Below are 71852 nucleotides of genomic sequence, written 5' to 3' on the forward strand. Positions count from 1 at the left end.
AGGCTAGGCTATTCTATATATTATATGAAACAGAGAGACAACCCAGTCTAGTTCAGACATTGTTCTGTCGGGCTCTCTGGTAGAATCCTCCCAAAAATTCACAGGTACAAAGTTCAGACACACACACGTTTGAAAATTCAAAACAATGTTCTTTATAATGAAAATTCCCTTAACCTAAGCTCTCTTTTGGTATAGCAAAGAGCACTGGTCTCCAAACAAACTGGTAATTTGTACACGTCCCTTATCAGTTCTGTGATACTTATCTTGCAGCTGTGAGGCAATTCACAGTCCTTCTTTCACAAAGTGAAACACACTTTGCTCTGGTTTAGTTTCAAAGCAGGGAAAAATCAGCACACAAAAGGTCAAAGTCAGTAAAGCAGTCACCAAACACAACGATCAGATAATCCTCCACAATGGCCAAACCCACAGGTGGCCTCATTTTCTTTGATAATAATCTCTCAGTTGTTGTTGCCTATGCATCGCTCTCCGCATGCGTGGCTGTATCATTAACTCTTGTTCTGAATCCATGGAGGAGAGAGATAATTGATCTCCTTCTGAGCTGTCTGCCACACTCTCCTCCTCCCTGTCACTCATGTCTTCCTGATCAGAGGAGCCTTCATCAGCAGATTCCACCGGGGGCAAAACAGGCCTGCAGCATGTGGATGTCTCCCCCACATCCACAGTCCTTGAGGCAGGAGCTGGGCCAGAGCTAACCACAACAGACGTATCCATGTACGTGGCAAGAAAAATGAATCTTGCGAGTTTACCTGATGGATGGCATAGAGAACAAAGCTGTTGAAGAATTTGGAAGTCCTCCTAGAAATACTTAGAAACTCCCTCTCAGAGGGAAGCAACACAAAGAGACCTTGAAGTAGGCGGGTGGATGTCTAACCAGAGTCCCATCTCTAAGCACAGAGGATACTACAAAAGGCTTAGAGAGCCCTCTACTGCTTGGGAAAAAAAATCCTGATTTTTAAAAAAATTATAGGCAGAAGAAGGCAGCCGCTGCCGTTTTGAGACACAAAATGTGTTTCAAGTTCCTTTCTTCATGTTTGTTTGTTTGTTTATGTCAAGTACGTATTGGTAGTACACAAAGATATAACAATGTTTATATACGTGATACTAGTGAGAGAGAAACATTAGGACAGGGGATGGAAGACACTCTGGTGCACTTATACATGCCCCTTACTGACCTCTTAGGAATCGGGAGAGGTCAACAGTGGATAATCTAAGGGTAAAGGTTTGGGGGTCAGGTGATGATACTACAGAGTCTGTTAGTGAGTTCCATGCATCAATTACTCTGTTACTAAAGTCATATTTCCTGCAGTCAGGTTTAGAGCAATTTACTTTAAGTTTGTTTCTGTTGTGTGCTCGTGTGTTGTTGTGGTTGAAGCTGAAGTAGTCGTTGACAGAAAGGACATTGTAGCAGATGATTTTATGTAGCAGATGTGTTTAATGCGACGTAGTTCTAAGCTCTCTAAACCAAGGATTGTTTTTGTTTATTTTTATTTATTCATTTGTCCAATACACAAATACATAGGAAGAAAAATAGATATGTGGTAATATATATGAGGGTAAAAGTGAACTTAGAGGAGAGGATATATGAAAGGAAGAGAATATATATGATAGGTGAGAGAAAGGAAAGACAATTGGACAGGGGACGAAAGGCACACCAGTGCACTTATATACGCCCCTTACTGGCCTCTTAGGAACCTGGAGAGGTCAATCGTGGAGAGTCTAAGGGAGAAATGTTGGGGATTAGGGGTTGACACAATTGAGTCCGGCAATGAGTTCCATGCTTCGATAAGCCTTTTGATTTGGAGTAAGAACATATTGTAGAGATCATCAGTGATGCAGTTAGAGAACAAGGATTGCCAGTTAAGGATTGAGAGATTGGCATCTATGAGATCATAGTTGGCTTTCCTAAAATTGTACTCAGGAGCCACGTTATTGTGGTGAGTGTTTAGATGATGTAGGTTGAGGTTGAAGTTGATCGTACTGTGGTTGCTGTTGGAGAAGGGTTCTTATGTGTGCAGTCCATAGATAGCACTTTTGCTGTTGCAGAATATGAGGTCGAGACAGTTGTTGAGTCTGGTGTTGTTTGATACTAATTGTAAGTCTAGTTGCGTAGGGTATTGTGTTGCAAGTGGAGGAGCGGAGGGCTCTTCTTGTAAAATATCTCTGGACATTTTCTAGAGTGTTTATATCCAAAATGCAGTGTGGATTCCAGACAGATGAGCTGTATTCAAGGATTGGTCTGGCAAGTTTTGTATGCTCTGGATAGTAGTGTGATATTATTGGAGCAGAAGCTATGTAGAATTAGGTTAACAACTCTTGAAGCCTTTTTGGCAATGTTGTTGCAGTGAGCATTGGATATGAGTATTCCAAGGTCTTTTATGGAGTGAGGGTTGTCTGTAAAGTCTTGTTTGTTCAGCTTGTATCTGGTGTTCTGATTCTTTCTTTCAATGTGTAGGACAGAGTATTTTTTGGTTGAGATTTTATTATTTATTTATTTATTAATCAGATTTGTATGCCGCCCCTCTCCGTAGACTCAGGGCGGTTAACAACAACAATAATACAATGTAAACAAATCTAATATTAAGTTAATTTTAAAAAACCAATTTAAGAAACCAATCATACATACTGACATACCATGCATAAATTTTATAAGCCTAGTGGGAAAAGGAAAGTCTCAATTCCCCCATGCCTGAAGACAGAGGTGGGTTTTTAGGAGCTTACGAAAGACAAGGAGGGTGGGGGCAACTCTGATATCTGGGGGGAGTTTGTTCAAGAGGGTCGGGGCCACCACAGAGAAGGCTCTTCCCCTGGGTCCCGCCAAATGACATTGTTTAGTTGATGGGACCCGGAGAAGGCCAACTCTGTGATACAAGGAAATGAACTCGAACCCGAGTGGAGAGACCCTCGTGAATCACTTACGACCAGGAGTGGATTGCTGTTACCGGCCACTACTGGTGCGCTGTGCATGCAGCTTGGGTTGTCTCATGTTCGTGCGCGTCCCCGGTGTGATTTTGCTTCTGCTCATGCGCATGAAACAAAAACACATCGGAATTTGGTGAGGGGACACATGTGTGATTTTGGTGAATTTTTTATTCTGCGCATGCGCAGGAGCAAAAAGCCCCACCAAAATCGCATGCGAGCAAACGTCCCCTCACAAGATTTGCTTCTGCGCAGGCGCACGAAGCATATAAAAATACAAAAGATGGAGCAAAACTTACGTCACAAATTTCTTCCTTAGTGACAGACATTTTGGGCTCAGTTGTGGTTGTATGTTGAGGACTACCTATACTTATAACTGCTGAGAAGAATATTTATTTATTTATTTATTATTAATTTAATTGATAGGCCGCTCAACTCCTTTGGGACTCAGCTGTTTTTTTCTTTTTTCATTTTTTTTCAATGTTATATATATATATATATATATATATATATATATATATATATATATATATGTGTGTGTGTGTGTGTGCGTGTGTGTGTGTGTGTGTGTGTGTTTTCGTAGATTTTCACGGGTACAGGTATGACGGTCTTGGTATATTCGGGTTTCTTCCCGTGTAGGATTTGGAAATTTCTGGCGACGTTTCGACGAGGTCCCACTCGTCATCTTCAGGCTGGTGCTTCTGTCCTTGTTCTAGGGCGAACACAGCGAGACAGAAAAACATCCCGAAAATATGAACAAGCGGGATGATACCTCCCGCTTACCAGACATCTGGAAACCAGCCCTCAAACGTATCCCAGCCATAGAAACTGAAACCAGACTCAGAACACACATTGGAAAACAATCAAGTAGCCTGCCAGCTCCAACTACTCAGGATATCATGCCTAATCCACAACCATTAACTAATCATCATACTTCAGTTACATCAACGACCCCAGGTGTTACCCCACTGACTCACCAGGAAGTTTCTACACAGCAGGCAATTGCTGAGCCATCAAACCACACCCAGCCACCAGTATTTATAGAAGGAAGGCAGCTCAGGTCTCGCTGTGTTCGCCCTAGAACAAGGACAGCAGCACTAGCCTGAGGATGGCAAATGGGACCTCGTCGAAATGTCACCATAAATTTTTAAATCCTACACGGGAAGAAACCCAAATATACCAAGACCGTCATATATATCTCTGCGTTACAAGGCAGAGGCCCCAGGATCAAATCCCAGTAAGGGTATGGCTAGCTGATGAGGCCAGAATAAGTCCAAAATAGCGCTATCCTAGCCTCCCTTAATTTTAAAAATTCAGCAAAAATATGTGATACATACAGAAAATAGTTTGTTGGCTATGAACAAATTAACTGCCTTGAAATGGCCCTGGGTTGGGCCTATAGGCAAAAAGGAGCTGTGACGTTCCTTCAATATACCAGGGTGATCCAACAGAAAAAACATATAGCCCCTCTCTGGTACAAAACTGAAGGGATCAGATCTGGTGGCCTAGAGGTTAATTCTCTGCCTTATAAGGCAGAGGCCTCAGGATCAAATCCCAATAAGGGTAGGGCTAGCTGATGAGGCCAGAATAAGGGTGAATATTCCTTAATTTTAAAAATTCAGCAAAAACATGTGAGATATATATATAAATTTGTTTTCGTAGATTTTCACGGGTACAGGTAAGGCAGAGAATTAGCAGTTGAGCTATCAGATCAGATCCCTTCCAGCTCTGTACCAGGGAGGGGCTATATGTTTTTTTTATGTCGGATCATATTCAATATATACCAGGGTGATCCGACATAAAGAAACATATAGCCCCTCCCTGGTACAGAGCTGGAAGGAATCTGATCTGATAGCTCAACTGCTAATTCTCTGCCTTACAAGGCAGAGTTCACCAGATCAAATCCCAGTAAAGAAGGGTGTGGCTAGCTGATGAGGCCAGAACAAGGCCGAAATGGGACCATCCTAGTCTCCCTTAATTTTTAAAAATTCCAGCTAAAAAAACATTTGACACATACAGAATATAGTTGTCGGCTATAAATATATTAACTGCCTTGAAATGGTCCTGGGTTGGGCCTAGAGGCAAAAAGGAGCGTTGACGTTCCTTCAATATATACCAGGGTGATCCGACATTAAAACACACACACACACACACACACACACACACACACACACACACACACACATATATATATATATAAAATCATTCCAAAGCGGACTCAGAGCAGCTAACAAATGTGATAAATACAATAATATTAATAAAATAAAATCACAACTACACAATAAAACCAATAATAATGATATATAATAAACTTTAAAAGAACCATACACACAAAGCACTCAGTCTAATTCCAGGCTTGCTGGAAAAGCCGGGTCGTAACGGCTTTCTGGAAGATCGGTAGGAAGAAATCTCTGGGGGCAGTTGATTCCAAAGCGTCGGAGCCGCCACAAGAAGGCTCTTTCCTGAGGTCCCACCAACCGACATTGTTTGGCAGACGGGACCTGGAGAAGGCCGACTCTGTGGGCCTTTGCTGGCTGCGTTTTTTCTTTCTTTCTTTTTTCGTCTTTTCCCCCCATTCCTTATTTTACCCATAGAGGGAACCAGTTCACTGGTTAAAGCACCAGGCTGCAATTCCGTTCCGGTCCTGCCTTAGACGGTGTTGTGGTTCAGCCTGAGCCAGATCAAAGACCAGCTGCGTCTCTGCTGGCTCCATGCCCGGGGGAGGCTGAGAGCGGAGAGGAGAGTTCTTGGCAGTCAGACAGTGCAGATAGCAGTCACAAAAGTGCAGGTGATGCAAGGCCTGGGAACCCTGTGGAAGAGCTCTCTCAAGCAAGTAGCTGTGAGTCTCTGGAGTCCCTGGATGATGACGCACAAGCTATCATTAGTATGCGGCAGAGATGCATAGCTCAAAGGAGAGATCAACTGCGTAGATATTATCAGCGGTGAATGAGGAACACCAGGGGGTTGGGTGTGGTCCTCATTAGCAGGGAAGGGTTTATAAGGCATGAGAACCATTCCGGCAGCGTGGAGTGTTATCAAAGGGGAGTTGGTGTTATCTGCATTTTCTCTCAGCATTTTTGTTCCTGGCTCGTGGCCCAGCAGCCTTGAAGACTGGTGGGAGGTGTGTGTCTGTTAGCACAACAGCCTCGTCTGGCATCAAGGATCCTGTGTTTCTGTATGAACAATTGCCTTCGTGTATCTATTTGGAGTTCCAGTGTTTTCCTGATCTGTAAGGACATTTTCTGTTGCCTTCTTTTCTCTTTACCATTATAAAACTGTGTTTGGATTCAACCGGTGTGTCTGGCTTATCTTTCTGGGTTGGTCATAGCGGCCGGAGTGACCCAGACAGAACAGACGGGTTTGCTCTTAGCACAATATCTTGCAAGGCAGCCTCTGTGTTGCTTCATTTGGAAAAGGCCGAAGAGCAAAAGAGCCATTGCTACTTTGTTCAGGAAAAGCCCCAAGTAGAGACTATAGATGGACCATCCCTGTGAACCTATGGAGAAAAAAATTGGATATTGCTTTTGATTTATCTGTAATAAGCCAGAGAAGAATGGAATGGAATGGAACGGAATGGAACAGAACACAATAGAATAAAAAATATGGAATGGAATAGAATGGAATGGAATACAATACAATAGAGTACAATACAATAGAGATAATAATTGGCACATATTAAAATGAAAAAAATAAGATAAGATAAAAATAATAACATAAAGGATGAAGGATAACAGATAACAGATAAAAAATAAAAGATAACACACAACACAGAACACACAAAACATAATAAAGTAAAACATAATAAAATAAAATAAATAAAACTATTCTCCAAAACATCTGTAGGCAATACAAAGAGCAGTGGGTGAAACTATTCACGGAGAGAAGCAACTTAGAATAAAGGAGAAAATTCCTGACAGAACATAATAATAATTTATTAGTTTTCTATGCCACCCCTCTCTGCAGATTCGGGGCGGCACACAACAACAACTGATCGGTGGAACAGAAGTTGCCTCCAGAAGTTATAAATATTCCAACACTGGAAGTTTTTAAGAAGATGTTGGAGAACCTTCTGTCTGAAGTGATGTACAGTATCCTGTCTAAGCAGGGTGTTGGACTAGAAGACCTCCAAGGTCCCTTCCAATTCTTTTATTCTACTATTCTCTTTCTGGAGGGCTCCAGGGAGTATATCACGTCCAAATCTGGAAACAGACACAGCTGTAGCTCTAACACACAGGTCCCCAGACCCAGAAGGCAAGTAAACAGACTTCACTCCTAGCTTGTTCACACTCACCTGTTACAACTACCCGAGTCCCAGGTCCTTTAAGCCAATCCATAGATCTCCCCAACTCTTTCTTCTCCTTCACACAGTAATAAATCCCCATGTCTTCCAGAGTAACATTGTGGATGGAGATGGAGAAATCCGTGTTGCAACCTCGAGAATTCCTTGTTATCCTTTCATTTATTTCATCAATCTTGGTATCTGCATAGATGAGCTTCCGCTGAGGTCCTTCTCCCAAGAACCATTTCACAGCACCAGGGTGGAGGGTGCTATGCACTTCACACTCCAGGTGGAGAACGTCCCCTATTCCGACCGAAACAGACGTCTGGGGTTGTGAGAGCCGTGGATCCTTGTCCTCAATACCTGGGAAAGAGGAACCCAGATTGTAGTTAAGCCACAGAATCCTAGGGCTGAAAGGGACCCTTGAGATCGTCTAGTCCAACCCCCTGCTGTAGCAGGAGACCCCATACCATTCCTGACAAGTGACTTTTCAGTCTCTTTTTAACATTTAAATTTAAAATTACAGAAAGACCTAGACAGACTAACACAGTGGGTCCACACCAACAAAATGATGTTCAACATCGACAAGAGCAAAGTCCTAGGCAGAAAAAAACCTGGACACACATACAACCTGGGAGAAACCCCTCTTAGCAGTAGCGACGGCGAAAGAGACCTTGGAGTCTTGGTGGATAATCAACTAAACATGAGCCAACAATGTGCAGCAGCAGCTAAAAAAGCCAACACAATCCTAAGCTGCATCAACAGGGGAATACACTCCAAGACCAGGGAAGTCTTAATACCACTCTACTACGCCCTGGTCCGACCACACCTGGAGTACTGTATTCCGTTCTGGTCACCACACTTCAAAAGAGACATTGAAACTCTGTAGAAGGTGCAAAAAAGAGCAACCAAGATGATTAAGGGACTGGAAACCAAGACTTACGAAGAGAGACTGAGGGAACTGGGCATGGACAGCCTAGAGAAAAGGAGGGCCAGAGCGGACATGATAGCAGTCTCCAGTGATGGAGCGACAACAACCTCTGGTGGCAAGCTGTTCCAATATTTAATTGTCCCTATTATTATCAATAGGAAGTAGGAAGGGAAGAAGGTAAGAAGGACAGGAAAGGAGGAAGGGAGGAAGAGAAGGAGTAAGAAAGTAGGTAGGGGAGAAGGGGAAAGAGAGGGGGAGTGTGAAGAAAAAGAAAAACAGACTGATTTGTAACAGCAAGACCAGGTGTAAAAATAGGTTATTGAATTCTGATTGCTTTGAAAATGTATATATCATTGATATATTCTTAAGTTATATGTGTTGATGTATATATGGAGATTGTGGAGAAAAATAAACATAGAAACATTGAAGTCTGACGGCAGAAAAAGACCTCATGGTCCATCTAGTCTGCCCTTATACTTTTTTCGGTATTTTATCTTAGGATGGATATATGTTTATCCCAGGCATGTTTAAATTCAGTTACTGTGGATTGACCAACCACGTCTGCTGGAAGTTTGTTCCAAGGATCTACTACTCTTTCAGTAGAATAATATTTTCTCATGTTGCTTTTGATCTTTCCCCCAACTAACTTCAGATTGTGTCTCCTTGTTCTTGTGTTCACTTTCCTATTAAAAACACTTCCCTCCTGGACCTTATTTAACCCTTTAACATATTTAAATGTTTCGATCATGTCCCCCCTTTCCCTTCTGTCCTCCAGACTATACAGATGGAGTTCATGAAGTCTTTCCTGATACGTTTTATGCTTAAGACCTTCCACCATTCTTGTAGCCCGTCTTTGGACCCGTTCAATTATGTCAATATCTTTTTGTAGGTGAGGTCTCCATAACTGAACACAGTATTCAAAATGTGCTCTCAACAGCACTCATTTTTAGTGGGATCACAATCTCCCTCTTCCTGCTTGTTATACCTCTAGCTATGCAGCCAAGCATCCTACTTGCTTTCCCTACCGCCTGACTGCACTGTTCACCCATTTTGAGACTGTCAGAAATCACTACCCCTAAATCCTTTTCTTCTGAAGTTTTTGCTAACTTTTAAATACTTTTAAAAAAGAAATATAGAAGTAATGGCTGTGATTTGATTTAAATTCCTGCCATCTAGCGGCTTAATTTGAGGGGGATAAAGTTGGTGTGAAGCAGCGTTGCTTCCTGGAGCCATCTGGATTTGGACCGGTAGAGCGATCTCCTTCACAGAGGGGCCACAACTTGAGACCACACGGGCTCCATCTCCAGCCTGGGAAGAGAGGTGAGGCAGCCTCCTCTACTTCTCCATTGTCCAGAGAAGATGGACAGGGCCATAATGGACTTCCTCATCCAAGCATTTTCACAGGAAGCTACTACTAACACAAAGAAAAAAAATCTACCACTGGTTTGGTTGACTTGCAGCCAGGCTCTTTGGCCAATTGGAAAATCGATGGTGAGACCACACTTGGAGTCCTGTGTACAGTTCTGGTCACCGCACCTCAAGAAGGACAGAATGGAACTCGAAAAGGTGCAAAAAAGGGCAACAAGTATGATCAAGGAAATGGAGCCCCTCCCTTATGAAACCAGGTTGCAACGCCTTGGTCTCTTCAGCCTTGAAATATGGTGTTTAAGGGGTGACTTGATCAAAGTGTATAAAATCAGGCATGGGATAGAAAAGGTGGATGGAGAAAAATTCTTTTCTCTTCCACACAATACTAGGACAAGGGGCCCCTCCCTAAAGCCCATAGGTAAGAAAGCGAGGACCAATAAAGGGAAATATTTCTTCCCCCAGAGGGTCCTTGGTTGATGGAGTTCCCTTCCAGAAGAGGTTGTGACAGCTGTCAGCCTGGAGAGCTTCAAGGCAGGATTAGACAGATTCATGGATGCCAAGTGTATCTTGGGTGGTGATTGAAAGGGATGTCCAAGTGCCGCCTCTATGTTGGTTGAGGCAGGCAGGATTCCCTTAGGTCCCATTTGTTGGGGGTCAAGGGAAAGGGAGGGTTTTGCCTTCTTCTGCTCAAGATCCCCATGGACAATTGGTGGGCCACTGTGGGACACAGAATGCTGGACTCGATGGGCTTTGGCCCGATTCAGCAGGGCTATTCTTAGGTTCTTATGTTCTTAGGAGTCCGAAAGAGAGCCAGAGGAAGAGGGAGAATCTGGGGGTGAGGAACCTACACAGGCTATAGATAAAGTGACCAGATTTTTACATTAGTAAAGAGGAACACCACTGATGGAGGGGGGGGGGAGAAGGTTTTTGATTAAAAAATTGGTCTATAAGGAGCAAAAAAAAAAATTCTTTTTCTCTCTATCTCTCTTTCTCCCTCCCTTTCTATTTCTCTCTCTCTCTCTCTCTCTTTCTTTCTCTCTCTTCCTTCCATCCACTTCTCTCTCTCTCTCTCCATCCTTCTTCCTCTCTTTCTCTTCCTTCCTCTCTTTTTTTTCTCTTTATTCCTCCATCTCTCTTTCTCTCTCTCTCTTCCTCCCCTCTTTCTATTTCTCTATCTCCCTTTCTTTCTTTCTCTTCCTATCTTTCTCTACTCCTCCCTCACTTTCTCTCTATTTCTCTCTCTTTCACTCCCTCCCTCCCTTCCTCTTTCCTTCCTTCCTTCTTTTTTCTTTCTTTCTCTTTCTCTGTTTCCCTCTCTCTTTCCCCTCTCTCTCTTTCTCCATTCCCTCTTTCTTTCTTTCTTTCTTTCTTTCTCTTTCTTTCTCTCTCCCTCCTTCCCTCCCTCTCACTTTTGAAAGTCGTGCTGTGTCATGGCCGAGTCGGGGGTAGGGCGGAGGAAGAAGAGGAGGAGGAGGGGGGGAAGTAGAAGGGGCTCAGCACCTGAGCATCTCTCAACAAAGGAGCTGGACAGAAGGACTGACAGAAGGACTGGGAAGAAGAGGAAAACTTACCCTGGGAAACTTTGAGCGAGCGCAGGTTCTGGTGCTGAGAAACAGGAGGGAACCAAATGCACCGAACTGCCTTACTTTTCCTTTTTTAAAAGTTGCCTGGCTGAATCCATGCACGCACACATGCGTGCACACACACACACACACCCTCAAACTGAAAGTAGAGGAATAAACAGAGTGAAGTATAAACAAACCTCTCTCCTCCCTTATATTTGCCTCCCATCCACCGGTCTGTTGGAACACACAAAAGTTTTGGAAAGTTTCTGGCCATGGCATGGCTGAAGTGGGAAGGAAGGGGCAGAACACACAGGAGCCATTGGGGGTTTGGGGAAGGAGGAAGGGGGAAAGAAGGGAGGGGAATTCCTTGTTATTCTTCCATCTTTTTCATCAGTCTCATCCAATGCGTTGAGGTGTCTTGGCAGACGTCCTAGGGCTGTAAGTGATCCTGGAGATCTTCTAGTCCAACCCCCTTCTGGAGCAGGAGACGCCATACCATTGCTGACAAGTGACCATCCAGTCTCTTTTTAAAAACCTCCAGGGATGGAGCTGTTCCACTGCTTAATTGTCCCCACTATTATGAAGTGTCTCCTGAATTCCAAAGTGGCTTTTCTCCTAGAAACTCAATGAAACTTCAAAGCTCTGTAAACCCCAAAACAGTAGGGTATTTCTTTGAAAAGGTAATGGCTTTGAAACAAGGCTGGTGGGGCACCAGTTGATTGGTTCACACAGTGCCACATCCTTATCTCCTCCTTCAAATTACCCTCTAATTGGAGGTTGCTTAGTGCCTACATGGACAACCACAAATAAAGGCAACTCTGAAGCGGAGGGCTGATTCCAGAGTCACCCACAAGAAATGCAGAACTAGTCTAAAGAGGCAGCATTAGATTAACAATATATAACAAAAGTAAAGATTGAACAGTATAGATGTAATGTTCAATAACAAAGAATTTAAGAAGAAATGTTGACAGCTTAAAGATGGGGAAATGTTATCAGCCTGTTAAATGTGATATGTATTAGAATCAAAATCACTCAGGGAAGGGTTTAGAAAGGAAAGGGGGAGGAGGAAGGAAAGAAGGGAAGGAGGAAGGGAGAGAGGAGGAGTAATGTTAGTACTAGGAACATGGTTGTTAGGGTTTGCCATTGTAAACTACCTATTGTAGTCTCTTGTACTATCACTTTAAATATTTTGGGCTAGTTCGCCATAAGAGGGCGCCAGTACTCCTTCCCTCAATGATGCTTTAACGCTCATTCTTTTTTGCTTTGCCTTGAAGGGGGAGTGTGTTTGCTTAGTGCTTATTATATTGTATGGCTTAGTGCTTGTTATTTATTTATTTATTGGATTTGTATGCTGCCCCTCTCCGTAGACTCAGGGCGACTAACAACAGTAACAAAAAAACAGCATGTAAATCCAATACTAAAACAACTATAAAACCCTTATTGTAAAACCAAACATACATACATACAAACATACCATGCATGAATTGTAAAGGCCTAGGTGGAAAGAATATCTCAGTTCCCCCATTCCTGACAGCAGAGGTGGGTTTTAAGGAGCTTACGAAAGGCAAGGAGGGTGGGGGCAATTCTAATCTCCGGGGGGAATTGGTTCCAGAGGGCCGGGGCCGCCACAGAGAAGGCTTTTCCCCTGGGCCCCACCAAACAACATTGTTTTGTTGACGGGACCCAGAGGAGGCCCACTCTGTGGGACCTAACCGGTCGCTGGGATTCGTGCGGCAGAAGGTGGTCCCGTAGATACCCTGGATTGTTTCTGTTTTGTATATATGTAAATAGTACTTATTAAGCATAACTAGGTCTTTCTTTGGCTTTACCACACATCCACACTCTGTTAAAATTCTCTGCTCAGTGTATGTCAAAGGTCTCATAGCCTAGCTAAGGTAGGTAGCTGAGAAAGAGACAGAGAATGTGAAGAAAAAGACAAACAGACTGATTAGTAACAGCAAGAGTAGGTGAAAAATAGGTTATTGAATTCTGATTGCTTATTTTATTTATTTGTCAAGCAAGTATAGAATTATAGTTTGTATTAACATAACACGAGTAGAAAGTAGTGAAAGAAAGGATAATAAGACAATAGGACAAGGATGGTAGGCACAGTGGTGCGCTTATGCACACCCCTTACAGACCTTTTAGAGAAGATCAACTGTAGACAATCTAAGGTTGAAGATTTTGGGGTTGGGGGAAGAAACCACAGGGTCAGGTAGTGAATTCCAGATGTTGACCACTCTATTGGTGAAGTCGTATTTTCTGCAGTCTTGTTTGGAGCGATTTATATTTAGTTTGTATCTATTACGTGCTCCTGTGTTCTTGTTGTTGAAGGCGAAGTAGTCACTAACAGGAAGGACATTACGGTGTATGACTTTATGAACAACAGTTAAATCACTTTGGAGGTGGCGTAGTTGTAAATTGTCTAATTGTAATATTTGAAGTCTGGAGGAGTAAGGTAATTTGTTTCAAGAGGAGGAGTGAAGGACTCTTCTTATGGAGTATTTCTGGACTCTCTCAATTGTATTAATGTCTGTTATGCAATGTGGGTTCCATATAGGTGAGCTGTGTTCAAAAATTGGTCTGACAAATGTTTTGTATGCACTGGTTAGCAGCTCAATAATTCTGGAGAAGAAGCTATGTAAGATTAGATTTACAACTCTTAGTGCTTTTTTGGCAATGTTGTTACAGTGGCCTCTAGCACTTAAGTCATTGGATATGAGTACTCCAAGGTCTTTGACTGAGTGAGAGTCATCTACAAGTACATTTCTTCCAAGTATGTATTTAGTATTCTGATTGATTTGAAAATGTACATATAGACTATATGTATATAGTCTTAAGGTATTTGATGTATATATGGAAATTGTGGAGAGAAAAAAAAAACCTTAGAAAAAGAAATGCAGAATGGGAGTGGCTTGAACGATCATCATTGTTCAAGTGAACTGTTAAGTCCTCAACTTACAACGGCACCAGTGTCGCTCTTTCCTCCTTCTTGGCTTCAGGAGGTTGCCATGTGAGGCTGGAGGGGAGCTGGGCAGGAGAGAGGGAAGCTCGTCCGAGGCCAGGAAGGAGGAAAGAGGAAAAAAGCGAGGCGCGCGCAGCAGCAGCAGGAGGGGAAAAAATAAAGAGCTGAGCTGAGCGTGGTAAACCAGGAAGTGACTGCCGCCGATCAGCTGGAGCTGCGCACACATCTTCATTTGCACCGGAGGAATTGTGTTGCACCCCATCCTGCCTGCTGCCCACCCTTGGGTTGCCCCAAAGAAGAGGGGGTCAACCTCTTCTCCAAAGCACCTGAGAGTTGTTGTGGTTCGCTCTGGCCCAGCTCCTGCCTCAGGGACTGTGGATGTGGGGGAGACATCCACATGCTGCAGGCCTGTTTTGCTTCCGGTGGAATATGCTGATGAAGGCTCATCTGACCCAGAAGACATGAGTGAGAGGGAGGAGAAGAGTGGGGCAGACAGCTCAGAAGGAGATCAATTATCTCTCTCCTCCTTGAATTCAGAACAAGAGTTAATGATACAGCCACGCATGCGGAGAACGATGCATAGGCAACAACAACTATCAAAGAAAGTGAGACCACCTGTGGTTGGGTGGGGCTGTGGTCATTAGTGAGGCTGCTATAAATAGCAGCCTGTGGGTTTGGCCATTGGCTGCATAGCTAGAGGTATAACAAGCAGGAAGAGGGAGATTATGATCCCGCTATATAGAATGCTGGTGAGACCACATTTGGAATACTGTGTTCAGTTCTGGAGACCTCACCTACAAAAAGATATTGACAAAATTGAACGGGTCCAAAGACGGGCTACAAGAATGGTGGAAGGTCTTAAGTATAAAACGTATCAGGAAAGACTTAATGAACTCAATCTGTATAGTCTGGAGGACAGGAGGAAAAGGGGGGACATGATTGAAACATTTAAATATATTAAAGGGTTAAATAAGGTCCAGGAGGGAAGTGTTTTTAATAGGAAAGTGAACACAAGAACAAGGGGACACAATCTGAAGTTAGTTGGGGGAAAGATCAAAAGCAACATGAGAAAATATTATTTTACTGAAAGAGTAGTAGATCCTTGGAACAAACTTCCAGCAGACGTGGTAGATAAATCCACAGTAACTGAATTTAAACATGCCATGGATAAACATATATCCATCCTAAGATAAAATACAGAAAATAGTATAAGGGCAGACTAGATGGACCATGGGGTCTTTTTCTGCCGTCAGACTTCTATGTTTCTATGTTTCTATTGTGGAGGATTATCTGATCGTTGTGTTTCATGACTGCTTTACTGACTTTGACCTTTTGTGTGCTGATTTTCCCCCGCTTTGAAACTAAACCAGGGCAAAGTGTGTTTCACTTTGTGAAAGAAGAAGGACTGTGAATTGCCTCACACTGCAAGCTAAGTATCTCAGAACTGATAAGGGACTTGTACAAATTACCAGTTTGTTTGGAGACGAGGGCTCTTTGCTATACCAAAAGAGGGCTTAGTTTAAGTGAATTTTCATTATAAAAACATTGTTTTGAATTTTCAAACGTGTGTGTGTCTGAAATTTGTACTTGTGAATTTTTGGGAGGATTCTACTAGAGAGCCCGACAGAACAAGAGTAGAACAAGAAGTAATGGGTAAAAACTAAAAAAGGAGAGAAGCAACTTAGAACTAAGGAGACATTTCCTAACAGTTAGAACAATTAACCCATGGAACAGCTTGCCTCCAGAAGTTGTGAATGCTCCAACACTATACGTTTTAAGCAGATGCTGGATAACCATCTGTCTGAAGTAGTGTAGGGTTTCCTGCCTAAGCAGGGGGTTGGACTAGAAGGCCTCCAAGGTCCGTTTCAACTCTGTTGTTGTTGTTGTTATTGCTGTTGCTGTTTTTGTTAGGATATTGAGGGATTCCTATGAATTATTCCTATGAATTATGAGGGATTTCTATGAATTTCCCACCCCACGCTAAAAAGGAAACGAAAAAGAGAAGCAACAAGAAAAATGAGCCTGGAGAACCAAATTTTTTGGAGGAGCTTTAGCCCCAACTTCCCTCCCGTCAGCTTCAGCAGTAGCTCTCCATGTGATTGTTATCTACGAATTGGAAACCCAATGAATAGCAAGGAGCACCCTAGGAGAGGCCACATTTAATTACCAGAAACATTGAGTCCCACATCTTACAGTTACTGAGACTAGAAAAAGAGCTGGGGGAAAAATCAAGAAGGGTGATTAAGGGGCTGGAGGCTAAAACATACGAAGAATGGTTGCTGGAATTGGGTATGTCTGGTCTAGTGAAAAGAAGGACCAGGGGTGACAGGATAGCAGTGCTCCAATATCTGAAGGGCTCCCGCAAAGAAGAGGGAGGTCGACCTATTTTCCAAAGCACCAGAAAGCAAGACAAGAAGCAATGGGTGGAAACTAATCAAAGAGAGAATCAGCCTGGAACTAAGGAGAAATTTCGTGAGATTGAGAACAATTAACCAGCTGAAAAACTTTCCTTCAGAAGCTGTGAATTCTCTGGAGGTTTTTAAGAAGAGGCTGAACACTACTTGTCTGGAATGTTATAATTCTCCTGCTCAAGCAGGGGGTTGGACTAGAAGACCTCCAAGGTCCCTTCCAACGCTGATATTCTATTATTCTTTCATTCTATCTCAGTTACTTCTGTCTAAAGCCTTTTGGCCTGATCACTCACCTCCATTAGTTGCTGAAAACAGGCTGGAAAGCAGAATGAAAAACAGACTGGCAAGGTAGATACCAGAAGCCATTGGAGGAGCCGGGTTTATTTCAAGGGGCGACAAATCTCGGGTCTCCTTAATTGTGGCATGAACCACGGTGGATTGTCATACACACAATCAGCTGCTTCTGCATAATGTCTGGTGGCAGATCTGCCAACTCCTCAAAAGGGAAGTCACAACAGGACACTGAGTCCACATGAAGTCTGATGCGCTTTGGGTTGTGTTACATTTTGGGGAAGAGTATTGTGCTAAATAAAGATCCACCGTAAATGGCTGATTAACCCCGAGTAGGGTTTTTCAAAGACTTTCCAAAAGGAAGGAAGGAAGGAAGGATGGAAGGATGGATGGAAGGCAGGAAGGAAAGAAAAAAGGAGGGAGTGAGAAGCAGGGGGAAAGAGAAAGTGAGAGTGAGAGAGAAAAGAATGAAAGGAAGTGGGAGAGTGGAAGGAAGGAAGGAAACAGGAGGGAGGGAAAGAAAGAAAGAAAGAGGGAGAGGGAGAGGGAGAGAGAGAGAGAGAGAAAGAGAAAGGAAGGGAGAAAGAACAAAAGAAAGAAAGAAAGAAGAAAGAGGGAGGGAGAGAGCGAGAGAGAGAGAGAGAAAGAGAAAGGGAGAAAGAAAGAAAGAAAGAAAGAAAGAAGAAAGAGGGAGGGAGGGAGAGAGCAAGAGAGAGAGAGAAAGAGAAAGGAAGGGAGAAAGAAAGAAAGAAGAAAGAGGGAGGTGGAGAAGGAGGGAGGGTGGGAGGGAGAGAAAGAAAGAGGAGGAATATTCTTGCAGTGAGAATAATCAATCAGGCAAACTCAACTAGAAATTGTGGGTGCTCCATCATTGGAGGGCCTCCTGCTCAGACAGAGGGTTGGACTAGAAGACCTCTAAGGTCCCTTCCAACTCTGTTATTCTACTGTTCTCTTTCTGGAGGCCTGAAGGGACTTGGGGTATATCAGGTCCAAATCTGGAACCAGGCTTGGCTATAGCACTAACACACAGGTCCCTAGACCCAGAAGGCGAGTAAACAAACTTCACCCCTAGCTAGTTCACACTCACCTTTTACACATACCTGAGTCCTGAATCCTTCAAGCCGAACTGTGGATTCTAACGAACTTTTCTCCTCCTTCGCACAGTAATAAGTCCCCGTGTCTTCTGGAGTAACATTGCGGATGGAGATGGAGAAATCCGTGTCGGAACCTGGAGATTTCCTTGTTATTCTTCCATCTTGTTCAACAGTCTCATCAGTTGTGTAGATGAGCTTCCGGTGTGGTCCTTTTCCCAAGAACCATTTCCCAGAACCAGTTTGGTAGATGTCATACACTTTACACACCAGGTGGAGAACGTCCCCTATTAAGACCGAAACAGACGCCTGGGTTTGCGAGAGCCATGGATCCTCCTCGTTAATACCTGAGAAAGAGGAAAACAGGTTGTAGTTAAACCATAGAATCGTAGGGCTGGGAGGAACAATAACAATAGCACTTAAACTTAAATACTATTTCACAGTGCTTTAGAGCCCTCTCTAAGTAGAATTTGTTTGTTTGTTTGTTTGTTTGTTTGTTTATTTGCTTATTTGTTTATTGTTAGAGTTGGAAGTGACCATGCAGGTCATCAAGGCCAATCCCCTGTCTAAGCAGGAACCCTATAGCATCCCAGCCAAGTGACAGTCCAATTTCCTCTTTAAAATGTCCAGAGTATTGGAGTTCACAACGTCCGCTGGGAGGTTGTTCCACTGGTTGATCGTTCTGACCGTCAGGAAGTTCTTCCTTATTTCCAGGTTGAATCTCTTCTTGGTCAGCTTCCAGCTGTTGTTCTTCATCTAGCCCTCCGGTGCCCTAGAGAATAAAGTGATCCCCTCCTCTCTGTGGCAACCCCTCATGTACCTGTAGACTGCTATCATGTCCACTCTGGCCCTCCTTTTCTCTAGGCTATCCATGTCCAGTTCCCACAGTCTCTCTTCGTAAGTCTTGGTTTCTAGACCCCTGATCATCTTGGTTGCTCTTTTCTGCACCTTCTCCAGAGTTTCAATGTCTTTTTTGAAGTGTGGTGACCAGAACTGAACACAGTACTCCAGGTGTGGTCTGACCAGGGCGTAGTAGAGTGGTATTAAGACTTCCCTGATCTTGGAGTGTATTCCCCTGTTGATGCAGCTTAGGATTGTATTGGCTTTTTTAGCTGCTGCTGCACATTGTTGGCTCATGTTTAGTTGATTATCCACCAAGACTCCGAGGTCTCTTTCGCCATCGCTACTGCTGAGAGGGGTTTCTCCCAGGCTGTATGTGAATCAACCTCTTGCCCACAATACTCTGGGTCCTCATTTGACCCATGAAGGAAGGATGGAAGGCTCAGTCCACCTTGAGCCTGGTGAGATTTTATCTACTGAACTTACATCTAGCAGTTAGCTGAAGTAGCTTGGAGTACTGCCCTCTAACCACTGCACCATGGGGTCTTGGGGATCTTCCAATCCAACCCCCTGCTCAAGCAGGAGACCCTATAACCATGATGATGAACCTATGGCACGCGGAGCCATATCTGCTGGCATGTGAGCGATTGACCTAGTTCAGCTCCAGCTGTTTTTGGCTTGCACCAATGCTCTGGGAGGGTGTTTTTGGCCTGTGGAGGACCTTCAAAAAGGTGGGGGAAGCAGAGGGTCAAGGGGCATCATGGATGGGGGCTGGGGGCAGTGTGAGGGTTTACATACACATGCGTGGGGGGTGGGGAGCAGGAGCATTGAATCAAGCTGTCAAAATTGGAAGCGCCATTTCCACCCCCGTCCCTGGAGGAGGCTAAAAGTGTTGGGTTCCCCCACTCTAATACATGTCTTGTGGGCACATCTCTATGGTCAGGTCACAAATTAACTGAGTAGAGTGTCACCTTTTGATGACAAAAAGGGGGATGTACTCTACCGACTATATAAACATAGCAGAGTAGATGACTCCTCCCTTTCCCCCCTTTTTGGCCTTGTTGAGTCTTCTTCCACCTCCTTCTATCTCCCTGTGTGCTCCATGGCTGATGACACATGTGTGAGATCAATCCGAAGACATCCCCACACATGGAAGCATGCAGAAATAATTATGTACAGGAATATAAGCATTTATGCCTGCATTATGTAAATGCATGAATCAACAAAATTGTAAGTAAAGATTGCAGTTTATTTCATCTTTATGAAGGAGTGGTCATTCATTACTTACAAATGGGATTCTAAGCCATACAATTGTTATCTTGCCATGCTGAATCCGCTGCAACTTAAGCCAGCTGAACTCTGCTAATACTAGTAATATTAATATTAACCGAAATACCCAACAAAGCCCAACAAAAGGACCCATTCTGGCTTCTGCAGTAGCTGTCCATGGGGTTCTTATCTTTAAACGGATTGGAAACCCAATGAGTAGCACATCCAAGGAGCACCCTAGGAGAGGCCACGTTTAATTAGCAGAGACTTTGATTCCAACATCTTACAGCTACTGTTATTGAGGCTGGAAAAGAGCAGGGAAAAAAGCAAGAAGGATGATTAAGGGGATGGAGGTTAAAATGGGTATGTCTGGTCTAGTGGAAAGAAGGACGAGGGGTGACAGGATAGAAGTGCCGCAATATGTTCTATTACTTTATCTTCTTTTCTATTATTTGTTAGATATATTTTACTATGAGTATCTCCTCTATAACCTTCATCATGTATTTTACTATGTGTATATAGATATATACCCACTAAAACCCTCATTGTGTATTGGACAAAATAAATAAATAAATAAAATAAATAAGATCGACCTTTTTAACAAAGTAGCAGAAAGCAGGACAAGCCTGTTCGCACTCACCTTTTACACGTACCTGAGTCCCAAATCCTTCAAGCCAAACTGCAGATCCCCACAAACTTTTCTTCTGCGCTACACAGACATAAGTCCCCTTGTCTTCCTGAGTAACATTGTGGATGGAGATGGAGAAATCCGTGTCGGAACCTGGAGAACTCCTTGTTATTCTTTCATCTCGTTCATCAGTCTCATCAGTTGTGTAGATGAGCTTCAACTGACGTATTTTTGACAAGAGCCATTTCACAGCACCAGGTTGGAGGGTGTTATGCACCTCACACTCCAGGTGGAGAACGTCCCCTATTGTGACCGAAACAGACGCCTGCGGTTGCGAGAGCAATGGATCCTTGTTCTCAATACCTGAGAAAGAGGAACCCAGATTGTAGTTAAACCATAGAATCCTAGGGCTGGAGGGGACCTTGAAGGTCTTCTAGTCCAACCCCCTGCTGTAGCAGGAGACCCCGTACCATTCCAGACAAGTGATTGTCCAGTCTCTTGTTAACATTCTCCAGTGATGGAGCGCCCACAACCTCTGGTGGCAAGCTGTTCCTCTGCTTAATTGTCCTCATTATTAGGAAGTGCCACCTTGTGTTCTGTCGGGTTCTCTGGTAGAATCCTCCCAAAAATTCACAGGTACAAATTTCAGACACACACACGTTTGAAAATTCAAAACAATGTTCTTTATAATGAAAATTCACTTAAACCTAAGCCCTCTTTTGGTATAGCAAAGAGCACTGGTCTCCAAACAAACTGGTAATTTGTACAAGTCCCTTATAAGTTCTGTGATACTTAGCTTGCAGTTGTGAGGCAATTCACAGTCCTTCTTCTTTCACAAAGTGAAACACACTTTGCTCTGGTTTAGTTTCAAAGCAGGGAAAAATCAGCACACAAAAGGTCAAAGTCAGTAAAGCAGTCATGAAACACAACAAACGATCAGATAATCCTCCACAATGGCCAAACCCACAGGCTGCTCTTTATAGCAGCCTCACTAATGACCACAGCCCCACCCAACCACAGGTGGCCTCATTTTCTTTGATAATAATCTCTCAGTTGTTGCTGCCTATGCATCGCTCTCCGCATGCGTGGCTGTATCATTAACTCTTGTTCTGAATCCAAGGAGGAGCTAGATAATTGATCTCCTTCTGAGCTGTCTGCCACACTCTCCTCCTCCCTGTCACTCATGTCTTCTTGGTCAGAGGAGCCTTCATCATCAGATTCCACCGGGGGCAAAACAGGCCTGCAGCATGTGGATGTCTCCCCCACATCCACAGTCCTTGGGGCAGGAGCTGGGCCAGAGTGAACCACAACAGTAAGTCAGACTGTTTTCTAAGGCACTCAAAGGCCAGACAAGGAATAAATGGATGGAAGCTGACCAAGGAAAGATTCAACCTGGAAATAAGGAGGAAATTTTTGATGGTGAGAATGATCAATCTTCCTTCCTTCCTTCCTTCTTTCCTTCTTCCTCCCCCTGTCAGAAGGCCATCTCAGTGACCTTATGCCAATCACTCTTTTTCAGCCCTAGGAAGGAGGCAGTGCCAATCCACTTCTCAAGAAGGTCTCCAAGAAAAAGGACCGCTCTTGTTCAGAAAGTTTCCCAGACTCCCAACGGACAGGAAGAGAACAGCTTGTCAGCAGAGGTCGTGGGAGTTCCAACACTTGAAACCCATGAATATTAAAGGATGCTGGCTGTGGAATCCTGGGAATTGAAATCCACCCATCTTAAAATGGCCATGGTTGAAGATACCCTTGTTTATCTCAACCAATAAATGCTCAGTCCTACTCACTGGCAAAAAGAACCAGAACACCAAATACAAGCTAAATAAACAAGCTATTGCAAACAACCCTCACTCCGTTAAAGACCTTGGAATATTCATATCAAACGACCTAAGTGCCAAAGCCCACTGCAACAACATCGCCAAAAAGGCTTCCAGAGTTGTTCACTTAATCCTACGTAGCTTCTGCTCCAGCAATCTCACACTACTAACCAGAGCATACAAAACGTTCGCCAGACCAATCCTCGAATACAGCTCATCTGTCTGGAACCCACATCACATGTCAGACATAACACTCTAGAAAAAGTCCAGAGATACTTTACTAGAAGAGCCCTCCACTCCTCCACTAGCAACCGAATACCCTATGAAACTAGGCTAACAATCCTTGGATGAGAAAGCTTAGAACTACGTCGCCTTAAACATGATCTAAACATAGCCCATAAAATAATCCTCTTCAACATTCTCCCCGCCAATGACTACTTCAGCCTCAATTGCAACAACACACGAGCACACAACAGATACAAACTCAATGTAAACCGCTCCCAACTCGTCAGCAGGAAATACGACTTCAGCAACCGAGTAGTTGATGCATGTGATTCATTACCAGACTCTGTAGTACCATCTCCTAGCCCCCAAAAGTTTACCCTTAGACTTTCCACTATTGACCTCTCACAATTCCTAAGAGGTCAGTAAGGAGTGTGCATAAATGCATCATTGTGCCTTCCGTCCCCTGTCCTTACTGTTTCTTTATTTTCTACCTGTTGCATGTTTTTTAATATTAAGACATTTACTTGTAACTTGCATATTAATATTATATGACAAAATAAAGAAATAAAATAAAGAAATAAATAATAAATATGCCTCACTCCGTGCCTTCTTTGTAATCCGCAAAAAAAAAACCAACCCAGAATTTTCTGCAGTGGCTCAGCTCTATACTCGAAAGCGTGTGGCGTCTTTCAGGAAATATAATGCCATAATTAGTAGTTTCCCTCTAGGATTCAAACACCCACAGCACGAACGCAAATGCACCCAACTATTTGACACAAAGATGGATTCACCGCGCCAGATGTTATTCTGGGGCGGCGCAAAGCGAGCTTTTGACATTTTTTTCCCCTCTCTCTTTTTTAGGGAAAAGAAAAAGAAGAATGCAAAAAGTGCTTGAAGCTTCTGGGTCCGTGGGAGTCCTTGACTTATGACCAAAATGGCATCCAGGATTCCTTCGGTTGAGCAAGAAATATGTTAAGTGAGTTTTGTCCCATTTTATGACCTAGAAACATAGAAGATTGATGGCAGGAAAAGACCTCTGGTCCATCTAGTCTGCCCTTATACTATTGTATTTTATCTTAAGATTGATATATGTTTATCCCAGGCATGTTTAAATTCAGTGGCTGTGGATTTACCAACCACATCTGGTGGAAGTTTGTTTCAAGCATCTACTACTCTTTCAGTAAAATAATATTTTCTCATGTTGCCTTTGATCTTTCCCCCAACTAACTTCAGATTGTGTCCCCTTGTTCTTATGTTCATTTTCCTATTAAAAACACTTCCCTCCTGAACCTTATTGAACCCTTGAACATATTTAAATGTCTCGATCATGTCCCCTCATGGTCCATCTAGGCTGCCTTTATACTATTCCCTGTATTTTATCTTACAATGGATATATGTTTATCCCAGGCATGTTTAAATTCAGTTACCGTGGATTTACCAACCACGTCTGCTGGAAGTTTGTTCCAAGGATCTACTACTCTTTCAGAAAAATAATATTTTCTCATGTTGCCTTTGATCTTTCCCCCAACTAACTTCAGATTGTGTCCCCTTGTTCTTGTGCTCACTTTCCTATTAAAAACACTTCCCTCCTGAACCCTTTAACATATTTAAATGTTTCGATCATATCCCCCCTTTTCCTTCTGTTCTCCAGACTATACAGATTGAGTTCATTAAGTCTTTCCTGATACGTTTTATGCTTAAGACCTTCCACCATTCTTTGGACCTGTTCAATTTTGTCAATATCTTTTTGTAGGTGAGGTCTCCAGAACTGAACACAGTACTCCAAATGTGGTCTCACCAGCACTCTATATAAGGGGATCACAATCTCCCTCTTCCTGCTTGTTATACCTCTAGCTATGCAGCCAAGCATCCTACTTGCTTTTCCTACCGCCCGACCACACTGCTCACCCATTTTGAGACTGTCAGAAATCACTACCCCTAAATCCTTCTCTTCTGAAGTTTTTGCTAACACAGAACTGCCAATGCAATACTCAGATTGAGGATTCCTTTTCCCCAAGTGCATTATTTTACATTTGGAAACATTAAACTGCAGTTTCTATTGCTTTGACCATTTATCTAGTAAAGCTAAATCATTTACCATATTACAGACCCCTCCAGGAATATCAACCCTATTGCACACTTTAGAGTCATCAGCAAATAGGCAAACCTTCCCTACCAAACCTTCCCCTATGTCACTCACTAACATATTAAAAAGAATAGGACCCAGAGCACACCCTTGTGGCACACCGCTTGTAACCTGTCTCTGCTCAGAATACTCGCCATTAACAATAACTCTCTGATGTCTATGCTTCAGCCAGCTTGAAATCCACTGAACTATCCAGGGATTAAGTCCAATCTTCACTAATTTATCTATCAGCTCTTTATGTGGAACCGTATCAAAGGCTTTGCTGAAGTCCAGATAGGCAATATCCACGGCACCACCTTGATCCAACACCTTTGTGACATAGTCAAAAAACTCAATGAGATTAGTCTGACATGATTTGCCTTCAGTAAAGCCATGCTGATTTGGGTCCAATAAGTTATTGTTTTTTAGGTGCTGATTTATTCTCTTTTTGAGTAGAGTCTCCATCATTTTAACTACAACTGATGTCAAGCTAACTGGCCTGTAGTTACCAGCTTCTTCTCTACTGCCCTTCTTGTGGATAGGCACAACACTGGCCATTCTCCAATCCTCAGGAAATGCTTGGAACAAACTTCCAGCACGCGTGGTTGGTAAATCCGCAGGAACTGAATTTAAACATGCCTGGGAGAAACATAGATCCATCCTAAGATAAAATACAGGAAATAGTATAAGGGCAGACTAGATGGACCATGAGGCCTTTTTCTGCCATCAGTCTTCTACGTTTCTAAGAGAAGCAACGAGAAAAATGAGCCTGGAGAACCAAATTTTTTGGAGGAGCTTTAGCCCCAAGTTCCCTCCCATCAGCTTCAGCAGTAGCTCTCCATGTGATTGTTATCTACGAATTGGAAACCCAATGAATAGCAAGGAGCACCCTAGGAGAGGCCACGTTTAATTACCAGAAACATTGAGTCCCACATCTTACAGTTACTGAGACTAGAAAAAGAGCCGGGGGAAAAATCAAGAAGGATGTTTAAGGGGCTGGAGGCAAAAACATACGAAGAACGGTTGCTGGAATTGGGTATGTCTGGTCTAGTGAAAAGAAGGACCAGGGGTGACAGGATAGCAGTGCCCCAATATTTGAAGGGCTCCCACAAAGAAGAGGCAGGTCGACCTATTTTCCAAAGCACCAGAAAGCAAGACAAGAAGCAATGGGTGGAAACTAATCAAAGAGAGAAGCAACGTGGAACTAAGGAGACATTTCCTGAGATTGAGAACAATTGACCAGTGGAAACACCTGCCTTCAAAAGTTGTGAATTCTCCAACACAGGAGGTTTTTAAGAAGAGACTGGACAGCTCCTTGTCTGGAATGGTAGATTTATCCTCCTTGAACAGGGGGTTGGACTAGAAGACCTTCAAGGTCCCTTCCAACGCTGTTATTCTGTTATTCGTTCATTCACTATCTTCAGTTTCAGCTTTATTCTTTGACTACTTTAGCTTCACCTACAACAACACATGAGCACACAAAAGAAACAAACTTAAAGTAAACTGCTCTAAACCCGACTGCAGGAAACCCATCATTAAAAGCAAACATACAAACAATCATACCATGTATAAACGGTATAGGCCCGGGGGAGATGTCTCAATTCCTCCATGCCTGATGGCAGAGGTGGGTTTTAAGAAGTTTGAGAAAGGCAAGGAGGGTGGGGGCAGTTCTAATCTCCGGGGGGGAGCTGGTTCCAGAGGGTCAGGGCCACCACAGAGAAGGTTCTTCCCCTGGGTCCTGCCAAATGGCATTGTTTAGTTGACAGGACCCGGAGAAGGCCAACTCTGTGGGAATTAACCGGTTGCTGGGATTCATGCGGCAATCAATCAATCAATCAATCAATCAATCAATCAATCAATCAATTCTCCTAGAGCAGGAGGTTGGACTAGAAGACCTCCAAGGTCCCCTCTAATGCTGTTATTCTGTTATTCTTTCATTCACTATCTCAGTTACTTCTGCCAAAAGCCTTTTGGCCTGATCACTCACCTCTGGTTCTTGCTGAAGACAGGCTGGAAAGCACAAGGAAAAACAGACCGGAAATGAAGGTACCAGAAGCCATTGGAGGAGTCGGTTTATTTCAAAGAGCGACAAATCTTGGGGCTCCTGAATTGTGGCTTGAACTGGCCTGGATTGTCATCCACACAATCAGTTGCTTCTGCTTAGTGTCCGGCTGCAGACCTGCCAACTCCTCAAAAGGGAAGCCACAACAGGAAACTGATTTCACATGAAGTGTGATGCGTTTTGGGTTGTGTTACATTCCGAGGAAGAATACTATAGTAAAATAAAGAAAAATGCCTTATAAATAGCTGAATATTTTACGGAAGTGGGTTTCATAATGTTCTGACCAGTTCTGGAGAATCAGTAGTGGAAATTTTGAGTAGTTTTGAGAACTGGAGAGAATATCACCTCTCACTGGTCCCTCCCCATCTATTCTCTGCCTCCCAAATCCCAGCTGATTGGAGGAAATGGGGATTTTGCAGGATCCTTCCCTGCCATGCCCACCAAGGCATGTCCACAGAACCGGTAGTAAAAAATTTGAATCCCACCACTGGTAGATGATAGATGATAAATGATTCGTGGATAGATGATAGATGGATACATGATTGATAGATGGATTGATTGATGGATGGATAGTGCTCTGGTAGAATCCTCCCAAAAATGCACAGATACAATTTCAGACACACACACGTTTGAAAATTCGAAACAATGTTCTTTATACTGAAAATGCAAATAAACAGAGCACTCTTTTTGTATAGCAAAGAGCACTCATCTCCAAACAAACTGGTAATTTGTACAAGTCCCTTATCAGTTCTGTGATACTTAGCTTGCAGCTGTGAGGCAATTCACAGTCCTTCTTCTTTCACAAAGTGAAACACCCTTTGCCCTGGTTTAGTTTCAAAGTGGGGAAAAATCAGCACACAAAAGGTCAAAGTCAGTAAAGCAGTCACGAAACACAACGATCAGATAATCCTCCACAATGGCCAAACCCACAGGCTGCTCTTTATAGCAGCCTCACTAATGACCACAGCCCCACCCAACCACAGGTGGCCTCATTTTCTTTGATAATAATCTCTCAGTTGTTGCTGCCTATGCATCGCTCTCCGCATGCGTGGCTGTATCATTAACTCTTGTTCCGAATCCAAGGAGGAGCTAGATAATTGATCTCCTTCTGAGCTGTCTGCCACACTCTCCTCCTCCCTGTCACTCATGTCTTCTTGGTCAGAGGAGCCTTCATCAGCAGATTCCACCAGGGGGACAAAACAGGCCTGCAGCATGTGGATGTCTCCCCCACATCCACAGTCCTTGGGGCAGGAAATGGGCCAGAGCTAACCACAACAAAAACTTTTCCCAAGTCTCTGTATTCCAAGAGCACCTTCAGGAGATCTGCCCTTCCAATACAGAGACTTGGGATGTAATCTAAGGCAGTGTTTCCCAACCTTTTTTGAGCCGCGGCACATTATTCATATTTTCAAAATCCTGGGGAACATTGAAAGGGGGGGTGGGGGGTGGGCTAAAGAAAAGTTTGGACAAAAAAACCCTCTCTCTTCCTCCCTTTCGCTCTATTTCTCCCTCTTTCTCTCTTTTCCTTCCTTCCCTTCTTTCTCTCTCTCCATCCCTCTTTCTTTCTTCCTCTCTTTTTTGCTCTTTCTCTCTCCCTCCTTCCCTTCCTCTGTCTTTCTCTCTCTCTTGCTATCTCTTTCTTGCTTTTTTCTCTCTTTCTTGCTCTCTCTCTCTCTTTCACTGTCTCTTGCTATATGTCTCTTTCTTTGCCTCTCTTGCTATCTCTCTGTCTCTCTTGCTATGTCTCTCTTTCTTTCTTTCTCTCTCTCTGCCTCTCTTGCTATGTCTCTTTCTCTCTTGCTATGTCTCTCTTTCTTTCTCTTTCTCTCTCTGCCTCTCTTGCTATGTCTCTCTTTCTCTCTTGCTATGTCTCTCTTTCTCTCTTGCTATGTCTCTCTTTCTTTCTCTTTCTCTCTCTGCCTCTCTTGCTATGTCTCTCTTTCTCTCTTGCTATGTCTCTCTTTCTTTCTCTCTCTCTGCCTCTCTTGCTATGTCTCTCTTTCTTTCTCTCTCTCTGCCTCTCTTGCTATGTCTCTCTTTCTCTGCCTCTCTTGCTGCCTCTCTTTCTCTCTCTGTCTCTTTCTCTGCCTCTCTTGCTGTCTCTCTCTCTGCCTCTCTTATATGTCTCTCTTTCTTTCTCTCTCTCTCTCTCAGCTGACTGCAAGCGGGAGCCCTGACGGCAGCTGGACGTGCTGTTGGACGCCGTATATGCCAAGCCCGCAGCGCCAGCAGTACGGCGTCCAGCAGCACGTCCAATCGCCACCGTCAGGGCTCCCACTTGCAGTCAGCTGAGAGAGAGAGAGAGAGCTCCCGCCGCCTGGAGCTCCCTCTCGCCGCCGCCATCTCCCCGCGACTGCCTGCGGCCGCTGCAACCCCCCCCCCGCTCCCCCCGCCAGTGCCCTCCCGCCGGGCCCCAAAGGACACTTGCCGCCGACGCCAGGGCCCGGCGGGAGGGCACTGGCGGGGGAACCGGGGGGGTGCGGCTGCAGCTGGGAAAGGGAAAGGCGCAGGGAGGGAAGGCGCAGGGAGGGAAGCTGCCTGCCCGCCTGCCTCGGGGAGCCGCGCTTGCAGCCGCAAACCAAAAGGGCAACCCCCGCGCACTCCCCAGCCCCGGCCCGCCTCTGCGCCCCCGCCCGGCCCGCGCTCTCTCCTGTCCTCTCCTGCCCGATGTTGTGGTTTCCGGCGCTCTCCTGCTGGGCCCCAAAGAAGGAAGGCGGGAAAAAGGCACGAAGAACGAAGCTCTCCTTCTTCTTCCTGCCTTCCTTCTTTGGGGCTCAGCAGGAGAGCGCCAGAAACCGCGGCATCGGGCAGGAGCCGGGGGACAGCTGCGAGCGGGCGCTCCAGGTCGGCACCGGCAGCGCCCCGCCCAGCTGGAGCTTCCGTAGCTCTGCGGCACACCTGGCAGTGTCTCGCGGCACACTATTGTGCCGCGGCACACCGGTTGGGAAACGCTGATCTAAGGGACTCAGAGTTAGAACTGTTGTCAGCGAACCAAATAGCATCTGAGAAATAAATCAATTCCATGCCTGTGCTTCTCGCAGGATACGATTTATTAACAGCCATATCTGGATTCGATTTGAATCATTCCAACTCTGAATCCCTTAGATTACACCCGGGTCAAAACCTCATATCACATCTCCACACCCTAAGTGCAATCACGAAGACCAATCCTATGCAGGATTCCTGATTCCTTCCTGTATTTGTTACTATGGCATCTGCAGAAAGGAATATGTGGTGGTATATACATACCCCCAAGAACCAAGACACAGAACAGGACAATGGCATCGCCCTCCTCCCTTACATCAAAGGCATCACAGATAAAATCAGCAAAATTCTCCGCAAACACAACATCAAGACAGCCTTTGGTACAGGTAAAAAAATAGCCAACATCCTAAGAAACCCCAAAGACACTATCCAGCTAGAAAACCAGGGAGTTTATCAAATACCATATAAAATCTGCCCAGCCACATATATTGGACAAACTAACAGGAGAGTAAATGCACGTGTTGCAGAACATAAGAATGCATTAAGGAAAAAAGAAAAAAACCTCCTCCCTTTTCCAACACTTCAAAACTACAGGACATGAAATTGATTTTGACAGTACCAAATTAATTTCCAAAACAGAACAGTACAGCAAAAGAATAATCATGGAAGCCATCGAGATAGAAAAACATCCCCAAAATATGAACAAGCGGGATGATACCTCCCGCCTACCAGACATCTGGAAACCCGCCCTCAAACGTATCCCAGGCATAGAAACTGAAACCAGACTCAGAACACACATTACACAACAATCAAGTAGCCTGCAAGCTCCAACTACTCAGGATATCACGCCTAATCCACAACCGTTAACTAATCAGCATACCTCAGTTACATCAACGACCCCAGGTGTTACCCCACTGACTCACCAGGAAGTTCAGCAGGCAATTGCTGAGCCATCAAACCACACCCAGCCACCAGTATTTATAGAAGGAAGGCAGCTCAGGTCTCGCTGTGTTCGCCCTAGAACAAGGACAGAAGCACCAGCCTGAAGATGACGAGAGGGACCTCGTCGAAACGTCGCCACAAATTTCCAAATCCTACATGGGAAGAAACCCGAATATACCAAGACCATCATACCTGTACCCGTGAAAATCTACGAAAACACACACACACACACACACACACACGTGTGTGTGTGTGTGTGTGTATGTGTATGTATATGTATATTTGTATGTGTATGTGTATGTGTATATTTATATGTATGTATGTATGTATGTATGTATGTATGTATGTATGTATGTATGTATGTATGAATATCTCATCTCCCCCCATTCCTCTATCATTACCAAACTGTGTCAGGCCAACCTTTGACTTCACATAATGACTTTTGGCCTGACAGAGGGATTCCTATGAATTATGACTTATTTCTATGAATTCCCCACCCTGACCCTAAAAAGGGAAGGAAAAAGAGAAGCAACAAGAAAAATGAGAATAGAGAACCACATTTTTTGAGGAAGAGCTCAGCTCTTTAGCCCCAACCCCCCATCAGCTTTAGTAGTAGCTGTCCATGTGGTTCTTATCTTTAAACAAATTGGAAACCCAATGAGTAGCACAGCCAAGGAGCATCCTAAGAGAAGCCACGTTTAATGACCAGAAACATTGACCCCAACATCTTACAGTTAATGTTACTGAGGCTGGAAAAAGAGCAGGAAAAATGCAAGAAAGATGATTAAGGGGGTGGAGGCTAAAACATACAAAGGACAGTTGCTGGAATTGGGTATGTCTGGTCTAGTGAAAAGAAGGATGGGGGGTGACAGGATAGCAGTGCTCCAATATTTGAGGGGCTCCCACAAAGAAGAGGCAGGTCGACCTATTTCCCCAAGCACCAGATAGCAAGACAAGAAGCAATGGGTGGAAACTAATCAAAGACAGAAACAACCTGGAACTAAGGAGAAATTTCCTGAGATTGAGAACAATTAACCAGCTGAAAAACCTGCCTTCAAAACACAGGAGGTTTTTAAGAAGAGACTGGACAGCTATTTCTCTGGGGTCTCCTGCTTGATCAGGGGGCTGGAACTTAAAGGTCCCTTCCAATTCTGTTAGTTTGAATTCTGTACCAAATTCAAAGAGTGCAGAGAAAAGGCACAAAGACGTTGAGAGGACTGGAGGCTAAAACACAAGATGATCGCTTGAGACTGTTGCGAGGGATGGATTTTTAATTAGACTCAGCAGGAAGGTATCAAAAACAAACAAACTTTATTTTGAAAGGAAAAATTAAATTGGTGCCAGCCGGCACTTTATAAACAGCCGGAACATGGCTGCAGGGAAGAACAACAGAATGGAATGCTTGCTACGTAAGCAGGCGGATGTGACTATGTGGGATGTGATGTAAATATGGGTGTGATCAGAGGGAAAGCACACATTAACTCTTTAACTACTGAATGTCTCTGTGGCTGGCAATTCTCAGCGTGACACCCCTTCTTTGGTAGTCATCAGGGACATTGGTTCACATAAGGCACATTTTCTCGGAGAGGTATTCGTGTTGGTCAGCTGGCAGTGGTTTATTCAGCACGTCAGCGATCTGTTCATTTGTAGGCACATATTGTAGTTTCACGAATCCTTGTTGCACATATTTTCTTGCATTCTTATATCATAAGTCGATGTGCCGTGAACGGGCTCCCACATATTCAGCTTCAGCAATGAATTTTACTAAAGTATTGTCCTCCATAATAACAATTGGTTTCATTGGATCAGCCCAGATACTATTAATGAGAACAGAAACATTGATTAAATCATTACAACATTCAGATACACAAGCATATTCAGGCTCAGTGGAAGAACAAGAAATAAATTTCTGCTTTCTAACTTTCCAATAAATTGGACGACCATTCAAAAACATTATAAAACCAGAAGTACTTTGACGAGTTTCAATGTCACTCGCCCAATCAGAATCTGCATAGCAAATCAATTCAGGATACTTGTTGTGTTCTGGTTCCAGGAACAACTTCGTGTTCATCGTGTGCTTCATGTATCTGAGCAATCTCTTTATGCATGTTTAATGAAATGTAGTTGCGTTGCCTATGTGTCGTGACAACAAATTCACACTAAGTGAAATGTCAGGTCTTGTCCAACTGCTAATGTATAACAGTGACCCAATAACTGAGCGATAAAGTGTTTGGTCCTTAAACAGAGGACTATCTCGGTATGTCAACTTTTAAAAGTCTGTCTGCATTGGAGACCGATATGGGCGTGCATCAGCCATGTTGCATTGTTGCAAACGTTGATCAATCTTGTTTGCTTGTGAGAGGCTAAACCCCTTCTGAGTTTTCTGAATCTGAACTCCTAAGTAATCATGAATGTGTCCTAAGCTTTTCAGTGTAAAGTGTTTTTCTAAACCTTTTGCAAAAATCTCACTCATATATTGATTTGGACCTATGTAAACAATATCATCAACATAAACAAGAACAATTTCATAAACATTACCTTGCCCTTTTGTAAACACGCATTGATCAGAGTCGGACTTAATAAAGCCCATTGAATTTAGCTTGTCAATGAGACATCTATGCCACATTAAACCAGATTGTTTCAATCTGTACAGACTCTTTTGCAGGCGCCAGACAGGTCCTTCCTGGTCCTGGAATCCGGGTGCACCTTTCACGTAGATTTCTTCATCTAGATCAGCATTCAGATAGGCAGTTTCGACATCGAACTGGAAAACTTCTAAATTCAGGGCAGCGGCAGTTGTTAAGGCGATTTTGACACTTTCATTTCTGACAGTAGGTGAATAAGTATCAGTGTAATCATCTGGAAATATCTGAGAGTAGCCTTGTGCTACTAATATTGCTTTGTATAGTTCCTCACCGTTTGGCTTTCGCTTAATTCTATAGACCCATCATGTACCAATAACTCTCTTGTCTTCTGGAGGGTCAACGTGTTTGTACACCTTAAGTTTCTTTAAACTGTCAAGTTCAGCTTGCATGGCATCATACCATTTTTCTTGTTCAGGTTCAGGTAAATGTCTTATTTGATAAAAATTATTGGGAGGAAGTAAAACATTTATTTATTGGATTTGTATGCCGCCCATCTCCGGAGACTCGGGGCAGCTAACAGCAACAATAAAACAGCATATAATAATAACAATCCAATACTAAAAGCAGTTAAAAACCCATTATTATAAAAACCAAACATACATACAGACATACCATGCATAAAATTGTAAGGGCTTAGGGGGAAAGAGTATCTTAGTTCCCCCATGCCTGGTGGCAGAGGTGGGTTTTAAGCAGCTTACGAAAGGCAAGGAGGGTGGGGGCAATTCTAATCTCTGGGGGGAGTTGGTTCCAGAGGGCCGGGGCCGCCAGAGAGAAGGCTCTTCCCCTGGGTCTCACCAAGCGACATTGTTTAGTTGACGGGACCCGGAGAAGACCCAGTATCCTTCCCCTACCTTGCCCACCAAGCCACACTCACAGAATCGGTAGTAAAAAAATTTGAATCTTACAACTGGTAGATGATAAATGATTCGTGGAGAGATGATAGATGGATAGATGCAGAGGTGAGTTTCAGTAGGTTCTGACCATTTCTGGAAAATTAGTAGTGGAAATTTTGAGTAGTTCGGAGCACCAGTAAATACCATTTCTGAATGGCCCCACACCCATCTATTCTCTGCCTCCTGACTCGCAACTGATCATCAGGAAATGGGGATTTTGCAGTATCCTTCCCCTGCCATGCCCATCAAGTAGTAAAAAAAATTAAATCCCACCACTGCTTAACCCCGGGCAGCGTTTCCAAAGACAAAAAAGAAAGAAAGAAAGAAAGAAAGAAGAAAGGAAGGAAGGAGGGAGGGAGGGAGGAAGAAAGAAAGAAAGAAAGAAAGAAGGAAGGAAGGAAGGAAGGAAGGAGGAAGGAAGGAAGGAAGAAAGAAAGAAAGAAGGAAGGAAGGAAGGAGGAAGAAAGGAAGGAAGAAAGGAAGAAAGAAGGAAGGAAGGAAGAAAAGAAGAAAGGAAGAAAGAAAGGAAGAAAGAAAGAAAGAAAGAAGGAAGAAAGAAAGAAGGAAGGAAGGAAGGAAGAAGGAAGGAAGGAAGAAGGAAGGAGGAAGGAAGAAAGAAAGAAAGAAGGAAGGAGGAAGGAAGGAAGAAAGAAAGAAAGAAAGAAAGAAAGAAGGAAGGAGGAAGGAAAGAAGGAAGGAAGGAAGGAAGGAAGGAAGAAAGAAGGAAGGAAGGAGGAAGAAAGGAAGGAAGAAAGGAAGAAAGGAAGAAAGGAAGAAAGGAAGAAAGGAAGAAAGGAAGAAAGGAAGAAAGAACGAAGAAAGAAAGAAAGAAGGAATGAAGAAGGAAGGGAGAAAGGAAGGAAGGAAGAAAGAAAGAAAGAGGAAGGAAGGAAGGAAGGAGGAAGGAAGGAAGGAAGACTGGGAGAAGGAGAGAGGGAGTGTGTGTGTGTGTGTGAGAGAGAGAGAGAGAGAGAGAAGTAATTGTAACAGGAATGTGAGTGTCTTTGTGAACCAGCACTGAAGTTATGAGCCAGCCGTGTGCTGCAGCTGCAGGATCGAGCACAATTTTGCTTCCCTCACCTGTGCAGGTACAAAATCTCGCACGGGGATGCATGAGCGTTTTGGTGAGGATTTTACTTCCCTGCAAAACTTTGCTTATCTGAGAGACTGCGTGTCATGTATTTCCTTGTACAGGATTCTCTATATTCTTTATACAGTGGTGCCTCTACCTAAGAACACCTCTACTTATGAAATTTTCTAGATAAGAACCGGTGTTCAAGATTTTTTTGCCTCTTCTCAAAAATCACTTTCCATTTACAAACCCAAGCCTTCAAAACTGTAACCAGGAAAGGCAGGGAGGAACCTCCATGGGGCCTCTCTAGGAATCACCTGGGAGGAAACAGGGCCGGAAAAGGTGGGGAGAAGCCTCCGTGGGGCATATCTAGGAATCTCATAGAAGGAAACAGGGCTAGAAAAAGCAGGGAGAAGCCTCCCTGGGGCCTCTCTAGGAATCTCTTGGGAGGAAAAAGGGCCTCCATCCTCCCTGTGGTTTCCCCAATTGCACGCATTATTTGCTTTTACATTGATTCCTATGGGAAAATATTGCTTCTTCTTACAAGCTTTTCTACTTAAGAACCTGGTCATGGAACAAATTAAGTTTGTAAGTAGAGGTACCACTGTATATGTTTTTTCTATTCTATTCCATTCCATTCCATTCCATTCTATTCTCAAGTGTTGGAGCACTCACAACCTCTGTGGAACAACTTGCCTGCGGAGGTTGTGTGCTCCAACTCTTAAGACTTTCAAGGAGAGATTAGACTGACATTTGTCCGAAGACTCCTGCTTGAGCAGAGGGGTGGATTAGATGACCTGCAAGGTCCCTTCCAATGCTAATAAATAAATTAAAAATAATATTCTATTCTATTCTATTCCATTCCATATTCTATTCTATTCTATTCTATTCTTGTTATGCCGGCCCTTCACTAAGAGCCCCTCTAATGATTTAGCAAGATAAACTCAGACACACACACCGTCTCAGAGTAAATAGAAAGTCAGTTTATCAAAACAAAAGTATTGTACACACACACTTTAAACAGTCAAAGTGCTCTCTCACAAACCTCAAGCCTGGAATGCTGTGAAAAGCAAAAAAACCCAGAGCAGATAAAGGCAGCTGTGAAGGCATCACAGCCAACCCCCCTTCAAGAGTCCACAAGATGTACTTAGCTGTGAAATATCCAAAAAGTCTTTGTACGTCCTGGAACAGTCTAAACTAAACAACACTCGTCCTTCTCCAAATGGATAAACTCCCACATACGCTCTCTGCAACGCTGGTCATTTATCAGCAACCCCATTAGCCTAATTGCCTCAGCCACAGGTGTTCTCTCTTATCTCCGGCGATACCTGTGCAGTTGGTCCCTTCTAGTCATGAGCCTGCACATTCTGGCATCTATTCACCGATCCTCCACCGATGATCCACTAATGGGGTCATTCCCTAATGGGCTGGCTGCATCCATTTCTCTATCTGATCCTTCTTCTCCCCCAGCGCCTGACTTAGGCAATGACTCTTTGCTGTCAGAAGCTGATGGCAGTAAAACAAATCTTTGGGAAACTGAGGATTCTCCTAAGCCAACATCCAAATTCCCTGTTGCAGGAGCTGGCCCAGAGCCAACTGCAACAATTCTATTCCTATTCTATTCTATTCTATTCTATTCTATTCTTTCTATTCTATTCTATTCTATTCTATTCTATTCTATTCTAGTCTAGTCTAGTCTAGTCTAGTCTAGTCTAGTCTAGTCTAGTCTAGTCTAGTCTAGGCTATTCTATATATTATATGACACAGGGAGACAACCCAGTCTAGTTCAGACGTTGTTCTGTTGGGCTCTCTGGTAGACTCCTCCCAAAAATTCACAGGTACAAATTTCACACACACACACGTTTGAAAATTCAAAACAATGTTCTTTATAATGAAAATTCCCTTAACCTAAGCCCTCTTTTGGTATAGCAAAGAGCACTGGTCTCCAAACAAACTGGTAATTTGTACAAGTCCCTTATCAGTTCTGTGATACTTAGCTTGCAGCTGTGACGTAATTCACAGTCCTTCTTCTTTCACAAAGTGAAACACACTTTGCTCTGGTTTAGTTTCAAAGCAGGGAAAAATCAGCACACAAAAGGTCAAAGTCAGTAAAGCAGTCACCAAACACAACGATCAGATAATCCTCCACAATGGCCAAACCCACAGGCTGCTATTTATAGCAGCCTCACTAATTACCACAGCCCCACCCAACCACAGGTGGCCTCATTTTCTTTGATAATAATCTCTCATCGCTCTCCTCATGCGTGGCTGTATCATTAACTCTTGTTCTGAATCCAAGGAGGAGCTAGATAATTTATCTCCTTCTGAGCTGTCTGCCCCACTCTCCTCCTCCCTGTCACTCATGTCTTCTTGGTCAGAGGAGCCTTCATCAGCAGATTCCACCGGGGGCAAAACAGGCCTGCAGCATGTGGATGTCTCCCCCACATCCACAGTCCTTGGGGCAGGAGCTGGGCCAGAGCTAACCACAGCAGACGTATCCATGTACGTGGCAAGAAAAATGAATCTTGCGAGTTTACCTGATGGATGGCATAGAGAACAAAGCTGTTGCAGAATTTGGAAGTCCTCCCAGAAATACTTGGAAACTCCCTCTCAGAGGGAAGCAACAGAAAGAGACCTTGAAGTGGGCGGGTGGATGTCTAACCAGAGTTCCATCTCTAAGCACAGAGGATACTATAAAAGGCTTAGAGAGCCCTCTACTGCTGAGAAAAAAAATCCCGATTTTTAAAAAAATTATAGGCAGAAGAAGGCAGCCGCTGCCGTTTGTGTGTCAAGTTCCTTTCTTCATGTTTGTTTGTTTGTTTGTTTGTTTATGTCAAATACGTATTGGTAGTACAAAAAGATATAACCATGTTTATATACATGATACTAGTAAGAGAGAAACATTAGGACAGGGGACGGAAGGCACACTGGTGCACTTATACATGCCCCTTACTGACCTCTTAGGAATCGGGAGTGGTCAACAGTGGATAATCTAAGGGTAAAGGTTTGGGGGTCAGGTGATGATACTACAGAGTCTGTTAGTGAGTTCCATGCATCAATTACTCGGTTACTAAAGTCATATTTCCTGCAGTCGGGTTTAGAGCAATTTACTTTAAGTTTGTTTCTGTTGTGTGCTCGTGTGTTGTTGTGGTTGAAGCTGAAGTAGTCGTTGACAGGAAGGATGTTGTAGCAGATGATTTTATGTAGCAGATGTGTTTAATGTGACGTAGTTCTAAGCTTTCTAAACCTAGGATTGTAAGTCTAGTTGCGTAGGGGATTCTGGTGCGAGTGGAGGAGTGGAGGGCTCTTCTAGTAAAGTATCTCTGGACATTTTCTAGAGTGTTTATATCCAAAATGCAGTGTGGATTCCAGACAGATGAGCTGTATTCAAGGATGGGTCTGGCAAGTTTTGTATGCTCTGGACAGTAGTGTGATATTATCGGAGCAGAAGCTACGTAGAACTCTTGAAGCCTTTTTGGCGATGTTGTTGCAGTGGGCTTTGCCACTTAGGTCATTGGATATGCATATTCCAAGGTCTTTTATGGAGTGAGGGTTGTCTGTAAGGTCTTGTTTGTTCAGCTTGTATCTGGTGTTCTGATTCTTTCTGCCAATGTGTAGGACAGAGTAATTTTTGCTTGAGATACAAGGAAATGAACTCTAACCCGAGCGGAGAGACCCTCGTGACTTTAGATTCAGGTTTCTTTCTTATCCTTCTGCGCCGGCTGGAGGGGTTGAGAGTGGGAGGCACTGTTCTTCAGTTGTTCTCCTCCTACCTCTCCGGTCGGTCGCAGTCGGTGTTAGTGGGGGGGTGTGTGTGTCAGAGGTCGACCTCTAGGTTTCTCCCTTGTGGGGTGCCTCAGGGGTCGGTCCTCTCCCCCCTGCTATTTAATATCTACATGAAACCGCTGGGTTGTCCAAGGGCATGGGGTGAGGTATCATCAATATGCCGATGATACCCAGCTATACATCTCCACCCCATGTCCAGTCAGCGAAGCAGTGGAAGTGATGTGCCAGTTCCTGGAGGCTGTTGGGGCCTGGATGGGTGTCAACAAACTCAAACTCAACCCAGACAAGACGGAGTGGATTCTCCCCTGGGGGGAGAATCATTGACCGCCGCAGAGAGGGTTCGCAACTTGGGCGTCCTCCTTAATCCACAGCTCACATTAGAGAAACATCTTTCAGCTGTGGCGAGGGGGGCATTTGCCCAGGTTCGCCTGGTGCACCAGTTGCGGCCCCATTTGGACCGGGAGTCACTGCTCACAGTCACTTATGCTCTCATCACCTCGAGGTTCGACTACTGTAACGCTCTCTACATGGGGCTACCTTTGAAAAGTGTTCAGAAACTTCAGATCGTGCAGAATGCAGCTGCGAGAGCAATCATGGGCTTCCCTAAATATGTTCATGTCACACCAACACTCCGCAGTCTGCATTGGTTGCCGATCAGTTTCCGGTCACAATTCAAAGTGTTGGTTATGACCTATAAAGCCCTTCATGGCACTGGACCAGATTACCTCAGGGACCGCCTTCTTCCGCATGAACCCCAGCAGCCAGTTAGTTCCCACAGAGAGGGTCTTCTCCGGGTCCCGTTAACTAAACAATGCCGCTTGGCGGGACCCAGGGGAAGAGCCTTCTCTGTGGCGGCCCTGGCCCTCTGGAACCAACTACCCCCAGAGATTAGAATTGTCCCCACCCTCCTTGCCTTTCGTAAGCTACTTAAAACCGACCTCTGCTGCCAGGCACGGGGGAATTGAGATTTCTTCTTCTCCTAGGTCGTTACAATTGTATGCATGGTATGTTTGTATGTATGTTTGGTTTTGTATATTAAGGGGTTTTTAATTCGCTTTTAGTATTGGATTATTATTGTATACTGTTTATGATTGCTATTAGCCGCCCCGAGTTTTTGGAGAGGGGCGGCATATAAATCCAATAAAACTTGAAACTTGAAACTTCTCCAGTTGTGCTTAACATGGCTCTGTTAATCAATTTGGAACCTTGAAGAAGGTGAAGCCTCTGACTGATTTATTTCTCGGATGCTATTTGGAAGCTGACATTTCTCTGGCTCGAAGGACAACACTGGGAGATGTAGCTGCAGACCTGAACAAAGGCAATTCGGGTCTAATGGTCGCCTTCTTGCTGACCAAAGCAATGGCAGAATTCGCCATTTACCTGAACGACTGAACAGCTCTCTTTAGGACCACATAGCCCACCTTCGTAGTATTCTGTCTGGCCTGGTTAATTAGCAGTGATCAAGCCCCAATGAAGATTTGGAAGGCAAATGACTATGTGTAGTTGCCTATTTACAAAGCAATAAGCTGCAAACAGTAGTGAAAGCAGAGGAATGTCAGTTCGCCTGCCAAAAGTCCAGCATTATCAGCACAACTGATAATAAGCATCCAAAATGAAACTCTTAATTCTTGACGTGGACGGATACTCACAAATGCCTTCCAAAGCTAGGTTTGCAGGGTTGCAGAAAAGATTTAAGGGGAGAAAAAACTTCAGCTTCTAGTTCTCTCTCTCTCTCTCCATAAAGAAACATTGAACTTTTGCAACGAACTTCCCATCTTCCTCCCCTTTTATACTATATGTGATGACAAGCTACGCCTAGATCTCTGTTGCCAGAAATACTCTTGTCTCCCTCGCATTCTTCTGACTCTCGCATGTAATATGGGGTCCACAATATCCCCCTCCACACCTGACTCTGACCTTACCACAGTTGGGGGGGGGGGTCTACAGCCTCTGGAGGGTCCCCAAGCCCTAACTCTCACTGTCTGATTCCTCTGATAAACACACTGGCCTATGATACTCAGATGGACCCGATTCATTCTCTTCAAAATGATCAAAGGAGCTGGAGGTGAGCCAGACACAATGCATAGTAAGAGGAAGGGGCTACAAAAGGTACCCTAACATTGTTGCTTTATGGAACCCAGTCCAGCTTGCTGCGGTTTGAAGGGGATCCCATTTCATGCGGTCGAGTAACAACATTTCAAAGAAAATGTAAGGTGACCTCACTCACCATCGGCACACTTATTTATTAGTTTATAATATATAGTACAAAAATACAAAAGGAGATTTTTTTGTATCATTGCCTATGTACAAATAAATTTCTGCAGGCCGTTCTCAACTTAGAACAGTTCATTTAATCACCTTTTCAACTTACAATGGCACTGAAACAAATGACTTACGAATAGGAGCGGATCGCTGTTACCGGCCACTACTGGTGCGCTGCGCATGCAGCTTGGGTTGTCTCATGTTCGTGCATATCCCTGGGGTGATTTTGCTTCTGCTGATGCGCATGAAACAAAAACACATTGGAATCTCGGGAGGGGACACGTGCGTGATTTTGGTGATTTCTTTTGACTCTGCGCATGCGCAGAAGCAAAAAACCCCACCAAAATTGCATGCGAGCGAATGTCCCCTCACAAGATTTTGCTTCTGCGCAGGCGCACGAAGCATAAAAAAATACAAAAGATGGAGCAAAACGTACTTCACAAATTTCTTCCTTAGTGACACACATTTTGGGCTCAGTTGTGGTCGTACGTTGAGGACTACCTATACTTATAACTGCTAATATTTATTTATTTATTATTAATTTAAATGATAGGCCACCCAACTCCTTTGGGACTCAGCTGTTTTTTTCTTTTTTCATTTTTCTTCAATGTTATATATCTATATATCTATATATCTATATATCTATATATCTATATATCTATATCTATATCTATATCTATATCTATATCTATATCTATATCTATATCTATATCTATATCTATATCTCAAGAATAGTCCTAAAAATGCGAGTTCCAGGTACATACGTGAATGATGAGGCAGCAGCCATCTCGATCACCGGAACATAGAAACTTTAATAAAACCACTTAGCTTTCGTTAGCGTGCTGCTAACTTCGTCAGAGTTTTAAAATGCCGTGGGAGACAAACATCTTTATAAAGCATTACTCAGTCTGCTCATTGCCCGTGTCACGGGGCCACACCCTTCCCTCCCCCCTGCGGTAAGCCTAATTGTGGGCTTAATCCTGCTGGCTAAAGGGAGATCTACCTCTTTTGCTCGTGTTTGTTGCCTTTTTCCCTCCCCAAGGGAGGGGGTGGAATTGTGAGGCTTAATCCTGCTGGCTGTAGGGAGACCTGCCGCTTTTACTCGTGTCTGTTGCCTTTTTCCCTCCCCAAGGGAGGGGGTGGAGTTGTGAGGCAATGCTTCGGAGGTGTTTGGTATTCCTTTCTTCCCCCCATTGTCGTTGTTACTTTTTATAATGGTACATGTCTGCTCTTGCAATTTTTTTACCCATGTCCTCGTCCTAGGTCTACACTGTTCTAATCCCCCCTTGTCCTCTATGTTAGACTTAAATTGTGCTCCTCCACCTCTACCTCCGTATTGCTCCAGTATGTTCCCTTGTTTCTCGTGGGGGGTTATCCCACCCTCATTTGGCTGGTTTCTATGTCTGGCCTGGGGAATTCTGCTGGGGGCTGTGTCCAATCTTAATGACCCATCTCCTTTAAGTCGTTGTTGGTGCCTTAAAGCCTGGTATGCCGATGGCATATCGATGTGTCTATTTAAAGAATTTTCATTCGAGAACCAGGCTTCTTTTAGGAGGCGACCTCCCTTGGTTTCATCCCGTGCCAGAATCTCAGTTCCCTGGAAGTCGAAGCCGTGACCTTGCTCCTCCATGTGTATCCAAATCTGGGAGCGCTGTTCCTGACGCCGGACCGCTAGTTTGTGTTCATGTACACGGGTTCTCAACCTTTTAGACCACCGTGCTGGTGGTCTTGCGGTACACCTCCGTGTCGATGCTTCCATCCGGGTTACGGTTAATCTGTACATCTAGAAAGGCCAGTTTGCCATTGGCCTCCTCCTCCGCCGTAAACTGAATATCCGGATATATGGAATTAAGAATTCCCATGAACTTGATTTTATCCCGTTGTTTGATGATGGTAAACGTGTCATCGACATAGCGTGTCCAGAACTTAGGTTTGTATATTTCCATGGCTTCTCTTTCCAATTCACCACTATGTGGGTGAAACAGCTAAAAGGTTGAGAACCCGTGTACATGAACACAAACTAGCGGTCCGGCGTCAGGAACAGCGCTCCCAGATTTGGATACACATGGAGGAGCAAGGTTACGGCTTCAACTTCCAGGGAACTGAGATTCTGGCACGGGATGAAACCAAGGGAGGTCGCCTCCTAAAAGAAGCCTGGTTCTCGAATGAAAATTCTTTAAATAGACACATCGATATGCCATCGGCATACCAGGTTTTAAGGCACCAACAACGACTTAAAGGAGATGGGTCATTAAGATTGGACACAGCCCCCAGCAGAATTCCCCAGGCCAGACATAGAAACCAGCCAAATGAGGGTGGGATAACCCCCCACGAGAAACAAGGGAACATACTGGAGCAATACGGAGGTAGAGGTGGAGGAGCACAATTTAAGTCTAACATAGAGGACAAGGGGGGATTAGAACAGTGTAGACCTAGGACGAGGACATGGGTAAAAAAATTGCAAGAGCAGACATGTACCATTATAAAAAGTAACAACGACAATGGGGGGAAGAAAGGAATACCAAACACCTCCGAAGCATTGCCTCACAACTCCACCCCCTCCCTTGGGGAGGGAAAAAGGCAACAGACACGAGTAAAAGCGGCAGGTCTCCCTACAGCCAGCAGGATTAAGCCTCACAATTCCACCCCCTCCCTTGGGGAGGGAAAAAGGCAACAAACACGAGCAAAAGAGGTAGATCTCCCTTTAGCCAGCAGGATTAAGCCCACAATTAGGCTTACCGCAGGGGGGAGGGAAGGGTGTGGCCCCGTGACACGGGCAATGAGCAGACTGAGTAATGCTTTATAAAGATGTTTGTCTCCCACGGCATTTTAAAACTCTGACGAAGTTAGCAGCACGCTAACGAAAGCTAAGTGGTTTTATTAAAGTTTCTATGTTCCGGTGATCGAGATGGCTGCTGCCTCATCATTCATATCTATATCTATATCTATATCGATATCGATATCGATATCGATATCTCTCTATCTCTCTCTCTCTCTCTCTCTCTCCCTATATATATATATATATGTGTGTGTGTGTGTGTGTGTGTTTTCGTAGATTTTCACGGGTACAGGTATGACGGTCTTGGTATATTCGGGTTTCTTCCCGCGTAGGATTTGGAAATTTCTGGCAACGTTTCAACGAGGTCTCACTCGTCATCTTCAGGCTGGTGTTTCTGTCCTTGTTCTCAGGCGAACACTGCGAGACCTGAGCTGCCTTCCTTCTATAAATACTGGTGGCTGGGTGTGGTTTGATGGCTCAGCAATTGCCTGCTGTGTAGAAACCTCCTGGTGAATCAATGGGGTAACAATTGGGGTCCTTGATGTAGCTGAGGTATGCTGATTAGTTAATGGTTGTAGATTAGGCATGATATCCTGAGGAGTTGGGACTTGCAGGCAACTTGATTGTTTTACAATGTGTGTTCTGAGTCTGGTTTCTATGGCTGGGATACGTTTGAGGGCTGGTTTCCAGATGTCTGGTAGGCGGGAGGTATCATCCCGCTTGTTCATATTTTGGGAATGTGAAAGTCTACAAAACAAATATGTATGTATGTATGTATGTATGTATGTATGTATGTATGTATGTATGTATCACATGTTTTTTTGCTGAAATTTTAAAATTAAGGGAGACTAGGATGGCACCATTTCCACCTTGTTCTGGCCTCATCAGCTAGCCACACCCTTACTGGGATTTGATCAGGCAGTTTCTGCCTTGTATGGCAGAGAATTATATATATATGTGTGTGTGTGTGTGTATGTGTGTGTGTTTGTAGATTTTCACGCTAGAACAAGGACAGAAGCACCAGCCTAAAGATGACAAGTGGGACCTCTTCGAAACCTTACCAGAAATCTCTGAATCCTACATGGGAAGAAACCCAAATATGCCAAGACCATCATACATATCTCTGCCTTACAAGGCAGAGTCCCCAGGATCAAATCCCAGTAAGGGTATGGCTAGCTGATGAGGCCAGAATAAGGCCGAAATAGTGCTATCCTAGCCTCCCTTAATTTTAAAAATTCAGCAAAAACATGTGAGATATATATATATGATTCGACACAAAAATATGTAACCCTTCCCTGGTTCAGCAGAGCTGAAGGGATTGGATACTGTAGCCTAGAGGATAATTCTCTGTCTTACAAGGCAAAGGTTGCAGGTTCAAGTCCCAGTGGGTATGGCTAGCTGATGAGGCCAAAATAAGGCCGAAATAGATCTATCCTAGTCTCCCTTAATTTTCAAATTCAGCAAAAAAACATGTGACACATACGGAGAGAATTGTCGGCTATCAATAAAATTAACTGCCTTGGAAATGGCCCTGGGTTGGGCCGAGAGGCAAATAAGGAGCTGTGATGTTACTTCAATACACCAGGGTGATTCGACACAAAAATATGTAACCCTTCCCTGGTGCAGAGCTGAAAGGAATTGTATACTGTAGCCTAGAGGATAATTCTCTGCCTTACAAGGCAAAGGTTTGCAGGTTCAAGTCCCAGTGGGTATGGCTAGCTGATGAGGCCAAAATAAGGCCAAAATAGATCTATCCTAGTCTCCCTTAATTTTCAAATTCAGCAAAAAAAACATGTGACACCCCCCACCCCCACCCATCCCACACACATATACATACATACATACATACATACATACATACATACATACATACATATATATATATATATTCATAGATTTTCACGGGTACAGGTATGACGGTCTTGGTATATTTGGGTTTCTTCCCATGTAGGATTTGGAAATTTCTGGCGACATTTCGACAAGGTCCCACTCATCATCTTCAGGCTGGTGTTTCTGTCCTTGTTCTAAGGCGAACACTGCGAGACCTAAGCTGCCTTCCTTCTATAAATACTGGTGGCTGGGTGTGGTTTGATGGCTCAGCAATTGCCTGCTGTGTAGAAACTTCCTGGTGAGTCAGCGGGGTAACAATTGGGGTCATTGATGTAGCTGAGGTATGCTGATTAGTTAATGGTTGTTCACGCCTAATCTACAATATATATATATATAATTCCAAAGAGGACTCAGAGCAGCCAACAAATGAGATAAATACAATAATATTAATAAAATACAATCACAAATACACAATAAAACCAATAATAATGATAAACTTTAAAAGAACCATACACACAAAGCAGTCAGTCTAATTCCAGGCTTGCCGGAAAAGCCGGGTCGTAACGGCTTTCCGGAAGATCGGTAGGGAGAAATCTCTGGGGGCAGTTGATTCCAAAGCATCGGAGCCGCCACAAGAAGGCTCTTCCCTGAGGTCCCGCCAACCGACATTGTTTGGCAGACAGGACCTGGCGAAAGCGGACTCTGTGGGCCTTTGCTGGCTTCAATTTTTCTTTCTTTCTTTTTTTGTCTTTTTTCCCATTCCTTATTTTACCCATAGAGGGAGCCAGTTCACTGGTTAAAGCACCAGGCTGCAGTTCAGTTCTGGTCCTGCCTTAGACAGGTTTACTCTTAGCACAATATCTTGCAAGGCATCCTCCGTGTTGCTTCATTTGGAAAAAGCCAAAGAGCAAAAGAGCCATTGCTACTTTGTTCAGGAAAAGCCCCAAGAAGAGACCATAGATGGATTGTCCCTGTGAACCTGTAGAGAAAAAAATGGGAGATTGTTTTTGATTTATCTGTTTATAAGCCAGAGAAGAATGGAATGGAACGGAACAGAACAGAACAGAACACAATAGAATAAAAAATATGGAATGGAATGGAATAGAATGGAATGGAATGGAATACAGTATAATAGAGTACAATACAATAGAGATAATAATTGTCACATATTAAAATGAAGAAGATAAGATAAGATAAAAATAATAACATAAAGGATGAAGGATAACAGATAACAGATAAAACATAAAAGATAACACACAACATAGAACACACAAAACATAATAAAGTAAAACATAATAAAATAAAATAAATAAAACTATTCTCCAAAACATCTGTAGGCAATACAAAAAGCAGTGGGTGAAACTATTCATGGAGAGAAGCAACTTAGAAACATAGAAACATAGAAGACTGACGGCAGAAAAAGACCTCATGGTCCATCTAGTCTGCCCTTATACTATTTCCTATATTGTATCTTAGGATGGATCTATGTTTATCCCAGGCATGTTTCAATTCAGTAACTGTGGATTTACCAACTACGTCTGCTGGATGTTTGTTCCAAGGATCTACTACTCTTTCAGTGAAATAATATTTTCTCACGTTGCTTTTGATCTTACCCCCAAGTAACTTCAGATTGTGTCCCCTTGTTCTTGTGTTCACTTTCCTATTAAAAACACTTCCCCCCTGAACCTTATTTAACCCTTTAACATATTTAAATGTTTCGATCATGTCCCCCCTTTTCCTTCTGTCCTCCAGACTATACAAATTGAGTTCGTGAAGTCTTTCCTGATATGTTTGATGCTTAAGACCTTCCACCATTCTTGTAGCCCGTCTTTGGACCCGTTCAGTTTTGTCAATATCTTTTTGTAGGTGAGGTCTCCAGAACTGAACACAGTACTGTACTCCAAATGTGGTCTCACCAGCGCTCTATATAAGGGGATCACAATCTCCCTCTTCCTGCTTGTTATACCTCTAGCTATGCAGCCAAGCATCCTACTTGCTTTTCCTACCGCCCAACCACACTGCTCACCCATTTTGAGACTGTCAGAAATCACTACCCCTAAATCCTTCTCTTCTGAAGTTTTTGCTAACACAGAACTGCCAATGCAATACTCAGATTGAGGATTCCTTTTCCCCAAGTGCATTATTTTACATTTGGAAACATTAAACTGCAGTTTCCATTGCTTTGACCATTTACCTAGTAAAGCTAAACCATTTACCATATTACAGACGCCTCCAGGAATATCAACCCTATTGCACACTTTAGAGACATCGGCAAATAGGCAAACCTTCCCTACCAAACCTTCCCCTATGTCACTCACAAACATATTAAAAAGAATAGGACCCAGAACAGACCCTTGTGGCACACTGCTTGTAACCTGTCTCTGCTCAGAATACTCACCATTAACAATAACTCTCTGATGTCTATGCTTCAGCCAGCTTGAAATCCACTGAACTATCCAGGGATTAAGTCCAATCTTCACTAATTTATCTATCAAGGAGAAAATTCTTGACAGAACATAATAATAATTTATTAGTTTTCTATGCCACCCCTCTCTGCGGATTCGGGGTGGCTCACAACAACAATTGATTGGTGGAACAGAAGTTGCCTCCAGAAGTTATAAATATTCCAACACTGGAAGTTTTAGGAAGATGTTGGACAACCTTTTGTCTGAAGTGATGTACAGTATCCTGTCTATCCAGTATCCTGGGTTTCCAGCAAGGGGTTGGACTAGACAAAATTTGCAGATGACACCAAGCTGGCGGGGGTAGCCAACACCCTTGAGGACAGGCTCAGAGTACAAGAAGACCTAGACAGACTATCACAGTGGGCCCATACCAACAAAATGAGGTTCAACACCGACAAATGCAGAGTCCTCCACCTCGGCAAAAAGAACCCTAGACATACATACAGCCTGGGAGATACCCCACTCAGCAGTAGTGACTGCGAAAGAGATCTTGGAGTCTTGGTGGACAATCAACTAAACATGAGTCAGCAATGTGCAGCAGCAGCCAAAAAAGCCAACTCAATCCTAAGCTGCATCAACAGAGGAATACGCTCCAAGACCAGGGAAGTACTAATACCACTCTACTATGCCCTGGTCAGACCCCACCTGGAGTACTGCATCCAATTCTGGTCACCTCACTACAAAAAAGACATCGAAACTCTGGAGAAGGTGCAAAAAAGAGCAACCAAAATGATTAGGGGACTCGAAACCAAGACTTCTGAAGAGAGATTGAGAGAACTGGGCATGGACAGCCTAGAAAAAAGAAGGTCTAGAGGGGACATGATAGCAGTTACAGATACTTGAGGGGTTGCCACAGTGAGGAGGGGGTCTCTTTATTCCCCAGGGCACCAGAGGGCCGGACGAGGAACAATGGTTGGAAGCTGACCAAGGAGAGATTCAACCTGGAAATAAGGAAGAACTTCCTGACGGTCAGAGCGATCAACCAATGGAACTGCCTGCCAGGGGAGGTGGTGAACTCCCCAACTCTGGACACCTTCAAGAGGAGATTGGACTTCCATTTGGCTGGGGTGCTGTAGGGTTTCCTGCTCAGGCAGGGGGTTGGACTCGATGACCTAACGGTCCCTTTCAACTCTATTAATAAATAAAAATAAATAAAAAATAAAAATAGATGACCTCCAAGGTCCCCTCCAATTCTTTTATTCTATTATTCTTTTTCTGGAGGGATCCAGGGGGTATATCAGGTCAAAATCTGGAAACAGACACAGCTGTAGCACTAACACATAGGTCCCCAGACCCAGAAGGCAAGTAAACAAACTTCACTCCTAGCAATCGTCTGGGGTTGCAAGAGCCATGGATCATTGTCCTCAATACCTGAGAAAGAGGAACCCAGATTATAATTAAGCCACCGAAACCTAGGTCTGGAAGGGACTTGGCAGGTCTTCTATTCCAACTCCTTGCTGGAAACCCAATGAGTAGCAAATCCAAGGAGCATCCTAGGAGAGGCCACGTTTAATTTGCAGAAACATTGAGTCCAACATCTTACAGTTACTGATACTGAGGCTAGAAAAAGAGCAGGAAAAAAACCCAAGAACGGACTCGATAGTGGTCTTCCAATATCTCAGGGGTTGCCACAAAGAAGAGGGAGTGAACCTGTTCTCCAAAGCACCTGAGTCTAGAACAAGAAGCAATGGGTGGAAACTTAATACAGAGAGAAATAATTTAGAACTAAGGAGAAACTTCCTGACATTGAGAACAATCAATCAGTTGAAGTTGTGGGTGCTCCATCATTGCAGGGCCTCCTGCTCAGCCAGGGGGTTGGACTAGAAGATCTCCGAGGTCCCCTCAAATTCTGTCATTATATTATTCTCTTTCTGGAGGCCTCAAGGGCCTTGGGGTATATCAGCTCCAAATCTGGAAGCAGGCACGGCTGTAGTTCCCCAGACCCAGAAGGCGAGTAAACAAACTTCACCCGCAGCTTGTTCACACTTACCTGTTACAATTACCCGAGTCCCAAATCCTTGAATCCGATTCACACATCCCCACAAAGTTATCTCCATCACAAAGACATAACTCCCCTCGTCTTCCGGAGTAACATTGCGGATGGAGATGGAGAAATCCGCGTTGGAATCTGGAGAATTCCTTGTTATTCTTTCATCTTTTTCATCAGTCTCATCAGTTGCGTAGATGATCTTCCAATGAGGTCCTTCTCTCAAGAACCATTTCACAGCACCAGGTTGGAAGTTGATATGCACTTCACACTCCAGATGGAGAATGTCCCCTATTCCGACCGAAAGAGACGTCTGCGGTTGCGAGAGCCATGAATCCTTATCGTTAATACCTGAGAAAGAGGAACCCAGATTATAATTAAACCACAGAATCCTAGGGCTGGAAGGGACCTTGGAGGTCTTCTAGTCCAACCCCCTGCTGTAGGAGGAGACCCTTTTGTTCTTCAGGTGCCGAAAGTGTGTGAGTGCATGTTATCGCACACATTTATTTATTTATTTATTTATTTATTTATTTATTTATTCATTCATTCATTCATTCATTCATTCATTCATTCATTCATTCTATCATTCATTCATTCATTCATTCATTCATTCATTTATTTACCGTATTTTTCGCTCTATAAGACGCACCTGCTGATAAGACGCACCTAGATTTTAGAGGAGGAAAATAGAAAAAAAATATTTTGAGCCAAAAAGGGGAGAGGAAGAGAGGAAGGAGTGAAAGAAGGGAGTGAGGGAGGAAAGAAGGGAGGAAGGAAAAGGAAAGCAAGAAATGGAGGGAGGAAAGGAAGGAAGGAAGGAAGGAAAGAAAGAAAGAAAGAAAGAAAGAAAGAAAGAAAGAAAGAAAGAAAGAAAGAAAGAGGGAAGGAACAGGAACAGAGGAAGGAAGCAAGGAAACTTATGAAAGGGGAGAGTAAGAGAGGAAGGACTGAAGGGAGGGAGGGAGGGAAGAAGGTAGGAAGGAGAAAGAAAAGAAGAAATAGAGGAAGGGAAGGTAAAAGAGAGAAAGAAAAAGAGCAAGAAAGAAAGCAAGAAAGAGAGAAAGAAAATGAAAGAGAAATAAAAATAGAGAGGGGGAATGAAAGAAATGGAAGGAGGGAAGGAAGGAGAGAAAGAAAGAGAAAGAAAGAAAGCAAGAGAAAGAAAAAAGAATGAAAGAGCAAGAGAGCAAGAGAGAAAAAGAAAGAAAGAAAGAAAGAAAGGCAACTTCAAAGAAAGGCTCACTGAGCATCTCTCACTCTCTCTCTTTCTATCCCTCTTTCTTTCTTTCTCTTCCTCTCTCTCCCTCCTCTTCCTTTATCTCCTCTCTCTCCCTCCCTCTCTTTCTCTCCCCCCTCTCTCCCCCTTTCCCTCTCTCTTTCTCTCTCTCCCTCTCTTGCTATCTCTCCCCCTCTCCCTCTCTCTTTCTCTCCCCCCTTTCCCTCTCTCTTTCTCTCTCTCCCTCTCTTGCTAGCTCTCCCCCCTCTTCCACTCTCTTTCTCCCTCTCCCTCTCTCTTCCCCTCTCTCTTTCTCTCTCTCCCCCCTTTCTCTCCCTCTCTCTTTCTCACTATCTTGCTGTCTGTTGCTCTCACTCACTCTCGTTCTCCGTTCTTCTTAGCGGTGACGCGCGCACGCCCTGCCCGCCTCACCTTTGCCGAGAGCTCTCAGCAAGGGGGTTGTAGGAGAGGCGGGGCCGGCGGCAAAGGTGATATTCAATGTCGGGGGCGCACGGGCGGTTGCAGGCGTTCCCTATCTCCCTGCTAGCCCACTCGGAATATTCAAAATAAGAAAAACCTTCGCCGGCAAAGGCTTTTCTTATTTTGAATATTCCGAGTGGGCTAGCAGGGAGATAGGGAACGCGCCAAATGCCCGTGCGCCCCCGACATTGAATATCGCCTTCGCCGGCCTCCGCTGACAAAAGCCTTTGCCGGCATTTCCTCTCGGCGCAGCGGCGGGCGGAGAGAAGGAAGGGGGGGTAGCGGCGTCCCTCCTTGCCTTGGCGGGCCGCCCGACCCTCCCCACCTCCTGCAAACGCGGCGGGCGGCGGGGGGGAGAGCGAGGAGCCGGTTCCGGCGGGCGCGGGGCTTGGCTGGCTGGCTGGCGTGGGGAGCGCCGCTGGTGGTGAGGAGGGAGACCCTCCTCCGGGAGGGAGGGGGCCAGGCAGCAGCTAGCCAGCCAGCCGGCGGGATGGCGCTTCGGAGTTCGCAGCCTCCCCCCCCCCCACCCTGCCTGCATCTTCGCTCCATAAGACGAGGCTGATTTTTCTTCCTACTTTGGGAGGAAAAAAACTGCGTCTTATGGAGCGAAAAATACGGTATTTATTTATTTATTTATTTATTTATTTATTTATTTATTTATTTATTTATTTATTTATTTATTTATTTATTTATTTATTTATTTATTTATTTATTTATTTATTTATTTATTTATTTATTTATTTATTTATTTATTTATTTATTTATTTATTTATTTATTTATTTATTTATTTATTTATTTATTTATTTATTTATTTATTTATTTATTTATTTATTAGATTTGTATGCCGCCCCTCTCCGGAGACTCGGAGTGGCTCACAACAACAAAATACAGTACAAATCTAATGACTAAAAACAGTTTAAAACCCATTAATGTAAAAACAATCATACATCCCAAAGAAACCATACATAAAATGGAATGACCCAGGGGAATCAATTTCCCCATGCCTGACGGCAGAGGTGGGTTTTAAGGAGTTTGCGAAAGGCGAGGAGGGTGGGGGCAGTCCTGATCTCCGGGGAGAGTTGATTCCAGAGGGTCGGGGCTGCCACAGAGAAGGCTCTTCCCCTGGGGCCCGCCAGATGACATTGTTTCGTCGATGGGACCTGAGAAGGCCAACTCTGTGGGACCTAATCGGTCGCTGGGATTCGTGCGGCAGAAGGCGGTCCCGGAGATACATGTGAGTGCCCACACCCATAATTTAATATCTGGGGCAGTGAAATGCTGCAATTTTTTTTACTTAAAGGCCATGTGACTGGTTTAAAGGTGGCCAACTTAACGACACCCACGTCAATAATAATAATTAATAATTTATTAGATTTGTATGCCGCCCCTCTCTGGAGACTCGGAGCGGCTCACATCAATCACAACAACATACAAATCCAATATTTACAAAGAAACAAAACATTTTAAAAAAACCATCAATAAGAACCATTCAATACAATCATACCATTCATAAAACTATATGTGCTCAGGGGTATCTCAGTTACCCAATTCCTGGCGACAAAGGGTTTGAGTTAGGGTGCCTGGCCTCTCCACACCTCAAATCCCAAATCCTTTAAGCCAAATTGTAGATCCCCACAACTCTTTCTTCTCCTTCACACAGTAATAAATCCCCTTGTCTTCCCGAGTAACATTGTGGATGGAGATGGAGAAATCCGTGTTGGAACCTGGAGAATTCCTTGTTATTCTTTCATCTTGTTCATCACTCTCGGCATTTGAATAAATGAACTTCCACTGAGGTCCTTCTCCCAAGAACCATTTCACAGCACCGGGTTGGAGGGTGTCATGCACTTCACACTCCAGGTGGAGAACTTCCCCTCTTCTGACCAAACAGCTACCAGGGGTTGCGAGACCCATAGATGTTTGTCCTCAAAACCTGAGAAAGAGGAATCCATATCGTAGTTAAACTATAGACTCCTACGGCTGGAAGCAACCTTGGAGTTCTTCTTATATAAGCACATGCTGTAGCAGGAGACCCTATACCAGTGATGGTGAACCTTTTGTTCTCTCAGGTGCCGAAAGTGTGTGCAGGTGCTCTATCACACTCGTACGAGTGCCCAGACCCATAATTCAATGTCTGGGGAACAGTTTACCCTGCCCCCCAGGCCCTCTGGAGGCCAGAAATGGCCCATTTCCTGTCTTCTAGTTGGCCCAGCAGGCACATTTTTCACCCTTCCCAGGCTCCAGAGGCTTCCCTAGATCCTGGGGACAGCGAAATGCCCTCCCCACCCACCCACAGGCCCTCTGGAAGCTGAAAACACACTTCCAGAGCCTCCACAGAAGCCAAAAATCAGCTGGCCGGAGTGCACATACACACTGGAGCTAAGCTAGAGCAGCATCTCACCTGCTGACAGATATGCCTCCGCGTGCCACCTGTGGCATGCGTGCCATAGGTTTGCCATCACTGCTCTATACCATTCCAGGCAAGTGACTCTCCAGTGTCTTTTTAACAAACACAAGTGATGGAGCACCAACAACTTCTGGTGGCAAGCTGTTCCACTGCTTTATTGGGGTGGTAGAGGGCTGGAATATTCTGGTCTTGCTGGGGAGAGGCAGATACGGCAGGAGACATAGGATAGGCTGCTCTTGGGGAACAAGGGACCACTGCTTGAGAGTGGTCCCTCATTCTGGCCCCATGGACTCAGCCTGGAGAAGTGGTGACAAGTGAAATCTGGACCCTGGGCTCAGGCTGTTGCTGCTTAATGCCAGGTGTGCTGTAAATAAAGCTCCCCTCATCCAGGATTTACTTCTGGAGGAGGAGGCAGAACTGGCATGTTTGACTGAGACATGGCTGGGCCCAGACGGAGGAATTCCTCTCAGAAATGTGCCCAGCCAGGTTCCAGGTGTGGCACCAGCCGCAACCCAAGGGAAGTGGGGAGGAGTGGCAATTATAGACCAGAAGACCATTAAGCTGAGCAGGCTCACTGCCCCTAAGATTGCTGATTGTGAGTCCCTTCTTATGAGGTTGGACCTAGAGGTACAGGTGGACTTGTTGCTCATGCACCTGCCTCCTAGTTGTGTGTCAACAGCCCTGCCTGCGCTACTCAAGGAGGTAGCTGGGCTGGCGGTGGAGTCCCGCAGACTTATTGTCTTGGGGGATTTTAATCTGCTGTCGGTCGGCGAATCCTCTGGGTTGGTACAGGAGTTCATGGCCACCATGGCAACCATGGACCTGACTCAAGTAATTCAGGTCCCAACTCATGAGGGTGGGCACACTCTTGACATGAAGTCTTTGGAGAAGGGTTGCATACAAATCTAATAAATCTTAATCTTAATCTATTCCTCTCAGGGCAGTTGAGTAATGATCTGAGATTAAGGGTCTTAGAGACGTTGCCTTTGTCATGGTCAGGTCATTTCGTATTGCGGCTTGATTTTAAGGCTCCAATCCTTCCCTGCAGGGAGGCAGAACCGATTAGGAGGTTCCACCCCAGACACCTGATGGATCCAGAAGGTTTTCAAAGGGCGCTTGAGATTCTGCTATACACAGTTTGGGAGAGTCTCTTGCTGCAGCCAGGAATACGGCTGTGACGGAGGCTCTAGCCTGAATAGCACCTTTGCGACCTCTCTGTGGCAACAGAATCTGGAGATCTCCTTGGTTTACTTAGGAGCTCTGGGGAATGAAACACCAGAAGAGAAGTCTAGAGAAGTGTTGGAGGAAAACCAGATCCGAATCTGGCCAAACACTTGTAAAAGCTCATATTAAGATTTACAAAGTGGTGATCAGGTCAACAAAACGTGCTTACAATTTCAGCCTGATTGCATCTGCGGAATCCTGCCCAGCCACCCTGTTTAGGGTGACTCACTTCCTCCTTAATCAGGGGGGAGTTGAGGAGCCCTTGCAGGGTAGTGCTGAGGCATTTAACAAGTTTTTCGCATATAAAATTGCTCAGATCTGGACTGATCTTGACTCCATTTGGAATGCAGAGTAGGCTGACAACGAGTCAGTCGAGATGACAGGGGCTCATCTTAGTCTACCTGTTCGGATCGAGTTTGACCTGGTGACCCCTGAGGAAGTGGACAAGGCTATTGGAGCTGTGAGTTCCGCCACCTGCTTATTGGACCTGGTCTCGGCCAGCAAGCAGGTGACGCAGAGTTGGGTCCAGGAGATTACCAATGCTTCTCTGAGGGAGTGGTCCTTTCCAGCTCCCTACAAGGAGGCACTTGTGCGCCCCTTCCTCAAGAAGCCTTCCCTGGATCCAGCCGTATTTAATAACTATTGTCCAGTCTCCAACTATTGTCCAGTCCAGTTGCTGAGAAGGTGGCGTTGCTCCACCTCCAGTGGTCCTTGGAAGAACCCGATTATCTAGGCCAATGATGACGAACTTATGGCATGGGTGCCACAGGTGGCAAATGGAGCCATATCTGCTGGCATGTGAGCTGTTGCCCTAGCGTGAATGGCGTATATCAGGTCCAAATATGGAACCAGACTTGGCTGTAGCACTAACACACAGCGCCCCAGACCCAGAAGGCAAGTAAACAAACTTCATCCGCAGCTTGTTCACACTCACCTCTTACAACTACCTGAGTCCCAAGTCCTTTAAGCCAATCCATAGATCTCCCCAACTCTTTCTTCTCCTTCACACAGTAATAATTCCCTATGTCTTCCAGAGTAACATTGTGGATGGTGATGGAGAAATCCGTGTTGGAACCTGGAGAATCCCTTGTTATTCTTCCATCTTGTTCATCAGTCTCGGCATCTGGGTAAACGAGCTTCCGCTGAGGTCCTTCTCCCAAGAACCATTTCACAGCACCAGGTTGGAGGTTGTTATGCACTTCACAATCCAGGTAGAGAACGCGTCCTATTCTGACCAAAAAAGTTACCTGGGGTTGCAAGATCCATGGATCCTTGTCCTCATTACCTGAGAAAGAGGAACCCAGATTGTAGTTAAACCATAGAGTTCTAGGGCTGGAAGTGACCTGGGAGGTCTTATAGTCCAACCCCCTGCTGGATCAGGAGACCCTATAACAGTGACAGTGAACCTTTTTTTCTTCAGGTACTGAAAGTATGTGTGTGCCCACACCTATAATTTAATGTCTGGGGCAATGAAGTGCTGCAAAAAAATTTACTACCACACTGTGGGTGTGGCTTGCTAGTCATGTGATCAGGTGAGAGTGTCTTGACAATCATGTGACGGGTTGGCTTACGGGTCATGTGACTGTCTTAAAGGTAGCCAATTTGACATCACCCGCATCAAGGGCTTGGGTTAGTGTGCCTGGCCTCTCCTCGCCTCAAAGAGATACAATTTCCCTGTCTATTACTGAACATCCAAAATATGCTCTTTAATTTTATGTATAAATGCTATATGTGTACATACATATTACACACAGGCACATAAAAATATACATTATCTACTACAGTGATGATGAACCTTTTTGTCCTTGGGTCCTGGGGAGGGCAAAAACAGCTTCTCCCACCAGCGTTCCCCGTAAGCTGCGCGCGTGAGCAAGCGCGAACCCCAAAATACCCCCCGCACACCCTTTTTCACGGGCGCACGCTCCCCATCCCCCTGCCAGCCTGTGGGGGGGGAGGCGCCGGCAGTAGAAGGGAAGGGATCTGCAGCCGCCCCTGCCTCCCCACGGAGCCTCCGACCCCCTCGGCCTTTCGGCGCTGCCCCCCGCCTGACCCCTCTGCTCCTCTGCCGCCTCCTGCCTTTGGGCGCGGCTCCTCCCGCACCAGGAACGCACGCCCTGCCCGTCTCACAGTCCCTTTGCCGAGAGCACTTTCGTCCCGGGCTCTCAGCAAGGGGGCTGCAGGAGAGGCGGGGCAGGCGTTCTCATAGCGGAGGCTGGCAAAGGTGATATTCAATATCGGGGGGCACGCGGGCGGTTGCGCGCGCTCCCTATCCCCCTGCCAGCCTGCTCGGAACATTCAAAATAAGAAAAAACTTTGCCGATGAAGGCTTTTCCTATTTTGAATGTTCCGGGTGGGCTGGCAGGGGGATAGGGAGCGCGCGGAACTGCCCGCGCGCCCCCGACATTGAATATCACCTTCACCAGCCTCCGCTGTGAGAAGAACGGAGAGAGAACGAGAGAGAGTGAGAGCAACAGACAGCAAGATAGAGGGAAAGTGAGAAAGAGAGAGAGAGAGAGAAAGGGGAGAGAGAAAGAGATAGCAAGAGAGAGAGAACAAGAGAGAGAAAGAGTGTGAGAAAGAAAACAAGAGAGAAAGATTGAGAGAGAGAGAAAGCAAGAGAGAGAGAAAGAAAACAAGAGAGAGAAAGTGAGAAAAAGAGAGAGAGCAAGAGAGGGAGAGAGAGAAAGAGAGAGAGAGAAAGAAAGAGAGAGATGAGAGAGGAAGGAAGAGAGTGAGAGAGAGGAAGAAAGCAAGAGAGAGAGAGACAGCGAAAGCAAGAGAGAGAGAGAGAAGAGTGGAAGGAAGAGATAGAGAGAAATGATAGAAAAAAGGGGAGAAAAAAAGAGAAATGAGAAAATGATTGAGGCAGAGAATGACAGGAAAGAGAGAGAAACAGAGAGAGAAGTGACTTGATTTAAAGCATATGCTAAAAGCACTTAAATAATATCAGGGGGGAAAAAAACAGCCCTCACCTGTTTTTATTAATAGTTATGTTTTTGGTTTTGCTGGTTGATTTAGTTTTAATAGTAATGGATTTTGGGTTTTTTAAATTATTAATTTCTTTTAATAAAAAGGAAGGAATTTTTTTCTTATTTATTTATTTGTTTGTTTGTTTGCTTGCTTGCTTGCTTACTTACTTACTTACTTACTTACTTACTTACTTACTTACTTACTTACTTACTTACTTACTTACTTACTTATTTATATGCCGCCCAGTCCCAAGGGGACTGCTGCTCAGACACTATACTTTTCCGCCCACACTGAAAAAAAATTAGAGGGAACATGGTCTCCCACCTCCCCACCCACCCGGAGGCCCTCTGTAATCCAGAAACGTCCTTTTTCCCAATTTCTTCCCTGGAGTTGAGGGAGGATAAAAACACCCTCCCCGCCCACCCCCAGAGTAAAGTGACAAGACGTCCCGCTTTCAGCAGGACAGTCACACTTTTTCATCCTTTGTCCTGCGTCCTGCACCCTTTGAAAAATGTCTCGCTTTTTTTCCTCCCAACCAGCCCCCTTGGGAAGAGGCTGGAGGGAGGGGATTCTGGCCTCTCTGCTGCTGCCTTGCCCTCCCCGCCCCTAACCCAACTTGGCCGGAGGTCTCTGCACGGACTTCAGGCCAGCTGTGCAGGGCCTTTGCTTGCCTGTTTCCCCTGCCCCATCCCCGGACTCTCTCTTGATTTCTCTCTCTCTCTCACTCTCTCTCTTGTTTTCTTTCTCACACTCTTTCTCTCTCTTGTTCTCTCTCTCTTGCTATCTCTTTCTCTCCCCCCTTTCTCTCTCTCTCTCTCTTTCTCACTTTCTCTCTATCTTGCTGTCTGTTGCTCTCACTCTCTCTCGTTCTCTCTCCGTTCTTCTCACAGCGGAGGCTGGCGAAGGTGATTTTCAATGTCAGGCGCGCGATCCCCATCCCCCTGCCAGCCCGCCCGGAACAGTCAAAATAAGAAAAGCCTTCATCGGCGAAGGTTTTTCTTATTTTGAATGTTCCGAGTGGGCTGGCAGGGGGATAGGGAGCGTGCGCAACCGCCCGCGTGCCCCCGACATTGAATATCATCTTCGCTGGCCTCCGCTGTGTGAACGCCTGCCCCGCCTCTCCTGCAACCCCCTTGCTGAGAGCCCGGGACGAAAGTGCTCTCAGCAAAGGGACTGTGAGACGGGCAGGGCGTGCATTCCTGGTGCGGGAGGAGCCGCGCCCAAAGGCAGGAGGCGGTGGAGGAGCAGAGGGGGTGGATCGGGTGGGCAGGGGGCAGCGCCGAAAGGCCGAGGAGGGCGGAGGTACCGTGGGGAGGCAGGGGCGGCCACGGCTCCCTTCCCTTCTACTGCTGGTGCCTCCCCGCCCCCACCCCCCGTGGGCTGGCAGAGGGATGGGGAGCGCGCGCACGTGAAAAATGGTGTGTGTGGGGGGTATTTTGGGGTGCGCGCATGCACATGTGCGCAGCTTACGGGGAACGCTGGCGCCCGGGGCACCTTCATTGGTTTTATTCTGGGAGGAAGTCTGTTAACATGGAGATCTGTTAAAATCGGGCCAAACCCAGCGAGACGCAGGACAAATGATTCAAAACCGGGACTATCCCTCCAAAAGCGGGACATCTGGTCACACTAGGTATATCAGGTCCAAATCTGGAACTAGGCATGGCTGTAGCACTAACACACAGGTCCCCAGACCCAGAAGGCGAGTAAACAAACTTCACCCACAGCTTGTTCACACTTACTTGTTACAACCACCCGAATCCTACGTCCTTCAACCACAGTCATAGATTCCTGCCAGCTGTTCTCCTTCACGCAGCGATAAGTCCCCGCATCTTCCTGAGTAACATTGCGGATGGAGATGGAAAAATCTGTGTAGGAATCTGGAGAGTTCCTTGTTATTCTTTCATCTTATTTATCAGTCCCATTAGTTGCGTAGATGAGCGTCCGCCGATCTCCTTCTTCCAAGAACCATTTCACAACATCAGGTTGGAGGTTATGCGCTTCACACTCCAGGTGGAGAACTTCCCCGATTCTGACCAAAACAGACTTCTGGGGTTGCCAGGGCAATGTCCTGTTAATAACTGAGAAAGAAGAACTCAGATTGTAGTTAAACCATAGAGTCCTAGGGCTGGAAGGGACCCTGGAGGACTTTTAGTCCAACCCCCTGATGGAGCAGGAGACCCTATAGCATTCCAGACATGTGACTCTCTAGTCTCTTTTTAACAACATCAAGTGATGGAGCGCCCACAACCTCTGGTGCTCAGGAGCAGGAGATGCTATAACTGTGATGGTGAACCTACAGTATGTGAGCCACAGGTGGCACGCAGAGCCACATCTGTTGGCACACGAGCCGTTGACCTAGTTCAGCTCCAGCTGATTTTTGGCTTGTGGTGAAGCTCTGGGAGGTCGTTTTTGGCCTGCAGAGGTCCTCCGGGGATGGAAGCAGAGGTGGGCAGCAGGCAGGATGGGGTGGGCAGCAGTTCCACTGGCGGAAATGAAGCTGTGTGCCCAGCTCCAGCTGACTATCCCCCGCTCCCATCCTCCTCTTCCTTGGAAAGTGGCAGGGAGACCAGCACCGGCAGGAATTGCAGGGGACCCATTTCGTCCCCACTCTTTTCTCAACAGCTGATCAGCACCCGTTCACCTAGCTACCCAGCCTGAGGTGGAGAGGTGACTCAGGAAGGAGAGCACAGGAGACGCAAAGGCAATTCTCACCCCAGAGAGAGCGACATTGGTGAGGTTTTAAATCGAGGACTTAACAGTTCACTTGAACGATGATGATCATTCAAGCCACTCCCACCTGGTCACATGGCCAGCAAGCCACTCCTGCCTGTCACATGACCATCAATCCACACCCACAAAAGAAGCCACACCCACAGTGTGGCAGTAAAAATTTTGGCTGCCCATTACTGGGTGGAGGAGGCTGTTTTCGCCCTCCCCAGGCTCCAAGAAAGCCTCTGGCACGTGGGGAGGGTGCAAAACAGGCCTACTGGGCCCACTGGAAGTCAGAAAATAGGGGAGCAGGGGGCTTCATGTGCGGGAGTGGGGCGGGGTAGTGTGTACATTCATGCACAAATATATGGGGGTGGGGAGTGGGAGCATTGACTTATGGATGTGGGCATGCATGCATATGCGATAGCGTAGGGGCGTGCGCTTTCGGCACCCGAGGAAAAAATGGTTCGCCATCACTGGGCCCACTCCCAAGACAACTCAACATGGAAAGCGAGATTATAATTCAATCTTGCTTTCCATGTTGTATCTCCATGTAAAATCTCACCCTTGAAAATTTTCATTCCTCCACTTGAAACAGAATACCCTACGTGTTGTGCTTAGCTCTGGCCCAGCTCCTGCCCCAAGGACTGTGGATGTGGGGGAGACATCCACATGCTGCAGGCCTGTTTTGCCCCCGGTGGAATCTGCTGATGAAGGCTCCTCTGACCAAAAAGACATGAGCGACAGGGAGGAGGAGAGTGGGGCAGACAGCTCAGAAGGAGAGCAATTATCTAGCTCCTCCTTGGATTCAGAACAAGAGTTAATGATACAGCCACACATGCGGAGAGCGATGCATAGGCAGCAACAACTGAGAGATTATTATCAGAGAAAATGAGGCCGCCTGTGGTTGGGTGGGGCTGGGGTAATTAGGGAGGGTGCTATAAATAGCAACCTGTGGGTTTGGCCATTTTGGAGGATTATCTGATCGTTGTGTTTCATGACTGCGTTACTGACTTTGACTTTTTGTTTGCTGATTTTTCCCTGCTTTGAAACTAAACCAGAGCAAAGTGTGTTTCACTTTGTGAAAGAAGGACTTTGAATTGCCTCACAGCTGCAAGCTAAGTATCACAGGACTGATAAGGGACTTGTATAAATTACCAGTTTGTTTGGAGACTAGTGCTCTTTGCTATACCAAAAGAGGGCTTGGTTTAAGTGTATTTTCATTATAAAGAACATTGTTTTGAATTTTCAAACGTGTGTGTGTCTGAAATTTGTACCTGTGAATTTTTGGCAGGATTCTACCAGAGAGCCCGACAGAACACTACGAAACTAGACTTACAATCCTGGGTCTTGAAAGCTTAGAACTATGACGCCTTAAACATGATCTAAGTATTGCCCAGAAGATCATATTTTGCAATGTCCTGCTTGTCAAAGACTACTGCAGCTTCAACCACAACACAAGAGCACACAACTTGACTGTAAAAAATATGACTTTAGTAATCGGGTTGTTGAAGCGTGGAACTAATTACCGGACTCCATAGTATCATCCCCTAACCCCCAATATTTTACCCTTAGACTATCCATGGTTGACCTCTCCAGATTCCTAAGAGGTCAGTAAGGAGCGTGCATAAGTGCACTAGAGTGCCTTCCGTCCCCTGTCCTATTGTCTCTCCTGTATCTCATATTTCTTCTCTACTATATCCTCTATAACCTTCATTGTTTATTATTGTGTATTGGACAAAATAAATAAATAAATAAATAATAAATAAAAATAAATTCTGATTAGGAAACTGATGGGGAACTCATCAAATTTGCAGATGACACCAAACTGGCAGGAACAGCCAACACTCCAGAAGAGAGGCACCAAACACAGAATGATCTTGACAAACTTGAACAATGGGCGCTATGTAACAAAGTTAAATTCAGTGGTTGAAAAAAGTAGGGTTCTACATTTAGGCAAGAGAAACAAAATGCACAGGTACAGCATATGTGGTACATTGCTCAACAGTAGTAACTGTAAGAGGGATCTTGGAGTCCTAATGGACAACCATTTAAATATGAGCCAGCTGTGTGCAGCAGCTGCCCAAAAGCCAACACAGTTCTAGGCTGCATTAACAGAGGGAGAGAATAAAGATTACATGAAGGGTTAATACCACTTTATAAGGCCTTGGTAAGGACACACTTGGAATAGTGCATCCAGTTTTGGTCTTCAGGAGGCAAAAAGGATATTGAGCCTCTAGAATGAGTGCAGAGAAGAGCCACAAAGATGATTAGGGGATTGGAGGCTAAAACATATGAAGAATGGTTGCAGGAACTGGGCATGGCTAGTTTAATGAAAAGAAGGACCAGGGGAGACATGATAGCAGTCTTCCAATATCTCAGGGGCTGCCACAAAGAAGAAGGAGTCAACCTGTTCTCCCAAGCACCAGAAGGACCAGGGGAGACCTGAAAGCAGTGTTCCAATATCTCAAGGGATGCCACAAAGAAGAGGGAGTCAAGCTATTCCCCAAAGCACCGGAGGGTAGAACAAGAAGCAATGAGTGGAAACTAAACAAAGAGAGAAATGATTTAGAACTAAGTAGACATTTCCTGAGAGTTAGAACAATTAACCAGTTGAACAGCTTGTCTCCAGAAGTTGTGAATGCCCGAACACTGAAAGTGTTTTAGAAGATGTTGGATAACCATCTGTCTGAAGTAGTTTAGGGTTTCCTGCGTAAGCAGGGGGTTGGACTAGAAGACCTCTAAGGTCCATTCCAACTCTGTTGTTGTTGTTAGGATAGTGAGGGATTCCTATGAATTATGACTGATTTCTATGAATCTCCCACCCCCACCCTAAAAAGGAAACGAAAAAGAGAAGCTACAAGAAAAATGAGCCTGGAGAACCACATTTTTGGGAGGAGCTCAGCTCCTTAGCCCCAACCTCCCTCCCATCATCTTCAGCAGTAGCTGCCCATATAGTTCTTATCTTTAAACTAACTGGAAACTCAACGAGTAGCAAATTCAAGGAGCATCCTAGGAGAGGCCACGTTTAATTAGCAGAAACATTGAGTCCAACTTCTTACAGTTACTGTTATTGAGACTGGAAAAAGAACCAAGAAAAAAATCAAGAAGGATGATTAAGGGGCTGGAGGCTAAAACATATGAAGAACGGTTGCTGGAATTGGGTATGTCTGGTCTAGTGAAAAGAAGGATGAGGGGTGCCCCAATATCTGAAGGGATGCCACCAAGAAGAGGCAGGTTGATCCATTTTCCAAAGCATCAGAAAGCAAGACAAGAAGCAATGGATGGAAACTAATCAAAGAGAGAAGCAACTTCGAACTAAGGAGAAATTTCCTGAGATTGAGAACAATTAACCAGTGGAAAAAGTTGCCTTCAGAAGTTGTGAATTCCCCAACATTGCAGGTTTATAAGAAGAGACTGGACAGCTCCTTGTCTGGAATGGTAGATTTATCCTCCTTGAACAGGGGGTTGGACTAGAACAGTGTTTTTCAACCAGTGTGCCGAGGCACACTAGTGTGCCACAAGACATGGTTAGGCGTGCTGCGAAGAAGGAAGCTCAGGTTCCAATCTCGCAACTTTTTGCTGAGAGAGAGAGAGAGAGAAAGAGAGAGAAAGAAGGCAAGAGAAAGAGAGAGAGAGAAAATGAGAGGAAGGGGGAAAGAGCAAGAGAAATGAGCAAAAAGGGGAGGAAAAAAAGAGAAATGAGAAAATGATTGAGGCAGAGAATGAGAGGAAAGAGAGAGAAACAAAAGAGAGAGAGGTGACTCTTGATTTAAAGCATATTATAAAAAAGCACCCAAAGAATAAGAGAGAAAAAAAATCTCAGCCCTCACTTAATTTTGGAAATGGTTCAAGGTTGTGTATACACACAGACACACACACACACAAGGGGGGGAGGAGACAGGGATGGAAAAAGAGAGGAGAGTGTCTTAGAGTGTCATTTTGTGTCATTTTGGTTGGTGGTGTGCCCCGGGATTTTGTAAATGTAAAAAATGTGCCGCGGCTCAAAAAAGGTTGAAAATCACTGGACTAGATGACCTTCAAGGTCCCTTCCAATGCTGTTATTCGTTCATTCACTATCTTCAGTTTCAGCTTTATTCTTTGACTACTTTAGCTTCACCCACAACAACACACGAGCACACAACAGAAACAAACTTAAAGTAAACTCCTATAAACCCGACTGCAGGAAATATGACTTTAGTAATTAAGTAGTTGATGCCTGGAACTCACTACCTGACTCTGTTTTATCATTATCTAACTCCAAAGACTTTACCCTTAGACTATCCACCCGATTCCTAAGAGGTCAGTAAGGGGTGTGCATAAGTGCACCAGCGTGCCTTCCGTCCCCTGTCCTAAAGTTTCTCTCTTACTAGTATTATGTATATAAACATTATTTTATCTTTATACACTACCAATATGCACTTGATAATATAATAAAATAAATAAATAATAAATAAATATCTAAGTTGCTTCTGCCGAAAAGCCTTTTGGCCTGACCACTCACCTCTTTTATTTTCTGAAGACAGGCTCAAAACCAGAATGAGAAACAGACTGGAAAGAAAGAGACCAGAAGCCATCGGAAGAGCTGGTTAATTTCAAAGGGCGACAAATTTCAGGTCTCCTTAATTGTGGCTTGAACTGGCCTGGATTGTGACCTGCAGAATCAGTTGCTTCTGCTTAGTGTCCGGCTGCAGATCTGCCAACTCCTCAAAAGGGAAGCCACAACAGGGAACTGATTTCACATGGGGAAGAATACTATAGCAAAATAAAGAAAAATGCCTTATAAATAGCTGAATATTTTACGTAAGTGGGTTTCAGAAGGTTCTGACCAGTTCTGGAGAATCAGTAGCGGAAATGTAGAGTAGTTTGGAGAACTGGAGAGAATATCACCTCTCACTGGTCCCACCCCATCTATTCTCTGCCTCCCCAGTCCCAGGTGACTGGGAGGAAATGGGGATTTTGCAGGATCCTTCTCCTGCCACGCCCACCATGCTACTCCCACCAATACACACCCATGGAACCAGTAGTACAAAAAAATTGAATCCCACCACTAAGCCCGAGTAGGGTTTTTCAAAGACAAGAAAGAAAGAGTGAGGGTTGGAGGGAAGGGGGAGGGTGGGAGATGGAGAGAGAGAGAGAAACAAAGGAAGAAAGAAAGAAAGAAAGAAAGAAAGAAAGAGGGGAGAGGGAGAAGGGGATAGAGGGGAGAGAATAGAGAGGGAGGAAGGGAGAGAGAGAGAAAGAAAGAAAAAAAGTAAGAAAGGGTTGGAGGGAGAGGGGAGAGAAGCGAGAGAGGGAGGAAAGGGGAGAGAGAGCGATAGATAAAAAAGAAAGAACGAAAGAAAGAGGGAGGGATGGATGGATGGATGGAGGAAAGGAAGGCGAGAGAGTCAGAGGGAGAGGAGACAGGGACGGAGAGAGAGAAAAAAAGAGAGAGAGAAAAGAGAGAGAGACAGAGAGAAATAATTCTGAGAGGAATCTCAGTGTCTTTGTGAACCACCACTGAAGTTCTGAGCCAGCCATGTGCTGCAGCTGTCCAAAAGACCAATGCAGCCCCAGGTTGTATCAACCGAGGGATAACGTCAAGATCCTGTGAAGTGTTACTTAGTTTTATACTACACATGTAAGACCATGCTTGGAATACTGCATCCAATTCTGATCACCACAACACTCACAAAAAGGATGTCTGTTGGTTTTTCAGTTCTGGCTTTGACAGCATTTGTTCTAATGGGCTGTTCTTGTGCCGCCAGTATTAGTCCTTCTGTCTCCTTTTTGAATGTTCCACTTGTAAGCCAAGACCAGTTTTTTTCTTTATCCACTTTGCCTTCAATCGTCTCCAAGAACTGGCCATGCAATGCTTTGTTCCACCAACTGTCCATACAACATTGAGTTACAGTTTTTCTGTACTGGTCCTTAGTTTACTTCACCTTGAGAAGCTTCCTATTGTTGACCTCCATCAACGCTGACTCTTTGCTCTCCTTCACATAGTCAGCTACTGCATGCTTCTCTTCTTCCACTGTCTGCTTCACTTGCAAAAGTCCTCTGCCACCTATTTTCCTTAGTAAATATATCCTGTCAATGTCACTGCGGGGGTGTAGTGCATGATAGATCATCATTAATTTTCTGGTTTTCCTATCCAAGTTGTCCAGCTTTGCTTGAGTCCAGTTCATTATGCCAGCTGTATATCTAATAATAGGTATGGCCCAAGTATTTATAGCCTTGATAGTGTTGCCACCATTCAGTTTGCTCTTCAAAATATTTCTGGTCCTCTGGATGTACTCTTTGCTGATCACAGTTTTCACATGACCATGATTGATATTATCCAGTTGCAAGATGCCCAAGTATCTGTAGGCTTCTGGCTGGTGACATTTGATGGTTTGACCATTTGGCATTTCAATGCCCTCACTTTCAGTGATTTCCCCTTTTTCAGTGCCACTGTGGCACATTTATCCAGGCCAAACTCCATGCTGATGTCATTGCTGAAGATTTGCACAGTGTTGGTTAGTGACTGTATCTCAGTTTCAGATTTTCCATACAACTTCAGGTCATCCATATACAGCAGGTGTGAAATTTTCGGTGAATTCCTAGCAGTTTGGTAGCCTAGGTTTGTTTTCTGTAGGATGAGTGACAGCGGGATTATAGCAATGATGAATAGCAATGGGGACAAAGAGTCCCCCTGGAAGATGCCCCTTCTGATGTTGATCAGTCCATAGCTTTCATTCCCAACAAAAAGCTCAGTCTTCCAATATTTCATCGCCTTTTCTATAAATTTCCTGATGTTTTCATTGACTCCAATGACTTCCAGGCATTTTATGATCCAGCTGTGTGGCAATGAGTCAAAGGTTCAAAGGTTATATATAGGTTTGTTTTCCTGTTCTTACAGTTCTTTAAAATCATTTTATCAATTAGGAGCTGGTCTTTCGGACCTCTGCTTCATCTTTTATTGCCCTTTTGTTCCACTGGCATGATGTCATTTTCTTCTCGGTAGTCCTGAATTCTGTCAGCTATGATACCTGTCAGCAGTTTGAGCATGGTCGGCAAACATGTTATTGGCCTGAAGTTTCCTGGTATGGCTCCTTTCGCTGCGTCTTTCAGTATTAAATATGTTCTGCCAGTTGTAAGCCATTCACTAATATTTCCTGTCTGCAGCATTTTGTTGAACAATTCAGCCATTGTTGCATGCAGGTTGGTCAGGTATGTCAGCCAAAAGCCATGCACCTGATCAGTGCCAGGGGATGTCCAGTTCTTTACTTTCTTCACTCTTTTTGCAATCATTTCAGGTGTTATTTCTATTCGTTTATTTAGTTATATTACTACATATCTATTCTCTTCAATGTGTATTATGTATTGGACTAAATAAATAAATAAACAAACAAACAAACAAACAAACAAACAAATCAATCAATCAATCTACCACCACTTTAAAAACGGAGCCGCCTGAAGAACTGGAGCCAGGGCGAGACATTGACAGAACCACCAGCAGGAGGGAGGGAGAGAAGGAGAGAAAGGGCTCGCACAGATGCGCTCTCTCTCTTCTTCCCCATGTGCCTGAAAGTCTTTGGCCAATAGGGGAAGGAAGTAATCTGATCAGAAGAAACTGGGTGAAAAAAATGAGGGTTCAAGCGCGAGAAAGGAAGAGAGATAGGAAAGGACGTGAAGGCCCCCCTCCCCTCATGTCTCATTCGGAGGCAATGGGTGCCAAGGCCTTCATGTCCCTTCCTACCTCTCTCTCCCTCTCTCGTGCACACATCCCTGTGCTATGTGTGAATAAGGGAATATTGAACAAGGGATTGTAATATGGTAAATGATTTAGCTTTACTAGATAAATGGTCAAAGCAATGGAAACTGCAGTTTAATGTTTCCAAATGTAAAATAATGCACTTGGGGAAAAGGAATCCTCAATCTGAGTATTGTATTGGCAGTTCTGTGTTAGCAAAAACTTCAGAAGAGAAGGATTTAGGGGTAGTGATTTCTGACAGTCTCAAAATGGGTGAGCAGTGCGGTCAGGCCGTAGGGAAAGCAAGTAGGATGCTTGGCTGCATAGCTAGAGGTATAACAAGCAGGAAGAGGAAGATTGTGATCCCCTTATATAGAGCGCTGGTGAGACCACATTTGGAATACTGTGTTCAGTTCTGGAGACCTCACCTACAAAAAGATATTGACAAAATTTAACGGGTCCAAAGACAGGCTACAAGAATGGTGGAAGGTCTTAAGCATAAAACATATCAGGAAAGACTTAATGAACTCAATCTGTATAGTCTGGAGGACAGGAGGGAAAGGGGGGACATGATCGAAACATTTAGATATGTTAAAGGGTTAAATAAGGTTCAGGAGGGAAGTGTTTTTAATAGGAAACACAAGAACAAGGGGACACAATCTGAAGTTAGTTGGGGGAAAGATCAAAGGCAACATGAGAAAATATTATTTGACTGAAAGAGTAGTAGATCCTTGGAACAAACTTCCAGCAGACGTGGTTGGTAAATCCACAGTCACTGAATTTAAACATGCCTGGGATAAACATAGATCCATGCTAAAATAAAATACAGAAAATAGTATAAGGGCAGACTAGATGGACCATGAGGTCTTTTTCTGCCGTCAGTCTTTTATGTTTCTATGTTTCTATGTTATGTGCTAAAATATATTACTCTGCATGTATTATGTATTATGGATTGTATCATGATGACTGTGTAATAATAATGATATTATATATCTTGTGAATAATACCTTTACTATATGTTGGTTTGTATTATTGACTGAACAACTGCCACATATATTCTGTTTTCAAACACAGTATTTCTATTATTCTATTTTTGGGCATAAGCCAGGGGTGGGCTGCTGCCCAGATGGGCGGGGGGGGGGGAACGCAGTGGGGTAGCGAAAATGGAGCTCCACCCCAGAGCACCCAATTTGCATTGAAAGATGTTGAAAGAAAATGCAGGGTGTCCTGCATAAGCCACGCCCACAGTGTGGTGGTAAAAATTTTGGTAGCCCTTCACTGGTATAAGCCCAGTGTGAAATACTATCACTAAACAAGGAGAGAAGCCACTTAGAACTAAGGAGAAATTTCCTGTTTTAGAACAATTAATCAGTGGAATGACTTGCCTCCAGAAGTTGTGAATGCTCCAACACTGGAGTTCCTGTATAAGCAGGGGGTTAGACTAGAAGACCTCCAAGGTCCCTTCCTACTCTTTTATTCTATTATTCTCTTATTCTATTAGTTAGTGGTTCCTCATATAACCATGGAATACAACCTATTGTGTTTTCACCTTTCTTTAGCCACGCAGGTTCCTAAATATTAGAACGAACTTTGCTGGTACGTTTTCTGACATATAGGTTTCATTAAATGACAGAAGCCTTTTAATAAAAAGAGCTTTGGATAAAGTGAGCTGCAGCTCACGAAAGCTTAGGCCTTTTAATAAAACCTGCAATTCAAAAAAAGGTGCTACTGCAGGTAGCCCTCGACTTACAACCATCCATTTAGGGACTATTCAACAACAGAACTGAAAAAAAGTGACTTACCACCGGTCCTGGCACTTATAACCATTGCGGCTATTGTGGCCTGCCAGTGGCCAGCAGAGCTGGTAGCAGACTCGGACAATGAGGGGGCTAGGGAGGAGCATGGGCCAATCTTGGAGTCTGGGGGAAGCTCGGATGAGTGCTCTACATCTAAGGCAGAGATGGGGCCAAGGCTGTCTAACAGTTGCCAGCTACCTTCGGAGTTGGAAAGTGGGTCTGAAGAACACCTGAAGCTTGTTCCCGATGTGCACATGCGCAGAGCTGTCAGGAAAGGGAACAATTAAGGAACAGAGGTCAACTCGGGAGTAAAGACACAGGGGGATGCTGAATGGCCCCTCCCATGAGGAATAAATAGGAGCAAAAGGGGAGGGGTGTTTGCAGGAGACAATTGGTTTTAATACGGTTTTAAACTGCAGAAGAAACAATTGCTGCCAACCTGCCTTCCGTTGAGGACTTGTATACTGCATGAGTAAAAAATAAGGCTGTGAAAATAGTGACTGACCCCTAGCATCCTGGACACAATTTGTTTCAACTCCTACCCTCGAAACGTCACTACAGAGCCCTGCAGACCAAGACAACTAGACACAAGGAAAGTTTTTTCCCAAACGCCATCACTCTGCTAAACAAAAAATTCCCTCAACACTGTCAAACTTTTCACTAAGGCTGCATTACTATTATTATTAATCTTCTCATTGTTCCTATCACCCATCACCTCCCACTTATGACTGTATGACTATAACTTGTTGCTTGTATCCTTAAGTTTTTTATTAATATTGATTGTTTTCTGATTGTTTATTTGTACCTTATGACAATCATTAAGTGTTATTCCTCATGATTCTTGACAAATGTATATTTTATTTTATGTACAGTGTTCCCTCG

General features: G+C 44.5%; 2 protein-coding genes across 2 annotated transcripts; both read right to left on the minus strand.

Annotated features, from left to right (window-relative positions):
* Positions 1-5542: 5542 nt before the first annotated feature.
* LOC139163476 (tyrosine-protein phosphatase non-receptor type substrate 1-like) lies at positions 5543-26976 on the minus strand. Its single transcript, XM_070744275.1, has 4 exons — positions 26730-26976; positions 7229-7579; positions 6294-6433; positions 5543-5662 (listed from the first exon to the last, which is right to left on the minus strand). The coding sequence occupies exons 1-4, from the start codon at positions 26800-26802 to the stop codon at positions 5543-5545; spliced, it is 684 nt and encodes a 227-aa protein (XP_070600376.1). The 5' UTR covers positions 26803-26976.
* LOC139163431 (signal-regulatory protein beta-2-like) lies at positions 15985-21147 on the minus strand. Its single transcript, XM_070744233.1, has 4 exons — positions 21039-21147; positions 20588-20938; positions 17835-18185; positions 15985-16025 (listed from the first exon to the last, which is right to left on the minus strand). The coding sequence occupies exons 1-4, from the start codon at positions 21145-21147 to the stop codon at positions 15985-15987; spliced, it is 852 nt and encodes a 283-aa protein (XP_070600334.1).
* Positions 26977-71852: the final 44876 nt, after the last annotated feature.

Source organism: Erythrolamprus reginae, chromosome 3 (assembly GCF_031021105.1).
Source record: "Erythrolamprus reginae isolate rEryReg1 chromosome 3, rEryReg1.hap1, whole genome shotgun sequence".
In the NCBI taxonomy this organism is placed as follows: domain Eukaryota; kingdom Metazoa; phylum Chordata; class Lepidosauria; order Squamata; family Dipsadidae; genus Erythrolamprus; species Erythrolamprus reginae.

Bases quoted from the DNA above. Each gene is read 5' to 3' on its own strand.
- LOC139163431 (XM_070744233.1), bottom strand. From the start codon at position 21,147: ATGAGGACAATTAAGCAGAGGAACAGCTTGCCACCAGAGGTTGTGGGC. The intron at 20,939-21,038 runs GTCTCCTGCTAC...CCTCTTTCTCAG, and splicing joins CTTGTCTGGAATGGTACGGG to GTATTGAGAACAAGGATCCA. The intron at 16,026-17,834 runs GTGAGTGTGAAC...TTTCCTTTTTAG, and splicing joins GACTCAGGTATGTGTAAAAG to CGTGGGGTGGGAAATTCATA.
- LOC139163476 (XM_070744275.1), bottom strand. From the start codon at position 26,802: ATGGCTTCTGGTACCTTCATTTCCGGTCTGTTTTTCCTTGTGCTTTCC. The intron at 6,434-7,228 runs GTGAGTGTGAAC...TTTTCTCCATAG, and splicing joins GACTCGGGTAGTTGTAACAG to GTTCACAGGGATGGTCCATC. The intron at 5,663-6,293 runs GTCTGTTCTGTC...CTCCGCTCTCAG, and splicing joins ATTGTGCTAAGAGCAAACCC to CCTCCCCCGGGCATGGAGCC.